This window comes from Neoarius graeffei, chromosome 6, assembly GCF_027579695.1.
Source record: "Neoarius graeffei isolate fNeoGra1 chromosome 6, fNeoGra1.pri, whole genome shotgun sequence".
In the NCBI taxonomy this organism is placed as follows: domain Eukaryota; kingdom Metazoa; phylum Chordata; class Actinopteri; order Siluriformes; family Ariidae; genus Neoarius; species Neoarius graeffei.
In genome coordinates, this window is record NC_083574.1 from 56,008,151 (window position 1) to 56,080,239 (window position 72,089).

General features: G+C 43.9%; 1 protein-coding gene across 1 annotated transcript; it reads left to right on the forward strand.

Moving 5' to 3' along the window:
• The first annotated feature begins 14,482 nt into the window (after nt 1-14,482).
• Nucleotides 14,483-37,765, forward strand: tle3a (TLE family member 3, transcriptional corepressor a). Its single transcript, XM_060923893.1, has 21 exons — nt 14,483-14,888; nt 15,513-15,622; nt 16,122-16,222; nt 16,397-16,460; nt 17,643-17,687; nt 22,386-22,448; nt 22,927-23,031; nt 26,656-26,854; nt 27,243-27,250; nt 29,240-29,362; nt 29,482-29,532; nt 29,683-29,835; nt 31,729-31,858; nt 32,140-32,315; nt 32,567-32,640; nt 32,880-33,129; nt 34,513-34,760; nt 34,853-35,000; nt 35,088-35,238; nt 35,600-35,676; nt 36,151-37,765. Exons 2-21 carry the CDS (start codon nt 15,599-15,601, stop codon nt 36,256-36,258), a joined length of 2,298 nt encoding a protein of 765 aa, XP_060779876.1. The 5' UTR covers nt 14,483-14,888; nt 15,513-15,598; the 3' UTR covers nt 36,259-37,765.
• Nucleotides 37,766-72,089: the final 34,324 nt, after the last annotated feature.

A 72,089-nucleotide genomic window follows, 5' to 3' on the forward strand; every position in this document is an offset into this window, starting at 1 on the left:
AATATATTTGATGTGTTTCTGGGTGGGCAGCATGGTGGTGTAGTGGTTAGCACTGTCGCCTCACAGCAAGAAGGTTCTGAGTTCAAGCCCAGTGGCCAATGGGGGCCTTTCTGTGTGGAGTTTGCATGTTCTTCCGTATGGGTTTGCTCCGGTTTCCCCCACAGTCCAAAGACATGCAGGTTAAGCTAATTGGTGACTCTAAATTGACCGTAGGTGTGAATGATTGTTTGTCTCAATGTGTCAGCCCTGTGATGATTTGGTGATTTGTCCAGGATGTACCCTGCCTCTCGCCCATAGTCAGCTGGGATAGGCTCCAGCTTGCCTGTGACCCTGTACAGGATAAGGGGTGATGGATGGATGGATGGATGGATGGATGGATCCTTGTGCACCCAAAGCTGATTAGCTATTGGTTTACAGTGAGTTCCATTAATATGAATATAGCTAATATTGCATATAAGACAGAATGTTTATATTTCATTGGCAGGTCAAAATCTTGGCTTGTACATTTGAGCAATCTTCAGTGTTTATCGGCCTCCACGACTCGCACCGTTCACACTTAAATACACCTGCGTTTCCGTGGCAACTATACCCTGACTTTACAGAGGATTCATGTTGTGGTGTTTGCTCATCGCGGATTTACAATGAGTCAAATTAGTTTACGAAGACACATTTAAAAGCATGACAGTAATCATATTTAATCACTCACGTCAGCGATCTAACTTAGGAAGCACCTAAGACTACCTTTTCTGAAACAAATTTACATGAAAACACATTCATATTCTCAGGCAGTTGTTCACCCTGTTGCAGAAATTACAGTATTGATTAGTTCTGGCATCATGCAGAGTGAATGATGAAGGTATTGCCTGCTGATATGGTGTTTAGTGAGTACCAGCAGTGAGGGTGATATATAAATAAAAAAAACAGCAAATGTGGAAGCCTGCCTGGCTTTGATAAGCAGCCTTTCATGGGAAAAAAAAAGGTTTCAGATAACAAAAAAAGGAGTCATGAAAACACTAAACATGTTCATTTGAAGGAGGTGTTTCTTATGTTGAGAGGAGAAGGTGTGAGACTGCAGGCTGTGCTGACACCTCATCTGTGGTACTGGAGGTGAGGGTGGGGGTTATTTTGCAGGATGAATGTAAACGCTGAGTATAGTCAGAAGCCAACATTACTACGTCTTCTGAAAATGTTAACACGGTTGTCTTGGTGGCTGCCATTTGTGAGCAGAAATCCTACTATTTTGTGCTTACGTTTTATCCCTGAAGGTCTTGGCTGGAGAATGTGACTCAGAGCTGATATAATGACCCCAGTGACCCACCTGCAGCTTTGCCCCGAGGCCAGCATTCTCAGCTGCAGACAGACGTCTGCCCCTCAATCTGCCCAGGCAACTCTCCCTGTGATTGACCCACAATCCACTGGGCTTTCAGTTCCCATGGTAACAGAGCTCCATGCAGTCATGAAATGATCTACAAAATAATGCACATCAGTGTTTCTTGTAACATGCCCTCACTCTCTAACCCTCTCTCTCTCTCTCTCTCTCTCTCTCTCTCTCGGCAGCTGGTACGAAGACACCGTATACGAAGAGGAAATCTGTCAGACAATTAGTTTTGCTTAGATTCATCTGCAGCACTGTCAGTCATGATGCTTAAATCAATCGCACTCCAGTGATTTTCTCCAACTGCTGCTGTTGGAGCTTAAGGCACTGGAAATGTATGACAGCGAGTCCCAATTTGTGTAAAAACGAGTTCGAAATGGGGGAGAGGAACTAATTAGAATCTGCCTAATCTTTGAGAACATGTTAAGCCTTTTAAAATCATTAAATCTTGAGAGGTGGTGTACGTCTGATCATGTTCACGGTAGAATTCAGAATGGATAATCAGGATATTAGCTGGATATAAGATGTGCTAGACAAGACAGAAACAAGACAAGATCATGTGGGGAAGACTATTTGACCTGCAGCAAGGACGTGACAAACAAAAATGCTAAATTTACTTCTTATATCTCTTTTAAGCTTTTTTTTCCCCCCTCTACCGTGTGCATAACAATGATGTTTCACAAAACTCCCAACCCCTTCAAAAGCTTTCTTAAGGTGTGGCAAGTCTTATGCTCTCGATTATGGTCCATTGTGTTGGCTATCCTTTGGGTTCAATTCACCCTGGAGCTCTTTAAGCTTTATGACCTTAAAGACAAAATAGGAAGTATCCTTGTGGGGGCAGACTGTTTAGATATATGTGTATAAGTGTAAGTGTGTGGGTGTGGGGTGGGGGGGTATCAAACAAGTGAAAGAGCTGCCTGTTGATCAGTGAGGAATAATGACAGCACAATGCCCTATTAGGCTCTGCCTTCCAGTGAGTAATCTTCCCCGGCTTTAATGAGAGGGAGAGGAAAGGCGAGAAGAGACAGACCGTGGTTTTATGCTCAGGGAGTTCAAAGGGACGGCTCTGGGAACTTTAGCAGCTCATTGCGAAAATTGATGTAGGCTAAATGCCGAGGAAAAGTGGCTCTGGCAATTACCTAACAGCAGCGTGAAAACAGCTCCTGCTTAGCTTGAGTGAACATGCCAGCACTCGGCAAGTGTGACAGTGTGGACATACACCTTTTCTCACCTCCACTCAATGAAAGGAACAAAATATAGCAGAACGCACCAGTCACAAACACCGTGATAAAGGAAAAAATCCCTTTTGATAAATAAAGAGCAAAAAAAAAAAGCATCCATCACAAGTGTAGTCATTTTCTCTGCTCAGCATATTCGCCTAAAGCTATGCGATTGTGTATCAAATAAATTAATGGACTACTAATCAGCAGTAGCAGCACAGGGTCTTTCAGGAGCTAAGAATGGCTGACAGGAGGTCACTCTTCAAGGGCTTCATATCATACAGCCTGCTTGCCTGAGCAGAATCAATGATGGCGTTACTATTATGGAGGAGGAGAGGCTTTGTAAATGGGAGCGTACAAGCCTCTTGACAGATGAGCCAGGCGCAGCACACAATACTCATTAAAGGCGCTCTGTTCTCCAAGCTCTCACTGGAGCTCTTTCTATATTGTCAGGCGCTGAATAGTGTTAACCCCTGCTTCAAGGACATGAATATCATCTTAAGAGATTCTGCAAATGAGAAGAAAATGGCCATCTGACTGGCAAAGAAATATCAGATGGAGGAAGTGTGTGCAGGGCAATACTGTATGTGTGACCATTATCAGAGCTGTTTGGATTTTCTGATAACACGGTGATGAGGTCATTGTAGCTGAGAAGTTTTGTTCCTTCAGTCACTTATTTATCCCAACAGGATAAGCAACGTGATCTGAGGTACGTACACCTTTCTAGAAGATTCACCCAGTAGACCTCTTGCAGTCACGTGATCGGAATGTAAACAGCCGCCATTTTGTCGGTAAAAAACACAGCTGAATATTGCTGCACTCGTGTACAAAATAGATCAATTTCAACCGACGGACTACACGGCTCATTTTTCTAATGAACAGATAACTAGATATATGTCTAAAATAAACGACCTACAGATTAGTGACCCTTATCGATTACCTGATGTAGTTTTCACAACCATGTCGGTGGATATTGAACTGCCAGCGGAATACCCAGATGTGTATAATTACCTCATTAACTTTCCCTCGCTGTTCAGTGGTGAAGCACTGCGTGCTTATAAATCTCTGGACAGTTATCTTTACAGAAATTCAGGATTTGTCAGCCGCCCTCAGATGTGGCATCTTGTAAACAAGAAAATAACAATCCTCATTGGACGGGTAAGTCACTTAAGTATTGAGACCCCGCTGGTCTCGCTGTCTCGTCCGGAATGTTGTGCATGCGATGGAAATCGCTACAAACCGTCATTTTCTGCTGGAAACCAATGTCCAGTAAGTCCATACGGTTGTAGTGGATATTGAAGTCCGATACAGACGAACAACACGCAAAAATACACACAAAAAACATAAAAAATGTGCACAGGTAGGGAGAGCATGTAGCCGCAGCATCCCCATCATGCGCCGCCATATCCACTATTATGGTTGAATATTTTATATTATCAGTTAGATCAAGTATCAGTAGTCTATCACGATTACTGTATATATGGTATACCTGATAGCAGCAATCCATTTTGCACGCCTGTCAGGGTCCCGTGGCAGCCCACTGTCAAGTGAGCATCATGGGTTTCCCACACTTGAAAGGGAAGGACTCGGACACAGGATTCCACTCGTCTTATGTTTTATTGATTTTCAGTGGAGTTGACATTGTAGTAGAATTGTATATAGTTGGGCTTTCCAGAAGAAAAGGTAGAAGCAGAAGTAGAAAGCGGAAATATGGCGTTTGACCGACAAGGTGGCGTCTGTTTACAATCTGGATCGGATGTGATGTCACATGCAAGTGCTCCATATAGTGCTAAACAATGCAGTAATAACCTGATCTTGGGTATTATTTTTGTTGGAAGACAGCATTTTTTTTCATATGCATTGTATTAAAAGTGTCGATGGAGTGTTTGAAATGGTTCTTAGTCACTATTCCTTCCGGTGAAAAATCATGAACACTATTCTAGGGAACAGACTTGGTGATTGAAGTACATCAATCATTACACTCCTCTACACGGATTTGCTCATCACTCTGCAACAATAGGGATGTTACATCCCACAGGCATGCACATTGTTCTCCACACACATAAATAATAAAGTTACCAAGATAACTGAAAACCAAACGTGTTTGACTATCGAAATTAATTTGCAAAACAACTCATCGGCTCCTGATATTTTTAAGTTCTGTCGGAAATGACATTACGATATTAACTCACTGTATTACTCAGTGAAGGTGCAGGTGAATCAAACCAAACAACACAGCACAATATCACGTTTCATGTCCACTTGGGCACATGCATTGTGGGAGTGAAAGAGCTATTGCTGTGTTTGATTAAACACAGCAATTTGGATTTTTTTAACCTCTGCATGGGAAAAAATCCCACAAAGAAAACACCCTGTCTACTAAGAAATTTGGGAAGATTTCCCTCAAGAGTGAGTTCAGCATATGATAATGATGTGTCAACATGGCCATTCAACATCCATCCATCCATCCATCCATCCATCCATTATCTGTAGCCGCTTATCCTGTTCTACAGGGTCGCAGGCAAGCTGGAGCCTATCCCAGCTGACTACAGGTGAAAGGCGGGGTACACCCTGGACAAGTCGCCAGGTCATCACAGGTCTGACACAGAGACAAACAACCATTCACACTCACATTCACACCTACGGTCAATTTAGAGCCACCAGTTAACCTAACCTGCATGTCTTTGGACTGTGGGAGAAACCGGAGCACCCGGAGGAAACCCACACGGACACGGGGAGAACATGCAAACTCTACACAGAAAAGCCCTCGCCGGCCTTCTTGCTGTGAGGCGACAGTGCTAACCACTACACCACCGTGCCACCCTGGCCACTCAACAGTAAATATCAATTCACTACCATAAATAAGTTTCAAATTATCCCCCGCCCAAACAAAGTTTGCCAGGGGATATAGAAACGGGTTCTGTCCGTCCGTCCGTCCGTCCGGTCACATTTTCGTTTCCGGGCCATATCTTTAAAACTACTGAAGATATCTTCATGAAACTTTGTATACATATAACAACATGTGAACATGTGAACTGGTGCCTTTTGCTATTTTGGATTTTTGAAGAAAAAAAATTATCAAATTTTTACATAAAAAATAGATTTTGACTTAGTTTCTAAGAGCAATGTTCGTTTCCGGAGCATATATCCAAAACTATTCATGATACGGATTTGAAACTTGGTATACACGTTAACAAGGTGATGTAGATGTGCCTTTTCATGCTAGGAAATTTGAGAAATTTTAATTTTTCATGTTTCCATGGAAACAATATCAGACTTAAGGCCAATTTATGCTGACAACGCAGTCCTCGCAGATGGCGTCGCAGATGGCGTCTGCGTAGCCCCCCCCTTCGCAGACGCTCTGCGCGCACCTCCCAAAAATTGTGACCACCGCAGAAGCCTCGCAGACAGCATCGCAGACAAGAGGGCTCCAATTGGTCCACTCTACATCTGCTGTACACGCACTTCCGCTTCCCTACTTTCCCGGTTTGGTTTGTTTTCACGACCGGCATTTTTAAAAACACGAGCGAAGATGGAGCAGCACGAAGAGCGGTTGATCGAGGAAGTGAGGAAGTACGTACATCTATATGACTCCAGTTCTAGTCATTATAAGTAACCAGAGGATAAACACTCCACTAACCACACCCACCAACTACTCCTAGCGATTTCGCGACTTCGCGCCCCCTTGCGTTGTGGCGGTGAATAACATCGCGCACGCCTATTACTCCCCGCTCAACGATAAATTACAACTGTCTGCGAAAAGCTATCTGCGAAAGCCTTGTCGCAAGAGCATGCAGAGGCCCTTAGTCTCTTAGGTTAGTCTTAGGGGTAGGTTTTGTTTCCAGAGCAGAACTTGAAAACTATGAGTGGTATGGTCTTGAAAGTTGGTATATGTGTTGATTAAGTCATGTATATGTGCCTTTTGATACTAAGAAATGTGAGAAATTTTTATTTTTAGCCCACCTGGACCAAAGGTCCGGTGGGCTTACAGTATGCCATGGGCTGCTGAGGTCAGTGTAAAGAGGTAGGGTTGGTTTCCTGCAGCAGAACTTGAAAAATATGACAAATAATATCTTGAAACATGGTATATAGTTGGTTTATAGAGCAGGAGATAGAGATGACTCTGCCTTCTTGTTTAATTTAGATCAATCAACTTATGCCGCTTTTCCACTACAAACACGGCTGAGTTGGGCTGAGCCGTGCCGTGCTGAGTCGAGCTGAGCGGGGCTGTTGGAGTTGCATTTCGACTACAACCGCGCTGAACCGTGCTGGCTGGAAGTGGGTGGACACATTGGGTGGAGTTAGCGAAAGTGGGTGGATGTCACGTGATGTCGTTAGGCAGCGCAAACAGTGACATCAGTGAGCTTTTAAGCGGTAGTCTCACGACCCGAATAGTAAACAATAAACATGGAGGACATGGAGTCGTTAGTGTTGCTGGTCTTGGTGCTGTGGCTTGTTGTCACCGACAACGCGGACAGATACTGGCAAGAGCGTATAGATGAGGCAAGGCGCATAAGGCTTCATAATTCTCGTAATTCGTAATTCTTCTTCTTCCAGGTTTACGGTGTTTACAGATCCCAGCGCGCTCGCGGGGCGTGTGTGGGCATGTGAGGACACTCCTCCTCACCAATCAGTGCACAGGGGAGTGTCTGCTCACGCCCCCAGCCTCACTCAGCTCGCTTTGGCTCGCTTCAGCCCCACTCCAAAACGGTGCGAGTTTTGGGGGCTGAGCAGGGCTGAAGCGAGCTGAGTCATGCTGGTTTTTGGTAGTCGAAACGCGAGCCGTGTCGGGCTGAAGTGAGCTGAAGCGAGCTGAAAAAGGGTAGTGGAAAAGGGCCAATAGACGCTTAAGTGAGTAAAATCTATAACGCTGATCATACAATTCACTGCTTTGTAAACAAATGCACTGTAACCCTGCTATAACAAACTCTTTGGGGGACGTCCAAATAGTTCATAATACTGAAATGGACCCACTTGTCACATCAAACACTCACTCTTAGGTAAAACAAGACCAACTGTGTTTAATTTATATATATATACTTAATTCACTTATATATTTACGAAGTAAAGGAAATCCATCACTCTTAAGTAAAGGCAATAAGTCACACTTGCTGTAGTTTGCTTGCCGTATCTTCTTTTTTTTCCAGCCCATCATACTGATTACAGTAATGGACAAAGTCACGGAGCTCTTTTTCTTTTGCTTTAAAAGTCTCATCTCATCATCTCTAGCCGCTTTATCCTGTTCTACAGGGTCGCAGGCAAGCTGGAGCCTATCCCAGCTGACTATGGGCGAAAGGCGGGGTACACCCTGGACAAGTCGCCAGGTCATCACAGGGCTGACACATAGACACAGACAACCATTCACACTCACATTCACACCTACGCTCAATTTAGAGTCACCAGTTAACCTAACCTGCATGTCTTTGGACTGGGGGGGAAACCGGAGCACCCGGAGGAAACCCACGCGGACACGGGGAGAACATGCAAACTCCACACAGAAAGGCCCTCGCCGGCCACGGGGCTCGAACCCGGCCTTTCTTGCTGTGAGGCGACAGTGCTGACCACTACACCACCGTGCCGCCTGCTTTAAAAGCTGAAGTTGAATTTTTCAGGATACCATATTCTTGAGACAAATTCATTGCTTTCTGACCATGCTTTCCAGGATATGGAGTTTGTCTTTGACAGTGTCACGTCCACACACAGCAGGATGCCTCGAACTGCTACTCACGTGCACACGTTTAGCGCCATTAGGACTAATTACCATCACCTGTTATGGATTAGAGTGCAATCAGACTGTGCGCTTATAAGGACTGTCAGTTCACAGAGACTTTGCGAAGTATTTGCACTGTACCTTGTGTCTCATGTTAGCGGTTTGTAGCACTGTGTTGATATTCTGGTTTCCGACTCTGTTTTGAATTTTGCCCTTTGTCTCCGCGTTTGATATCCTGTCTGTTTCTCGACTCTGATTTTTGATCATTCATTGCCAGCGTGTTTTTAAATAAAACTCTTCCCGTGATTTCATCCGTCTGTCGCCTGCATTTTCTGACAGATGGAGAGTATCTTATGTTTACGAGTAGTCATGACAACAGTGCTTACGGAATAAGGGTGGCCCCATGGTGGTGTAGTGGTTAGCACTGTTGCTTCACAGCAAGAAGGTTCTGGGTTCGAGCCCAGTGGCTGACGGGGGCCTTTCTGTGTGGAGTTTGCATGTTCTCCTCGTGTCTGCGTGGCTTTGCTCTGGTTTCCTCTACAGTCCAAAAGTTAACACGGGGCGGCCTTGAGCGAGGTCCCTAACCCCCAACTGCTCCCTGGGTGCTGTTAGCATGGCTGCCCACTGCTCTGTGTGTGCTCATTGCTCACTTGTGTGTGTTCACTGCTTCAGTTGGGTTAAATGCAGAGAGAAATTTCACAAGTGAACGTGTGATGAATAAAGTTCTTCTTCTTCTAAAGAATCAAGTGAAACTACTTAAAGTCCTTTTAAGGGATTTTTTTGAAGTCAATGATCACCGTTCTCGATAATTGTTACTGATCGACGCCTAAGCTAGGCTAGTTAAGCCTTTGTTTTATGGCGTTAACATGTATTGTTAACTTGACTACGAACTTGATGACTTATTGTTTGTCTCTGGTGGAAAGAGGAACACATGGCTCAGTGGTGTGCGTTTTTTTTTGTCATTAAAGTCGGGGGACACTAACTTAATTCGTTATGAAAGTTTGACATAAAAGAGTTCGTTATAGCATGGTTGCAGTGTATATCATAAACCCATGATCACTCAATATATTCCGGTTAGCTTGTTCTTAACAAAATACACTTTCACAGAGATGTGCGTGTTGTTTTGCAGCACATCATTACATCTTCAGATACCATGACAAGATGGCAGCCCTGAAAATAGGGCACTTTATAGTGAATAGGACAGAGTTTTTGACACAACACATGTCAACAGCCTGTTAGCTTTCAATACACTGTGCTGACGTGTGCACTTTAAGTTTTAAGATATCAGTGAGTGGCTGTGGATATCTGATCATTAGAATTTCAGAGTAGTAATTGGTTGCGCTTCCCTCTGGTCGGTTGCATTGAGGCGGCCTGGAGCCCCTGCCAATGGCTCTGTTCCTTTTTGTTTGGTGACACTGTTCATGTCTGCATTTGTCCCTTTTGATAAGGCCTTTCATCCTGTTTGCATTGATTACAGCCTGTCGAGTCATCCTGATACACTGTCGGCCATTCATACCCCCTCTGTCACACACTGGGCCCATTGTAGGGGCTGGAATGTGTGTGTGTAAGGGGGGCTATAGGATTGGATGGAAAGCATGAGAGTATCCTGGAGACAGTGAAACAGCCACAACCCACTCATCATGGAAATAAGACCCCCATTTTCTGCTCCATGAGCAGGAACCTCAGACTGAGTACGCACAGCAGCGAGGAGCATTACTCATTTATGTGATGAGAGAACATTTCTGGGTGTCTGAATGTTGTTTTTTTTTTTTAAATCCGTGTCACATTAATGACCACATACCACACATATATAATATATAATCTGCATATGGCAGCAATCAGCTGGTGATGAATACAGCTCTGTTTAATAATTTATCTGTGCCTTGTTTTTCAATGTGCAAACAGTAAATGGAGCTCAAAAGATACATGGCCTCCTTATCAGCTAACCTCAAAACCTTGGCAGTGGCTAAGACTTTACGGGGGGGGCATTTATTATGAGAGCTTTCCCACACAAGATTACATGAGTGTGAACAACATTAGAGCACACGTTAATACCTGGAAAAAAAAAAAAACTGGACTCCCCCTGCCCATTGTTAGTGGTACGTTTGAACACTGCTTGTTTTTAGTCATTTGTGGTGTGTGTGTGTGTGTGTAGGGAACCAGGTGGGTGTGTGGGAATGGGGCAGTGACTTGGTTGAAAGTGGAGAGGGCGATCCCTTGTTCTGCAAAGAATTAAAAGCACCTCTGCAAATAGTGGCATGTGTAAATCCTGGGGGTGGGAGGTTCACAGCGACTGGGGTTTCCGTATAAATAAACAGTGAGTGAGGTCTGCATGGGCGGATGGGCCCTTGCCCTCTCCCCCAGTCGGAGGTTAGGGCCAGCCTTTTGTTGCTCTAAATCCAAGCACTTTCTATTCAGCCGACTTGAGGGGGGGTTGCCTGGGAGAGATTAGGCTGCCAGTTCTAGTGAACGCACACACACACACACACACACACACACACACACACACACACAGAGCTTCTTTCTCAGCCAAAGGAATGGCCCAGAAAAACACCTCCTCGTTTTGTTTTTCTTTTTTCCCCTTCATAACAAGAATGGACAGAATCAAGAGTCTCGGTCCCAAGCTGGGTGCAAAAACCTGTCGTGTGAATGAGTGTCTGACACAGTCGGTTTGCTACCAAAACCATGGAAACCTTCAGTTCTGCAGCCATCACACCAATGAGCCATAAAAACTCTCACAACTGGGATAAGAGTTAAGCTTTATCACGGTGCATTGCATATTCTCCAAATCTACAAGACCAACACAGCCTGGTGTTGCATATCATGCTAGAAAGACTGTAAAAATGGTTTCTAGCATGATATGCAACACCAGGATGTGTTGGTCTTGTAATTAATAATAATAATAATAATAATAATAATAATAATAATTATTATTATTATTATTATATTTCCCTGCTTTAGCTTGAAGTAGTAGTGACTTTGTAATTGTGAATATATTACACATACAGTGGGGAAAATAAGTATTTGATCACCTACCAACCAGCAAGAATTCTGGCTCTCACAGACCTGTTAGTTTTTCTTTAAGAAGCCCTCCTATTCTCCACTCATTACCTGTATTAATTGCACCTGTTTGAACTCGTTACCTGTATAAAAGACACCTGTCCACACACTCAATCAATCAGACTCCAACCTCTCCACAAGGTTGGGCAAGACCAAAGAGCTGTCTAAGGACACCAGGGACAAAATTGTAGACCTGCACAAGGCTGGGATGGGCTACAGGACAATAGGCAAGCAGCTTGGTGAGAAGGCAACAACTGTTGGCGCAATTATTAGAAAATGGAAGAAACTCAAGATGACTGTCAATCTCCCTCGGTCTGGGGCTCCATGCAAGAGCTCGCCTCGTGGGGTATCAATGATCATGAGAAAGGTGAGGGATCAGCCCAGAACTACACGGGAGGACCTGGTCAATGACCTGAAGAGAGCTGGGACCACAGTCTCAAAGATTATCATTAGTAACACACTATGCCATCATGGATTAAAATCCTGCAGCGCGCACAAGGTCCCCCTGCTCAAGCCAGCACATGTCCAGGCCCATCTGAAGTTTGCCAATGACCATCTGGATGATCCAGAGGAGGCATGGGAGAAGGTCATGTGGTCAGATGAGACCAAAATGGAGCTTTTTGGTATAAACTCCACTCTCCGTGTTTGGAAGAAGAAGAATGAGTACAACCCCAAGAACACCATCCCAACTGTGAAGCATGGGGGTGGAAACATCATACTTTGGGGGTGCTTTTCTGCAAAGGGGACAGGATGACTGCACCGTATTGAGGGGAGGATGGATGGGGCCATGTATCACAAGATTTTGGGCAACAACCTCCTTCCCTCAGTAAGAGCATTGAAGATGGGTCGTGGCTGGGTCTTCCAGGATGACAATGAAACACACAGCCAGGGCAACTAAGGAGTGGCTTCGTAAGAAGCATTTCGAGGTCCTGGAGTGGCCTAGCCAGTCTCCAGACCTGAACCCAATAGAAAATCTTTGGAGGGAGCTGAAACTCCATGTTGCCCAGCGACAGTCCTGAAACCTGAAAGATCTGGAGAAGATCTGTATGGAGGAGTGAGCCAAAATCCCTGCTGCAGTGTGTGCAAACCTGGTCGGGAAATGTCTGACCTCTGTAATTGTAAACAAAGGTTTCTGTACCAAATGTTAAATTCTGTTTTTCTATCGTATCAAATACTTATTTCATGCAATAAAAGGCAAATTAATTATTTAAAAATCATACAATGTGATTTTAGCCCTGTGATGACCTGGCGACTTGTCCAGGGTGTACCCCGCCTTTTGCCCGTAGTCAGCTGGGATAGGCTCCAGCTTGCCTGCGACCCTGTAGAACAGGATAAAGTGGCTAGAGATAATGAGATGAGATGAGATTCTGTCTCAAGCCCAGCAGCCGGCCAGGGCCTTTCTGTGTGGAGTTTGCATGTTCTCCCCGTGTCTGCGTGGGTTTCCTCCGGGTGCTCCGGTTTCCCCCACAGTCCAAAGACATGCGGTCAGGTTAATATGGGACGGCCTCGGGCTGAGGTGCCCTTGAGTGAGGCACCTAACTCCCAACAGCTCCCTAAGCGCCGTTAGCATGGCTGCCCACTGCTCTGGGTATGTGTGTGTGTTCACTGCTTCAGATGGGTTAAATGCAGAGAGGAAATTTCACAAGTGTGTGATGAATAAAGTTGTGCTTTCTTTCTTTCTTTCTTTCTTTTCTCACAGTTGAAGTGTACCTATGATGATAAAAATTACAGACCTCTCCATTCTTTGTAAGCGGGAAAACTTGCAAAATTGGCAGTGTATCAAATACTTATTTTCCCAACTGTACGCATAGATAGATAGATAGATAGATAGATAGATAGATAGATAGATAGATGTTTTCTAATATAATAGCAACTTACAGAACCGTGTGCATAAGTGATATTGTTGATTAATGGATTAAAAAAAACAATATTAATATTATTCAGAGAAACCAGTCCTTTAAAAATACTGCTAAGTGTTTGCATGCTGCTTTGTTCCTTTGTTTTATGTAAGGCTCTCATTACCACGTGGTAGTAACAGATTGTTTGAACTGGAAAGAAAAGCCATTCGAAGCTAATTAAGCAGCCATTCCAGGCACTATTCACGAGCAGAAGACCGAGAAGCACAGGCATTTGTCAGCGCTTGACCCCGCGTGGTATTGATTGACAACAAACCTTCTTGAATGACAGGCTTAACCTTCGCCGTCCAATCAGAATCAAGAGCACCCGCGAGCTGCGCCGGCATTGGCTGAGAAGGTGTAAAGCCGCAGACCGAGCCCACGTGGGTGAAACGAAGCAGCCAACCCCGGATAGGCTGTTACCGCACCGCTCAGACATGGCCGACGTTCACAGGGATCTGACCCAAACAATCTTATTTCCAGCTTCAGCTATCCGTCTATCGGTATAATGGGTCATATTCTCACCCTTATATACACTTTAAAGGCTCCGGGAACAAAAGTACGTTATGTGAAGGACCTCACGATTCCAGCAATCAGTCTCTGAGCCTCACTGATTGTATTCAAAGGATTTATCACTTATAGTCATTGTCTGTCTAAACCAGGGCAGGATCAAGCTGCAGACTGTATTTTATATTTATTAATAATAATAATAATAATAATAATAATAAAGATGTACAATAGCTTTAACGTGTAAAGAAAATGTCCAGATATATTAAAATACATGTTTTGGTTGTATGTTCTCACTGAAAATATTTCATGCTCGAGTAACACATAATCATCTTATACTAAACTAAGAAGTGTGTATTTTGTACTATACTGTGTTATTGGCTTTACTTTGTATTATTTCTTCCACCTAATTCATGGACAATAATAATAAAAAAAAAACTTGCAAGAATGCTTCATCAAAGACAGAGAATTTAATAAATATAGAAATGTCCAGGTAAAGAAACAATCAGAAACACCTCATGGGTTGCAAGCTACCTGTTCTGATCTAAAATGGCGAGGATGACGTCACCCAACGACCTGAGTGTCCCACGTGGGGACGCCACGCTGTGATTGGACGGAGCGCACCGAGTCTGAATGCGTGCCTGTGATTGGCTCAGGAGAGGCGCTTTCGCAGCGGTTCAGCCCTCGTGTCAGTAGTCTGTCTGTGTGTGGCACAGGGAGGGCAGCAGCAGAGCTGGATGGAGAGGAAACGTGAGAGCGGACTACAGCGGTACACTTACAACCTTTCCTGAAGCTTTTCAGAAAAATCGGAAGTACATTTTGGCACGACTTTCTTTTTTTTTTTTTTGGGTGGGGGGGCGGATTACGAGTCAGAGGAGTTTTGTGTGGTGAAGTGAGTGAGTGAGTGAGTGAGCGAGCGAGCTGGACTCGGGACCTGCAGCCGGAGGAGCGGTTTGTTTGGGAGAAACGCGGAGATGGTTTCTGTCTGTCGCTGACACTGAAACATGAACATTTTCGACGCTTGGGCGACATAAACGCGGTCGAGGCTGCCTCGGAGTTCTCTGGACAGCGGTTCCGGGGGTTAAAGTGGCTTTCGGAACCGTTTGGAGACGCGAAAGCAGGTACGCGGCTAGCAGGTTAGCATAGCCACAAGATATTGTTCTTCCACAAGTCAGGATTCAGGCTCGAGCGCAAACACTGAGCGGTTGGCTAGCTAGCTCACTCACTACTACATCTCTGTTTTTACTTTTTATTTATTATTATTATTATTATTATTATTACTTAGTAACTTGACCGAACCTGTTTTGTAATGTGTATTTTGTAAAGGTGTGGACAGTTTAATGACCAAACAAAGGAGGAAAGGGGGAAAAAACACCACCTATCTAGCGCTTCTTGTGTTTTTGGGTCAGTGTGAATGCTTAAAGCTTTCGGGCGACGATATAAAACTGCATTGTAGTCTGAGGAATTGACAAACAAACAAACAAACAATAAACAAATCTCACTTTAGCTGTATGGTGAAGTGCGCGTGCGCTATACACGCTAATCTAAAATCAGTTTTAGCTCTGAAATGTGCGCGCGAGAGAGAGAGAAAGAGAGAGAGACACAGACTTAACACTGTTCTTTTTTCTCTCTCTCTTTTCTCCACGTTTGTGTTTTCATTGTCTGTCCGAAAAGGTGAAAGTGCTGGAGCAGATCTGAGAGAAGAGGTGTGTGTGTGTGTGTGTGTGTGTGTTTACCCCCTGCAGCTCTGGCTGATGTGCTGAATTACACTGGATCATCTCATCTCATTTCCATCCAGCAAAGCTCTGAGAAATAAAGGATACATTTCAAGATGTATCCGCAGGGCCGGCATCCGGTAAGTCTCACATCTTGAACTGATATGAGCTGTAATTTGCTACATCTGCATCGATTTAGCTATCCTGATATACACAGCTCCTTCGCTCTGCTCACTAAAGCGGATTTATGCTCGAAAGGAAACAGCAGGTCGGTGGAAAGCTTCAAGAAATGTTGGCTTTAAAAGAATGCGCTCAACCTTGTTAAGAATTCCTTCAGAACTACAAATCTCCTGAGAAGTATTGTTGGTTAAAGCACAGCGAAACGATTGCAGGTTGACTGACGGGTTTGTTTCATGATCCGTCCGATCCGAGTGATTTGACCCTACTGTCTAGTGAGCCTTTAAAACTCACTGGTGAGCCTGCCATCACTGTCGGAAAGATGCCACCCTTGTTTCAGGAGCCTGAAATATTCGAAGTGCTCCCAGCGGGTGCAGAAAGCAGTCGAGCCTCGTTCTGTATTTGCTGGAAAACAAATTTAGTTCTCGTTTGAGTGATGTGATGTGATGGCTTGTCTTTCAGGCGCCCCACCAGCCTGGTCAGCCAGGCTTTAAATTCACTGTGGCGGAATCGTGCGACAGAATCAAGGATGAATTTCAGTTCCTGCAAGCTCAGTATCACAGGTAAATGTTCTAAAGCTTCGGAGACGGTCAAATAATGTCGCATGTATTGGTCATCTAAAAACATGGCGATAATTTGTTGCCAACACTCCTGAAGAGACATGACCATAACTGCATGTTGAAGATGATAATGTGGCGAAGCAATTGTAGTGTCTAAAAGCCTGTGTGTTATTTCAGTCTTAAGGTGGAGTATGACAAATTGGCCAACGAGAAGACAGAGATGCAGCGCCACTATGTCATGGTAAGATGATATAAAAACTTAAGCTGCAATTATATTCTTATTTATAGAGTATGAGGGTGGTGTGCTTGGTATATACCGGAGTTGTTGTTGTGTGTATGTGACTGAGAAACCTCTCCCAGTGTCTTTAGTTTTATTAAAGAGCCCTGAGTGATTGTTTTGAGCCTTAGGCTTCTTTATACACTGCCCCTTAGCCACAGGGGTCAATGACCATAGCATTGTCCCCGTTTTCCTCTGTATCTCCCCTCCTTTCTGTATTCCACCCTCCTTCACTCCTCCCATCTCTCTCTTGCCCCCTCTCTCCCCCTCTATCTGCCTCCCTCTGTGCGGGGATCTGATTATTCTCCAAGGAGACGCTGCTCTCGGACAAATGCATGGCTGTAAATTAGGTGAGGGGTGATGGAGGAGGGCCAGGGGCGTCTGTGGGAAAATACTCGATTGCGGCAGAAAACACACAGTCTGCTGATAATGAGATTTAACACACAAACAAGGAGCTCGACTGAAAATCACTGTTAATCATTTACACAGTCTAAAAAGAGGCAAATTCAACTGTAAGTGTTTGGAGATCAGAAGATTTGCCCTGCCCCAGGTTTTATGATTAGCAGAGGAACAAACAAAGGCTTGACGCGATGTAATTCTGCAAGGTCAAATCATGGTAGTGTATTCTCCTTATCTTGGGTAAACACGCAAAGGATGACTTTAACCAATACCCGGGGACGCTAGTTAAACATTCCGTCCGCATTAAGGAGCTTGTCAGACCGATAGGAGGAGGAAAGGTTAGGTAAACACCAGGAGGAATCCTCCATGCTGACTGCGCTGATAGAAGTGGCTGCAAGCAGAAAATACTTTACAAAGGAATGATCCGAGGTCAGAGATCCTCCTGTAGTGAAATCCTGATCAATTATGCTGGATTTCTGTTAATTGGATTAATTTGGTTTTGTCTTGTTCCGACTTGACCTGAAGACGTGAAGGGGCCAGGTTTGAAATGCTGATATGTAAGGGTTTGAAGTGTTCATCAAAAGCTCTGTCTTTCTCTTACCCCTTCATCGTTCACAAAAAACCCCAGACACCCTGCACCTCTCTGATGTGCTGTGAGAATATCTGATGTTCACATATGCTGAGTAGAAAGGCAGGAAAAAGAGTATATATATTTTTTTTTGTGTTTTTTTTTTTTTTTTTTTTCAGTACTATGAGATGTCCTATGGGCTGAACATTGAAATGCACAAACAGGTATGTAAGTCTTTGATCTTTCCCTGTCTTTACACACACACACACACACACACACACACACACACACACACACACACACACACTGTGTCTGGATTATGTATAGTATCCTAGACAGAGGATTGATGGTGTGTGTGTGTGTGAGATCTGTGTTTTCTTTTCTTTTTCCCCAAATGTCGTCTCTTCACTTTTTCCTACCTGTGCAGAGTTCAGTGTCTGCCTGGATGGTCTGTTTCAGTGAGATTAAAGCTAAGCACAAAGGGCTCTTATATCTTAATGGTTAAAGAGAGAGGAGGCTGTCCAGGTCCCATCATGTCAGCAAATTGTCTAAAATAAAACCTGGCAAAAAAAAATAAAAATAGCCCCTGTCTTAAATTCAGCTCTTCTAGTCGATTCCTCTAACGTGAGCAAACTGCGCAGTACACCTGAGCCATACTCTTTTTGGAATGTTTGCTTTGTTCTAGTGACATTTTTTTTCCAAAGGCTAATCTCAGGAAATGTGTGTTTGTGTGCATGCACTGTTTTTGATTTATTGCACAGCTCCATATTCTAGATAATAACGCAACAGCAGGATCCTGTTCGTGCAGTTGGTTCATCACAGAGGAATGATGCTAGTTTAGTCTGCTCTCCCTCGCGCTCCCTCCACCTCCTGAAGGTTAATAGCATCAGGGAGGAGCAGCAGAGCAGGTGATCCATCAGTGTCCTCCGCGTGTGTCAGTGTGCTGGGCCATTCGTCAGATCCCACACTCTCTTCTGATGGCTCCTGTCAGCTACTTATCTCCCAACCAGAAGGGGGGGGGGCAGCGGCACAGGGGGTGGGCTTGTGGAGGCAGCGAGGCGAGTGAGTGGGAGGGCCAGTCCTGTGTAAACAGGTTAATCAACTGATCCATTTTAGCACTTTGACTTTTATCAGCCGCTGCCACAGAGCCTATGTAGGCACTTGAATAATTCATCCAGCCCCAGCTCAAACCTGCTCGATCGAGGCAAGAGAGGTGGGTGTTGGTGAGCAAATGTGCACACCTCCTCCCACTCTTCCACATTAACCCCAGCCCAGGAGCACAAGGCAGATGAGGAGTGGTTAACCGCCAGAGGTGGCTCGGATTACTCGGTCCACACCACCATATCCTCCAGACTCAAGGATTTATTTCCACCGACAGGAAAATCCGTCTCTCTGCATCCGAGACGCTCCCCCTAACCCCTTGCATAACCCTGCCAGCGTTTTTGGTGTTTTAAATAGACAAGGTGGAATGCAGATTTTTTATTTTTTTTTTCGCAGGCATTTATTCAGCATCTGATATCTGCAGACAGCTGTAACGACAAGCGGAAACACCGCTCTGATGGCTGCATTGCCCTGTCACGGAGTTGCCATGATGGGTTATTATGTCGATCCAGGTTTCTTATGTGTTGTGACTGGCGTAGTGGAAATCCTCCCTCCCTATGTGGCCAGGTGGCTGCTTCCTGTGTGTAGAGCCCTGGATGGAGCTGATCTGCCTTGGGTTGACACTGGGACTCTGATCAATGATTTATACAGGGGGGACTTTAGTAAGTGTTTGCTAACTGCTGGATGGCTCTTCTTAGCGTGAACCAAAGCAAATAGACTCGCTGTATGAGTTGAGCACACACAGCTGCTGTTAAAAGAAAAACACAAGGTGGCTGTAAGCGAGGGCTGGGAGCCTAAAGCCAACTCCACCCCTCGTTTTCTCACGAAGGAGTCTGGTCGGGTACACAGGGTAACGCGTGTACCCGTGCACTGTGAATCGGAGCCATTTTTCATAGTTTGTGTCGAGTTTAATTCTTATAGACCGCACATCCCAAGACGTTTCCTTCAGCAGGTAAAGCCAAATGACAATTCTTTGCTCTGTTTCCCACTAACAGCACTATTATTGTGTGTGAGCTCACTAGTTCTGTGAAGCACAAAGCCACTGGTAGTTCTTCATTACTGTGTCAGAGGACCATCCTGCTCTCTATTGAAAGCTGGAGCCCTATCAGCCTAGCTGGGTCAAGTATTATTTGTGATGGGGAGCAGAATGGCTGCGAGCACCAGTTGTTTTCCCTCTATATTCAATGCTCATCAGTGTCTCACTCTGTTCCGCCCGCCACTGGTAGCAACAGACAAATAGCTTTCAGCACGCCATTGACAGGCTGGCCCTAGAGTGCTCTTGAAGGGGTGCTAGACAGGTCCGAGTACCTGTAATTGTGTAGCAGAGCATGAAGCTCGCTGTTCAAGAGCTGGGCTTTCATCTGCTTAAAGTGACGAGATCTATTTTTATCTCCAGCTAGAGCCCATTCCTACTGCATTTTCTATATGCAGGCTACATTTTAGTGAAAGTAAGGTGTGTGTGTGTGTGTGTGTGTGTGTGTGTGTGTGTGTGTGTGTGTGTGTTATGGTTTGGATGTACATATTTTTAAGCACACAAGATGGTAAGGGATTATTTTGCCCTATAGACTATGAAGGTTTAGATTGATTGACAGAAAAGTCAACCCTTGACCCCACTCAGCCAGCTGTCAGTGTTACAGTAAGCTCTTAAGGAATGTGCTTGATGATGTTTAGGCTTCTCAGCAAATCTTGTCCAATATTTGCCCCTGACAGGTTTATCTCGGCAAATAAGGATTACACATTGAGCTGGCTTCTTTTTTATAAACTCGTCAGTGATAAGACTTGAGTGATTTATCAGTGCTGCACACCCTGTTACTTTCGTATAAAGGGTACATGTAAACATGATGCAGACAAAACTATAAAGCTGATTTTTATCCCCCTTCGGGCCTATGTCGTGGCGATATCCGTCCGTCCCAGGAAGGGTACTCTCCTTCTGAAATCAACTCCTCTTACAGTTTTTGGAGGAATTTTACAGAAATTGACAGGATTCTTTGTTATATGTCGCTAATATGCATATTGCAGTTTCGTTCAATTCGGTCGCATTTTACCAGAGTTATGGCTCTGGATTACCAAACTTGTACTCTGACAATTTCATGAGGGTGTATTAAGCACTTATAGCATAGATATAGTTGCCAGCAGGGGATATTGTGCTTTCCGAGCACTCTTATTATTACATGCATAACAGGCTGTTAAAACAAGTTGGGTTTGAGAGCAGGCAGCATACTGAAAGCAGCAAATTTTGGCTATGTGCTTTCATGTCCATACTCTGCAATAGCTTTGATACGGAACACTATACGCCTAAGATTACTGCCAGTATGTCTTCCGTTTCCAGCTGTTTGCTTGCTTGCTTGTTCCAGACTGTACGCTGCCTAGCCTGAAATGAATATCGCCACATCATATTTTTTTTTTTTTTTTGGGGGGGGGGAACTTTTATCCATCATCTCATATATTGTGTTTGACCACCATGGTCACTTGGCATTTTTCAGCAATATGTTATAAATAATTTCCTGGTCAGCACAGCACTGCATGTTTACAATTGAATGAGAAAAATGAAAAATACAGCTGAAGAGTGATGTGATGTTTGTGCACAGCTCTGGCCTTGGGTTGAACTGAGGCTCATAAATTCTGTAGATGATGCATCTGTAGCTAAGCACGTTCTCTCTCCCTCCCATCATTACTTTTTTTTTTTTTTTTTTCCTTTTTCTCCCCCCCACCGGTCACAGTCTGAGCAAAGACCTGTTATGGGAGTTGTGACACAGCAGAGGTATCGGTTATGCAGAGAATAGTTGGATTTCTGGGCTGGAACTGATGCTTTAGGAGGATCTATGGAGAGATAAGGCCAGCCTTCTTCTTTCCGTTATCCCTTCCTGCAGCCTCCCCCCACTGCCACCATTTCCTCTCTCTCTCTTTATCCACCTTTCGTGCACGGTGCTCATCTGATCGACAGGCCGAAAATTCAATTTAATGACCTGCCCGCGTGCCTGTAATATGATTTTACAGGCTGTTACGGTCAAGCCGAGGTAGCATTTGCATAATGATTGGGGCGCAATAGGAGACCGGGGCGCTCGGCCGCAGTTGCCATGGCAATGATGGTCAGGCTGGTGGAGAGAGCGAGAGAGAGAATGGAGGTTGGGTGTGTGTGGCGGAGGAGGGTGAGTGGCAGTGCTGGGAAAATGAAGGAGGAGGGTAGTAGGGGTGAATTGGGTCTAGAATACTGACAGAATTGGCTCTATTCCAGCGTCTCTCATTACCGACTGCTGCAGACATTTCCATCCTCGGCCAAAAGCCGCATCTTAATTCCCAACATCAACAAGTGGCTTTTCAGTATGTAGCCAAGACTAGTCTGGGCTTAACTTGAAGCGTTTCTTACTGCACTCATAAAATACAATCCCGTCTCAAGCACTCATCTGTGAATGACTTCCGGGTTGCAGTACGTGTATCTGATCTAGCATAGCGAGTAACAGGGGAAGTCCTCATCAGTAGCAGACTGTATTACCAACCCGGCAGCGGGTGAAGTGTAATGGTGCTCTTAACGTGGCTTTGGCTTCCGTGCGGTTTGGAGTGTACACTCATCACAGCTGTGTTCCCTCTCCCCTGGGCCCTCCTAATGCTTTAAATATTTCACATGTCAATATCGTGCTGTTTGGAGTGTGCCGAGTCAAGCGCTGCTGATTGCCATGGTAATTGACTTAATCGTTGTAAACACTAAAAGGGGTTGAATCAAGCTTTTTTTCTTATTTTATTTTTTTTTTTAAACAGCGTTGTACTTTACAGTGCTGGTCCATGGCCTCATCACAGTTTGTTTCTCTCTCCTTCTCTTTCAGACTGAGATTGCTAAAAGGCTTAACGCAATTCTAGTTCAGATCATGCCCTTTCTGTCACAAGAGGTGAGAGTTTTTTTTTTTAAAGTATTTATTTTTTTATGCTGCTTATAATGACTTGCCATATCAAAAGTCTTGGCGCTTAAGACATTTGATGCTTTAAATGTGTTTTATGTAGCGCTTTGAAAGCAATTAAGAATCTGTGTGTATTTTTATTAAAAAGCATCTGTATTAGATGTGAAATAGTTATGTATGATCAAATTTGATGAACATGTATTAGTTTCCTAGAACTAATATGGTGACCTTTTTATTTAAACAAATATCCGAGTCTAGCCATATGCCACTAGTTTGCATTTGTTTTTAACTGCGGCCTTATCTGCTTTTTTAATTTACATATAATTATACAGTGCCTTATTATACCAGGCATATGTCCACTTGTTTTGCATTGAAGAGCATTTGACTATAGCATGCACTATGAAAATGTTTTGACGTGTTTAGTGTGGAGCTTTTTGAGTACATCTGACTGTATGCGTACGTGTTGCAGCACCAACAGCAGGTTGCACAAGCTGTTGAACGTGCCAAGCAAGTGACAATGACTGAGCTGAATGCCATCATCGGGGTACGTGGACTTCCCAATCTGCCTCTCACCGTGTGTATACCCCTTTAATTCTTTTATTTGACTGCAATAAGGGGGCACAGCTGCAATGTCATACATCCTCAAAATGACTATGTAATTGCTTATAATTATAAGTAATTTTAACGGAATAATTTGAACTCTTGAATTTGATTATACACAGTTTTGCCCCTTTCATGAATATTCTGTTTTGAAATGTATTTTAATTAAATTCTTGTATTAATGATTTGTCTTAAACACAGTTGTGTAGCTGTGATCGAGGTGTGTGTGTGGATGTATGTGCCTAAACGTCCTTGTTTTTCATACTTGTTACCTGTAGTGTGTGTTTATACAGATAACACACACACACACACACACCCCTTTTACTTTCCAAGTCTATTCATGACTGCAGTTCAGCTCCTGTTTTCTTTCCTGTCTGCTGCTGACTGATCCCGTCTATAGGATATGGATCAGTGTGAAAATGAACCCGTCCATCTCCATGCTCCCAGAGCTGGCCTGGCTGTACTGTGATTTACAGCAGCTGAAGTCACATTGACTGGTCTCTTTCACTAGTGTGATTTCAATACTGCTGCGAGTTGGAGGACCAGAAGGAACAGCTGTTTAGCTTGATATCGAAATTCAATTAGGAACTAAACACCGACACACAGTTATCCCCCTCCCCGTTCTCAGATAATGACTTCCTGGAATCTAGGGCGGAATGAGGCGGGCATGTGGCCACTCTTAAATGCCAGGCTATCTACTGGGAAGAGCCCATTTGATAGCTTTAATGCCGTGCTGCACCAAACCTGCTTTATTGCTTAATGACTCTGTTAGAAGAGAAGAATCTGAAAGTATTGGTTGCAATTCTACTGGGGAGGTCTGACTTTTTTGAGTTGCGAACGAGTTTTTTTTTTTTTTTTTTTAAATAAGTGGGTCACCTTTTTCTCCCTTGGAGAATGGATTAAAAATGGAGTCGACATTTTATATGTTTCTGACATTTGATGGTTCTTGCTTTCATATTCACTCCATATATTCTCTCTCTCTCTCGTGCTTTTATATCCTTGGGCAATAAAGTGTTAGCTTGTCTAGGACTGCTTGTGTGATAGTTTTTTTTTTTTTTTTTTTTCCAGGAGGCAAGGATTTGTAATTTACACAGCAGTTGGTATGTGTAAGTGCATGTGTGCCAGTGTCCTCATGAATACTTGAAGGCTAAGGTGAGACGAGGGTGGCGTGCTCCTTCTCACACTTGCACTGGCAGTGCAACAGCTGCTAACATGTCTTCTTGATGGACGCCAGAGCAAGTAATAGGATGCATCTAGGACAGTGTTTTTTGTTTTTTCCCGGCAGAATGTTCATCAAAGATCTTAAGATGGCTTCTCCTGGCAGCTCAGCGTTTCTGCCCTCCTCACTGAGCATACGAGTGCATTTGGGGCTGCATATTTAGAAAACATTTTCACACCCTATTTCCTGCCTGTGGTTACGAGTGTCTGTATTTAGTTATTACTGTGCGTACAATAAGCTGAAGCGGGCTGTGACCGCGTATTGGGCTGGAGTAGTTGTAAATGTAGTTCGGAGCAGTACAGATACAGACACGCGCACGCTTCCAGCTCTGTTACTGCCACAGCAATGGCTTTTAACATGCCTTCCCAGACCTCTCGCAGGAATACCGTTTAAGATGGCCTCCACTTGTGGGAAGGGTTCAATTATAAGTGTATGCGCGCGTGTGGAAGACAGAGGGATCTGTTGTAGATAGTCCAAGGTTGCATGGTTACAGTGCTAAATTGTTTAGTTTATCCCACCTGAGGACAAGAGTAAGTGGGTGTCTAATTTGGCCAGTAGGATTTTCTATTGCCCAGCCATATTATTTATTTATTTTTTTTATTTTTTCCATCTGGTGGCCAGCCAGTGTTTGGCAGCAGTACTTCACAGTTGGGGAGGAGATTAATGCCAGCAGAAGAGGTCTTTATCTACGAATATTAAATTAGAGGAGGCATTTTATTTCTTTTTCTTGTCTTCATAGCTAGGGCTCTAATGAGGGTTCTCAATGATTGTCCATGCATATTACACATCAGTGGCTCATTAGCCAGAATGAGCAGGGAAGGGCCTCCCCCGTGAATCAACTGCCTTTTTAATTTCCCTCGTGGTCAATCATCTTCTCAAGCGCTCTCTCTCTCTCTCTCTCTCTCTCTCTCTCTCTCTCTCTCTCTCTCTCTCCATTTGCGGTTTCTTGCACACATGCGCCTTAAACTCATGACCACTCGCTCCTATCCATTTTCTTTATGTCCACCTCCTCACTGACTCACATGAGGCCTGTCTCATGACTGAATTGGGGGGAGGGGGGCAAGGTTGTGTCTCAGATCCCAGGTGGCACTTCTCTATATACCATTCTCTTCCCTGCCATTCTCCAAGGTCTTCACAGCAATATACAGCCAGCTGTGCAAATAATCGGCAAAGCTGTCAGCAATTATAGTCACCCCTGAATAAGAGCTTGTGATGGACATCTTAATAATGATTTGTCCTCTGGAAAGGGCAAGCTTTCAGTGCATTCCAGGCTTCTAAATAAGCCTTTAGTATTGATATTTACTCTTGGCATGGCATAAATGACCTGCTAATAATTCTAAAAGGTTGTACCTCCATGATCACCGTACATGGCCAATAATATCTAACCTTTTCACTTCCGAAGAAAATGTGCGTGCACAAGATTTCGGTGAGAATGGCCAAAAATGGTAGCTGATAGTTGTGGTGTGTCTATAGAGGGAGGGGGTGGTACATGCCATAAGGGCAGCTAAATCATTCAGCCCTCCAGAGTATATTAATAAATTGTGAAGTGGGTGGGTGGGTTTTTTTTTTTCTTTTGTTTTTTTGCTCATGCCTGTACTAAGTATTATTTAAGCTTGCTTTAAATGGCACGCTTCTCATGCTGAGAGGCTTTTAACTCCTGTTCGCTTGCCCCAAGCCCTTGAAATATTAATGAGCATATTGAAGGTTTGAGTCACCTCTTGCCAGCATGAGTCTGGTTGTTCACTATAACATTCTCTCATACACACACACACGTGTGCACACCCACCCCTACTGCTATTAGAGTTGCTTTAAAAGTTTTCATGAGTGACTTTTGTGTGTGTTCATTCAGATGTTTGAGGTTAAAGAGCAGGTGGTACAGTCTGTGAGCAGACAGACTTTGAAAGCCTGTTCTTATACCTGTATCTTGAGGAGCGCTTGTGCATACATGATTGTGCACAACTTCATTCATGTTGACATGACCATTTTGTTTCAGGCTGTTTTCCATTGTGGACACTCGTTTTGGCAGACATGTCAAAACCGGTCTTGCATCCTTGACTTCCAGTTTTCTTTGTTTTCCAGGTTTTCTCACCCAGTCATTATTAACTGGTCTTTCCTGAATCCTAAGTCTCAGTCTACAGTTTAAAGATTTTTTTTTTCCTCTCCCCTCACATAGCTGTTCCCTGTGACAAATATAGAAATGTGCGGACTGTTCTGTCTGTATAATATGATTAATCCATGAGGGGTTTTTTTTTATGCGTGTCCTGTTGGCTTGCACTTCTGGACTGGGCTCATACTGCCTCAGACTGTTTGCTTGCGTCTGTGTCTTTTTGTTGGTGTGTTTTCCCTCTGGCCCACTTGCAGTCTGTCTTTCCGCAGCAGCAGCAGCTCCAGGCGCAGCACCTGTCTCATGCTGCCCACGGCCCTGTAGCTCTGCCCCCACACCCCTCAGGACTGCAACCCCCGGGCATCCCCCCTGTCACAGGTACTGGCTCAGGCCTGCTGGCACTGGGAGCACTGGGCAGCCAGCCCCACCTGCCTGTGAAGGACGAGAAGAACCACCATGACCTGGAGCACAGAGGTGAGAGAGAGTCTAAACACTACTCCTGAAGGAGGATTAGAGAAGTAGTGCTTCAGAAATTGGAAACTAGCTTAATTCCATTTTTATGCAGATCCTGATCTGTGATGTAATAATTTAATTAAAATATAGGGCAGGTTTGTCTTTGTACATGCACTTATGGAAGTTGAGCGCAGTTTATAGGCAACATATTACTCATAATTAGAGCAGGCTTTGTGGGTCAGAATAAAACAAATGTCTTGGCACTTAAATTGGAGGAGGTAATTTTTTCGAGGTGATGAAACTCCTCTCATTTGGAGAGACTCACTGACTTTTTTTGTTTATCTCTTTTTCTGTGGCTGGCCAATCTTCATGTCTATTTCTCTCCTCCAACTGGATCCATTGACTGCAGAGAGCACGGTGAGTGCCCAGTTTCCCATTGGCTCACATGTTGGCTTTTTCCAATTCTTTTTTTTTTTTTTCTCCCCCCCCATATCCTCTGTTCAGTCGCCCACTCTTACTTGCTCTCATTCTGTCTTTCTTTGTGTCTCTTTCTTCCTGCATGAAGGAGCTTTTTAACCTGTTTCACGCCTAAGAAATTTTCCATTAATGTAAATGTCAAGCAAGGCTTCTTTTGCCTGAAACCCTCAAGTTGCACTGTGTACAGTAATCTGCTTTCATTAAAGTGACTAATGGGGGAACAAGGTTTTCTATGAAATAAGGTCTCTCATCTCTATGCATAAGGGAAATGACTCGCATCACGGTGTACAGATTAGCGCTACTGCGTAATTGCATCACAATTAAAGATGACTCTAACTCTTCTCCCTTCTTAGCAGATTTATTTGATTCCCTTCTTTTTTGGGATATTTCGTCCCTTTGACCCCCCCTGCTTTATTTTGCCTCACTGATAAATATGCATGAACATAGGCTGTAGCATTTTGTTTTTTCTGCCTCTCATCTCCTTGTAAAAGGCATTTATTTGATGGCAGGGTTTAAATCTCTCCGATGGCCGATTGTGGCAGTGAGATTTGGTTTCTAACAGTCCCAGCCAGAGCTCAATGGGTGCAGTCATGTCTAAAGGAAGAGGAACTCCTCTAGCATTTACGACCCCAAGCCTGTGTGTGTTGTGCCTGTGTCTTGGGTCATCTGATAGCATAGTTGTGACTCTATTTAATGAGACACGCCAAGCTTCTCTTTAAAAGGTCAGGCATCTCACACACACACACACACACACACACACACACACACACACACACACACACACACACACAGAGAGAGGACTGTGGGCTCTCTGCCCAGTCTGCTACTTCATCTCACTTCTCAGCTCAGTTTCTTTTTACACTTGCCATGAACTTGGAGGCATTCTTGCCCTCTTGTGCTGTTCATTCTCTCTGGGATGAGGGAAACCTAAGAGAAGCTCTCAAGTTGGATTATGCTGAGAAAATGCCTAGAGAACACTTAAAGGCCTCTATGCTTCACTGACGCATCTTTCCTAAGGCTGTTGCATACATGCAAGGTATAGGAGGTTGTACCACAGTGATAGTCCTGGCCTCTTAGAAAGTAGTGGGGGGGCAATGAAAGTACTTTTTCATATTCTGGCGACCATATACGGTATATTAGTGTGTGTGTGTGTGTGGGTGGTCTCACTTGTTTTTGAGTGTGAACTTCAGTCGACCTGAAAATAAAATGAAGTATGGGATCCAGTGGACAGAGGCTGACTGCTGGAGTCATGTGACCTGCCTGCTTTTGCCCATTTGTTTGTACCCAGCCGGCTACACAGGCTTGGAGTCAGAGCTCAGCATGCTGCAGCAATCAATGGCCATTACATGGACACACACACACACACACACACACACATCCAGTCCAGGCCTGGCTGCTCTCAGATAAAGAGCCGTTGTTCAGCACTAGTACTGCTCATGTCTTCCTGAAGCTGTTTGTTGTCTCTTTTAGGAAAGGGGGAGGGGGACTGTGAAAACAAGCCCCTCTCTTTGGTCTGCTTAACTGTGGCTGCTCTGTTGTGTAGCCAGCAAATTCTTGGATGTTTAGTCTAGCGTAGGTTGTTAGATACGGCTTGGCTAGTTTCAGTGCATTGTGTTAAGCCTGTTTTGGGTTTTGTAGGCGGCCAATGGGAATGAATAGGCCTCTTCTGGCTTTTTAAAGTGTGTGGTTTTGGAGTGATATGAACTACTTGTTTTCCTATTTTCCCTTTCCTCTTTTCCATCTTGGATTTCTTTCAGTGCACACACAGCTGCAAAGTACCTGTCAGTGCTGTCTGGAGTTGTGTTGAAATCTGTTTTAAATGAATACTGTTGTCACTAGGCATATTATCCAATGATAAATAACAAATAAAATTTGCTTTACATTCTGTCTGTGAATGAAGGTGGATTAGTTTGTTTTTTCTTTCTTTAGAACAACTCCATTTCCCCATCTGACAGCCTGCGTACTGCCAGCGAGAAGCATCGTGGTTCCTCTGACTATAGCCTGGATTCCAAGAAGCGCAAAATGGAAGAGAAGGACAACATGAGCAGATATGTGAGTGTGTGAAATGCCTCATAACTTGACTTGACTTTTGTTTCTAGAACGTATTTTGAGAACGTTTTCGTTGTGTAATTTGAGATCGTGGGTTTTTTCCTCCTCCCCTTTAAATACAGGATAGTGATGGAGACAAAAGTGATGATCTTGTGGTTGACGTTTCTAACGAGGTGAGGTTTTATTTGTAACCACTTGTAACGTTGTTGAATTTTAAGACTCGAAGGAGCACAAAGCTCAGAGTTCTGGTAAAACTGTGTGCCATGTGTATATGAGAAGTTGAGATTCTTGCCTGAGGTGGTGTTTTGGCCCTGTTTGTGTAGGACCCTGCGACACCTCGAGGCAGCCCAGCACACTCCCCACCAGAAAATGGCATTGACAAGCCCCGCCCCCCCAAAAAAGATACACCTAATAGTCCTGCTTCAGTGGCCTCATCTGGCAGCACACCGTCTTCCAAAACCAAGGAACACGGCCATGTAAGGACACGTTTTCACGCAATTACATCTGCTCATTTTAATATGGAAAACCCCCCCCCAATCTTTTTGGGCACCCCGCTAGTGAATTTTCCCAGAAAGATATGACACGGCGCACTAATCACGGCCATGTCTATTGGTTTTATATGGCTTCGGAATGAATGCTCCCCTACCTTGGCTTTAAATGCATTAGTTTCACTTAGTAGTTGTCAGACGCACAGCATTTCTATAGCAGGAGCTGTCATTTCTTCTGTACTAAGAACTCGATGTGCTTAACCATTCTAGGCCTTGTCAGAAATTAGGGGGGGACAAAGGATGAAAGCAGGGGGAAGGATAAAATTGAGCCTCATGTTGTTGCCAGTAATGGCTTTTATGATAAATGGTGGTTTTTATAGCTTCAGATGAGTAGGATGCTTGTCAGAATACGGTAGGACAGGATTACATTCAGTGGGCACTTTTGTATGTTGCCTCACTTCTTTCTAAACTGTCTCTCCCCCCATCACTCCCTCGCCTGTCTCAGGGATGAGAATTTTCCGCCGATTGGTGGATTTTCGACTTTTTCAGACCAAAATGATCGTTTTTGAGATCGATGTAAATCTGTTGAGAATTTTTTTTTGGGGGGGGGGTGTATGATTAACGATCTGTGGTCACCTTATAACGCAGACATCCCAAGTCTCCCGGAAGTTCCGGGAGTCTCCTGGATATTGATAGAAGCGAGCAAGAGCGTGCGTGCGCAACATTAAGGTCTGCATCACGCATCTTAGAATGTGCGTGCGCGAGGGAGACTGTATGCAGTGTTGCCAGATACTGCTGACGTTTTCCAGCCCAAAATATGTTCAAGACCCCGCGAAAATGCACTTAAAAGCACCCAATCTGGCAACACTGTGTGCCTGTTCATGTAGCGCATGCCAGACAAAGAGCATCTTGATTGGGTTACTCAGCAAAATAAGCCAATCAGCTTTCAGTGTGGGCGGGCTTTTCTCTTTTCTTGAGGACCGGAGTTTGTCAGTGCAGCCTACAGGATCGGCATGGCAGAGAGAGAGAGAGAGAGAGAGAGAGCGCGCGCCCCAAAAAATATGTCAATTACACGTCATGTATAAGTGTGTATCTTTTTATAAATGGGGTTAGCTTATCTAATGTAGCATGTTGGGGAGAATCATAGTATCATATCTATATTTCTGATAAAATTTAGGTATAATAGCATGTATAACTCTCCTACTTATTGCTCATTTCATTGGGGGGGAATTGCTGGCACGTGCCGTGCGGGAGCGTCTGCCCAAATTTTTTAGGCCGAGATGAACTTAGTTTTTGATTTAAAAAAAAATTCCGATATGTAATGCCCATTGTACATGCCTGTTCTTTAATTCAAAATCACCATCTTGATCTTCAAATTGACCCTATGGTATATGCATTACATTACACAACATCCTGTCCAGATAAAACCTAGTTAGTTCACACAACAGTTGAAAGGGAAGTGATGAGTGATGTTGAATGTTGCCTGCTTGATATGCAAGACCTCCTGCTACCATGATAACATCAGAAGAAAGCTTAAGAGAATTATATGATAGAACTTTTTTTTTCTGGTTTGCACTTCATTTTAAAGGATTGGAGTATTCAAAGATGAATCACAAAAATGCAGAAATATAATACTGTCGAGCTCGTTTATATTAAAAGGTGCATTGATTTTTTTTTTTTGAAATAATCAAATGTGAATTGATATGGTACAAGAGACTTGTTTTTAATCATTTTCACCTGGGAGTCCACCAAGAAGGGGAATTTATTTCCAAATAAATTGCAAATTTTTGCTGATAAAATTAATGGTTTTGGGGTAAAAAAAAAATAGCCAAAAATAATTAGCCCCATCCCTGCTGTCTTTCTCCACACGCTCAAATACAGAATGACAAATCATCCACACCTGGTCTCAAATCTAATACTCCCACTCCTCGGAATGATGCCCCAACCCCCGGCACCAGCACCACCCCAGGGTTGCGGCCCATCCTGGGCAAACCGCCCATGGAAGCGCTGGGTAAGTACAGCCTGTAAACCCATTCTGAAAAACAAAGTTTATGCTATTATTTGCTATACATCACAAGAAGATTTAATCATATTAATGTGAAATTAACACTTCAGTATTTTCTTCAGTGTTCTTAGAGCTAAGAGTAACTGTCTCTGAGAATCTTTGTATTACTATGGTTAAGTGCAGGAGGTGTTGATTTGAGATGGTACTCGGTACGCCTGAGTCTCTTTCCTCTTCCTGCCTGTAACTAATCCTGATTTCTGATTGGCTCTGTGCGTCCATCTCTGTAGCTGCTCCTGCGCTGCGCACTCCCCTTTCCATTGCTGGCTCTTACCCAGCTCCTTTTGCCATGATGGGCCACCATGAGATGAATGGCTCACTCACAAGCCCTGGGGTCTACGCTGGCCTACACATATCTCCCCAGATGAGTGCGGCTGCCGCTGCTGCATATGGCCGTCCATCCATTGTGAGTGTTTGTGTGCATGTGTGTCCTTTCTATGGCTGACCTCCTGTATTTTAGATGTTTATTTTCTCTTGCTCTGGACTGAGAATGCATGCTGATGTAGTGAGAATGAGAATATCAGGCTTTTACTGAATGTAATGTATATTGTGCTATTTGTACGTTTATCAAGAGCTTTTAATATTATCTTGTATTGGTTATAGATTGTTCTGTGCTACTGTATGTGAGGATCTAATGGATTGTTTACTCTTTTTAAGGCTGGTTTTGATCATCCTCATATGAGAGCCCCAGGCCTCCCTGCAAGCCTCACGTCAATCTCTGGAGGAAAGCCGTAAGTATCTCGCCAAAAGTGACCTCATTCAGAGCCTTTATTTCACTGTCCGTGTTTATGTAGCATCTTTGTTACAGTGCCAAACAGCACAACGTTTTTTTTTTTTTTGCAGCTCTTAATCACCAATTTCAGACCATTTTCTGATCGGTTTAATTAGCCCACTTCAGTCAGCAGTCATCTAATGCTGTGGTCCATACAATGCATAAATAAGACTTGGGGTTTATTTTCTCTCTTGTCAGGGCCTACTCATTCCATGTCAGTGCTGATGGGCAGATGCAGCCTGTGCCCTTCCCTCCTGATGCTCTGATGGGCCCTGGGATCCCACGCCACGCCCGCCAGATCAACACCCTAAGCCACGGCGAGGTGGTGTGTGCGGTCACCATCAGCAACCCTACACGTCACGTCTACACTGGAGGCAAGGGCTGTGTGAAGATCTGGGATATCAGCCAGCCTGGTAGCAAGAGTCCTGTGTCCCAGCTAGACTGTCTGGTGAGAGCTAAACCCAATATTTACTGTTGTCAGTGTAATTGTAGACATGTATTACTTCAATGCGTTGCTTATTTGGACTTTTAGGGGTACTGCATGAATTAATGGATCAACGTTAATTTTTGTAAAAAGTAAACAAAAATATAATTGAAACCACTTTTTGTTTCTGTCGAGCTTTTTTTTAGTAAAGCCGAATTTCAAGGTGTATATTTAAAATCTCAAGTAGTGTTTTGTTTGTTTTGGCGCCATACTGCTTTCCTCAGTCTTTTGTGGCATTCCTATACTTAACAAAAGGTTAGGCCAAAAAAAGTGTGTTTCCGGTAACATGAAATACTAAAATAAGGTCGGTAGGTAGGAAAGGGTTTTTTTTTTCCTTAATTTTTTTTATTTTATTTTATTTTGTTCGAAAAAATTAACACAAGTAAACATCTTACAAAATAGTATTTTGGCACAGAATCCTTTATACCACACATCATCATAAAATAAGTGTTTTAAATCTTTAAACGAATAAAAAAAAAATATCGCGAGAGTTCGAGTTATGATCTACGGAAGCGTATTGCTGCCACACACAAAAATTGGCTTAGAATCAAGTAATTACATGAAAAGATATTGTTAAAGTTATCACGTTTTTACAATATATTTATCATGTAATAGCATAACATCACGTAATTTCATGATACGAAATTATCACGTTATTTCATGATATTTTCATGTAATAACGTGAAAACACCTTATCAAGAAATAACGTGAAAATAACGTCCTAGACTAGGCTACTTCCATTAAAAGCAGACAGCCTAGCCTACTGTAGAACTTGGGTCGAGCAAAAATACCGAGCAAAAACATGGCTGAATCCTGAATGACTCGTATTTGTATAAATAGGGGATTACATAGGTGGCAAAACGTAGTGTTTTTCCCTGCCATGGAAGTGCACTTGTATACTGAAGAGGAAGCAATTTGCATTACAGCCTTGAATGAGGATTCAAAATGGCGGCTCGGCTGTTTTCCTTCCTCCTTCAGTATACAAGTGCGCTTCCATGTTTATGCAGGAGGGCTGATAGAAGTGGCGAAACATTTTACTTTTTATCGTTTCTTTCACAACTTGAATGCGTTGAAACAAAAAATTATGACAAACTAACGCCGCTTACACTAAAATATCGAGGGAAATTTGTAATAACTTTACGGTCGGCAATTTCGACGCGGAAATTCTCCATTGGCCGGGTTACCGGAAACACTTTTTTTTGGGCCTTACAGAATCATGTGATGGTATTTGAATTTTATGTGGAACAGTTCTCCAATTTGTCACTTCTTGATTGATTTGTACATTGTCAAACATCAGATGTAGGTTTCTTTTGTTTTGGCTCACTGCTCTGTTGTTCTTTGGAGCAGAACCGGGACAACTACATCCGTTCCTGCAAGCTGTTGCCTGACGGCCGTACGCTGATCGTGGGTGGTGAAGCAAGTACCCTGACCATCTGGGATTTGGCCTCGCAGACGCCACGCATCAAGGCTGAGCTGACCTCATCAGCCCCGGCCTGCTATGCTCTGGCCATCAGCCCTGATGCCAAGGTCTGCTTCTCCTGTTGTAGTGATGGCAACATTGCTGTCTGGGACCTCCATAATCAGACGCTTGTCAGGTAAGTCTGTGAGGAGGTGATAAGTGTGACTTGTATTTCAGAAGTGTAATTGGCTGTGCCTCTGACCACCTACTGTCTTGTGGGTATTGTAGGCAGTTTCAAGGCCACACAGATGGCGCCAGCTGCATTGACATCTCTCATGATGGCACTAAGCTGTGGACGGGTGGCCTGGACAACACTGTGCGCTCGTGGGACCTCAGAGAGGGGCGGCAGCTGCAGCAACATGATTTCACCTCTCAGGTCAGTTTCTCACTTGTTCCTTTCCTGCCAGCAGCCGTTGAAAAATTGAATACACTGAAACTGTGCTGCTTTCTGTTTCATGTACAGATCTTCTCACTGGGCTACTGCCCAACGGGTGAGTGGCTGGCTGTGGGCATGGAGAGCAGCAATGTGGAGGTGCTCCACCACACCAAGCCAGACAAGTATCAGCTCCATCTGCATGAGAGCTGTGTGCTGTCTCTCAAATTCGCCTACTGTGGTAAGACACCGAGCCATATTGGGTTTGCCTTGCTTATGTGAACCAAGAGTGCACTGATGGTGAAATGGTGTGGGGAGGAAATGCAGCTATTGCTTTATGACTTGACATTTCATACTGAACCTCAAACATCACTTTAATTGCATGTTTCTTACTTTCTGCCTTTTTTTTTTTTTTTTTTTCCCCCCTGTTTCAAGCTGTTTGGTGTTTTACATATGAATTACATCTTCTAAATTGAGCGCAACCTTGACTGTCCTATTCCTTTAAGCCTGTTTTCAGTCTCTTTGCACATATCTCTATTTAGCTCTATCTTGCCTTGGCAGCACAAGCAAAGCTCTAATTACATTTGATTTCCCTTGACAAGGTAAATGGTTCGTGAGCACTGGGAAGGACAATCTGTTGAACGCATGGAGGACTCCCTACGGCGCCAGCATATTCCAGGTACAGAGATCAATAAAGTCTGTCTGCAGGAAGCTCGCCCTAGAGGGCAAAGTGACCGCTAGCTGATGGACAATGCCTGCATCAGCGGAAATGGGCTGGAGTGTGTCATTAGTGCCAGGGCCCTGACCACTTAGGCAGGATGTGGGCATGCACATGCAGCCACCGTCCAGTAAATAACACTAAACCTTTAAAGTGCTCAAGGCTGGAGTTGGTGTAAGAGCTTTAGTGGTGTGATGGTGTGGGGAGAAGTGCTTATGTGTACAACCCACCACCATTTATTTTTTATCATCATCTATCCCCCCCCCCCCCCCCCCCCCCCCCCCCCCCCCCCGGAGTGGTCAGTTGGGTGAGGGAAGAGGCGGTGCATGCGGGTTATAGTTTCCTGCAGTTCTGCCATAGAATGTTTTGACAGTTCTCAACAAACTTATTCCTTTTAGCTTAACTTCCTCTTTATCTCTTTCTCTCCTCTTCTAGTCAAAGGAATCATCCTCAGTCCTGAGTTGTGACATCTCTGCAGATGACAAGTACATTGTCACCGGCTCTGGTGACAAGAAGGCCACAGTGTATGAGGTGATCTACTAGGCAGAGAACAGAGTGGAGAAGTTCAACCCATGTTGAAAAGAGGAAACGGGGAACAGTGTGAGGGGAAACCATGCGCCTTTTTTCCTCCTAGCCAGATAAACAGTTCAGCACCTGTCTACCTGACTCTCATCCCTCATCATCCCTTTCTTCATGGACTGTGACTAACAACAGCCTGGACTAGTCAGATAATGGACTGTTTTAAAACTAGGACTTGAACTAGTCTGGTGGGGACTGGGCAGCCTTTAGCCCCGTCACTAAAGCTTCTTACTCGCTCATTCCTTGCCCACTACACCCAACATGGAGCATTTGGCATTAGAGAAGAGTATCTTGTGGGGTTTTTTTTGGGTGTTTTTTTTTTTTTTTTTTTTAAACAAGGTAAGAATGTTGCAGCATGAAGCGGTGCTTCGTTCTGAAACTTTATTCATGTGGAGGTTCTGTGAAAAGTGTACATAATGGAGTATTAAAAGGCCTTTTATAGATTTATATTTTGGTGTTCAGTTACACTCTCAATGGTTCTTTCTCGCTCACCCTCTCCTTGATGCTTTGTTTTTTCCGCTGGGGTTTGGAAATTAGATTAGGACGTTTATTATTATTATTTTTTTTTTCTAAGGATATTCTGTCTTTTGTTCCTGAGAAGTTAATTTTATGAGCTGACCTTTTATGGAAATCTAATTTACCCTCCTCCCTTCCTCTGAAAGAAGAAAAAAAAAAAATCAGCTGGATCATATTTCAGGGATGTGTGGTGTTGGTGTTTTTTTTTTTGTTTTTTTTTTTTTTGTGTTCTCCCCCGCCCCCCCTTTTCTCTCCCTTTCCCCCTGGGGGGACCCCTGTGGACCTTTTTTTTTTTTTTTTTTTTTTTTTTTTCCCCTCGGCGTGGTGGAGAGCCCCTGCCTATAAACTCTTCCTGTGAGCACCTGAGGCTGATGTCTGGCAGAAAGGGAAGCTTGGGAGGATGGACGCTCTATATTTAAAAAAAAAAAAATAATAATAAGCGATACTTCTAGCCTCCTATAAGTGGCCTCCTAGGAGATGGTTGCCACAAGAGGGGAGGGGCCAAACAAGGTAGCTGTAGAAAAGGCATGTGTGTACTGAGTGACAGGAAGAGCCTTCCCCTGACCTGTGACCTTCATTACATTGGTGTGTTGACAGGACTCAGCATTTTGTCTTGTAATGGATGAACATGATTTAATCAATTGGTTAGTATTTCCTCATTCCCCTTTCTTTGGAGCCTCTTTGGAATTTGTGTGCATTGTGTCCCATATGCAAAAAGCACAGAGTTAGTTTGTCTGTCTGTAGCTACACCAAACAAAGCATAATGTTCAAGTTAGACATGCAGACATTAATCAGACAATTTGTCGACTTACTCATCGTACTACACTGTCTCCTGCCTTACAAAGTCAGCGGATACAGTCATGTCTTAAAACACACACCAAAGTATGTAGCAAACTGTGTTGTCACTGAAGATATGTACAGTTGTGGATATTTCAATAAACTGTTTTTGTAAAAAAAAAAAATTCTATATGCAAGGTCCTATTTATTGCTTTACTATATGTTACTCATGCTTTGAACGCGACACTGTTGTAGTGTGATCAGTGGAGAACTGAACTTGGCCACTTAAAGGAGGCATGACACGAACTGGGCTTTTCAGCTTCCCTGAATGGTCTATTGCCACTGAAGTACTTTTTAGGGTGCTGGTGGAAACAAATGCCCTCTCCAGCCCATTTCTCCCTTTCGGTTTCTGGGCCGAAGAAGGGGCTTTCACTTTGAGTCCCTCTTCTGGCTGCCTCTTCAGTGATGCTGTTGCCTAATAAAAGCTGAGGTGGATGCTTTTGACTCCATGACACACTCTTTCACTCCCTGGCTTTCCCAGTAACCCTTCTCTTCCTGAACCCAAAGAAGTGTGCATTTTGTATGGTGGCTTCCCTCTTCAAGTTCAGCTTTCTTCTTTCTTTCTCTCTCAATCAATCAACTGAGGGGCTGTGTGTGGGGGTCTTGCTCCCTTCAGAGTACTTGACAGTGGGCTCTAGGGAAGGCCATAGGCCATCTGGTGTTCTGCCCTCCATGAGTGTTTGTGGCTCAAACGCCCCATCACCTTCTTTTGAAAATCTGATTTGATGGTTTTGGAGAGGGTTTTGTATATTTCCGCCACTGTTTTAGTTTTCACAGTACTAAGGAACTTTAAAGGTTACTAACTCAAGCTTGGTAATTAAATCCTCTTTTAAGCTGTCAGTAAAGACCTGTCTCACAAAATCAATGCAAATGTTTGTTATTGTGCGTGTGTGGTGATTTTAATCCCGTATTGCTATTGCCACTATGGCACATGTGGACGTGACGGCATGACTGATCCAATGGAGAACATGGCATAGTGTAATGCAGGCTTGTTACATGGCTGGTTTGTGGTCTTTAGCGGGCAGATGAGGATGTTTGGGCTGCTGAGAGGCTGGCAGAGTACTGAATGACAAAGTAATAATCCCCTAATCACCTGAGCGTTGCCAGGCTGGGGTTTTATCTGCTGAGGATGCGAAAGCCCCCTCGGTGATGTGTGATTACTGCATTTGATCTGGGTAATAACGTCTTTACTGTGGCCCAGCCTGAGCTGTAATCTGCACAGTGCATTCTAGTGGAATTGCATTACACAAAGACCACCAGAGTTTTTCTGCAGACCACAGGAAGGGGAGGAGAAATGAAGGTTGTCATGGAGACAGGGCCCTTCTACCTCTTTTTTCCCCTCTCTCTGCCTCCCAACTCCACCCGCTTCGCACCACAGAACAGATATTTTGTGTCTCCCCTTATTCTCTGGTTCTCTCCCCCCCCCCCCCCTTTTTTTTGGGGGGGGGGGCTCTCTTGTTTGCTCAATCTATCCCTGTCTCTCGGGATAGATGAGCACGAGGACAGGTTTCTGTTTACTTGACACAGTAGGGCCCTCCAATCCCTGAGCAGTGCTGACCCTGATAATACTTACCCACTACAGGAGCAGGCCACTGACAGCTGATAATCTCTCTCTGACACACTTCATTTGGATTAGTGTGGATTGAATTGGATTACCCCCTTTTGTGCTCAGAATGCTGATGTCCAAAAGTACAGTGTTTGTCAGTCTGGGAACTTCTTGCTGTTCTTTGGCTTCCCTGATGCCTCATTTTAACCATCAAGCCTAATGAGACTCTGTAATCACTTAATACAGTCTACAACAAAGCGGTCAGTAATCACTGGCTTGGCTCATTTTAGCCGGCATGTCTGCATTCCAAAGGTCCTTACACTGATGCTGGATTGAATGCACTGCATTCCTCGCTGTTTGTGTTGGACCTGTACTCCAATGCTAGCCTGTGCTTGGGGTCATGTGGCTACCCTTTTCCATCCCATTGACGTGTCTAATTTGCCTTGATCGGAGTCACACAACGGCGTTGTAAGACAGGTATTTTTAAGGCTGTGGTCGTTAAGGCTCGTCTTTGTATTCCTTCCAACCAAGCATTGAATTCCAGGCAGTAATTAGATATCTTTTGTAATGAGATTTGTGTGATAGGTTTGCTCTGGGAAGGTACCAGCGCTCGCTCACTTTGATGTTTCAATCAAGATAAGCACAAGAGCCATTTTATGATGTGTGTTAGCATAATTTCGCACAAACGTTAGGAATTTCAGCACAGCTGGGGATAGGAAAGAGCAGAAAATAATTACCAAGACACACATTACTTCCAAATGTTCAGGATTTCCTTTAATAGCTTTTGCTCATCAGTCCTCTCCTTATGCATATTAATTCAATTTGTGGAACGCCATCTAGTTTTATCTATTTGAGTGTTATTGGTGTTTTTTTTGGAGTGGGACGCAGCATGAAACTTTGAAACGGCAAATAACTGCGTTATTCGGTTTTCTAATCTACTGAGAACAAATGGGGGCATTTTTTCCAAAAAAAAAAAACGCACAGCTTGAGTATGTATGATATTCGTTAAAGAAAACATGGCGCATGAATGTTATGCTTCTCGGCGCATTTCTTGAACCACAATTAGCCTTAACCGTGGCTTATATTAAGTTGTCATGCAAACAAATGCCGGTTGGTTCAAGTTTATTTTCTAAGGCCGGTTTGAAGCTAGTTCCCACATGCTGAACTTCTCCATGTGGAACTGTTTAAGGTGGACAGGATCGGTCATATAATGAGTTCCATTTAAGTAATAATTGCTTCTAATGGGATACCAAGCGGGATCACTTTCAGGCTCAGCAGTGGCTAATTTGAAATAATTACCACGTTCTGTTTCTCCGTTTATCAACTTTCTTCTTCTCCCGTTGATCTTTCTTTGCTTGACGTCGTCATCCATCCTTAATCCATTACGTTTACCTGTTGTGGACTATATATTAACGAAACATTTTTACAAGCCTTGCTAAATGAGGATACAGTTGGGTATTGTTCTTGACACATGCCAAATTTTTGCCTGGGGTGATAGATGTTGATGTTACTAGGTCAGGCTTAGCCAAATGTTTCTTTCAAATTTGTTTTCTTTCTAGATTGTTATCTGAACACGGAGTGTGCAGGGTGGTTTTCGTGGACAGAAATAATACATTTGAAGGTCACAGTGAAAGTAGCGACTTCCCACTGCTTTAACAAGCAAATACTGGCCACATCATTTGTGCATCTCCAACACATAGGCAAATCCAGTGCAGGGTGAGGTCTCTTTCTGTCTGGGACACTGGATTCAGACAGGCGATGATTATGTTGCTCTGGATGGAGCACACTGTGATGCGGGAGTTTATTGACTACTTTCATACAGTGTTTTGCTATTTAGAAACGTTCCTTTTTCTTTGTTCCTGATCTGTAGCAAAGTATCTTAATCTGATCGTTTGGATCGCTGTGTGTTCCTCACGGAGCTATGAATGATTAGCCATGCAGCTTTTATGGCTTGGCCTGATTTGCCTTCCCCAAGGTAGCCATGCAAACACAGGTGTGGCGCGCACACATGCACACTTGAGGGCAAATGCACTCAGGCAAATATGTATATTTTAAGCAGGTATGCAAAACTTAAGGGAGGGTGCTCATGGTTATTATGCTTAACTAATTTTAGTGTTGTGTATGACGAGATCTCAACTCAAATAGTCATTTTATCTTTATCATGTCTGGGTGGGTGGGTGAGAAAAATCAGAACTGGGTCAGACTATTAAATTTGGAGCTTCTTAATGAGGTCTATTTATGAATGAATGTATGGTGTAATGTTATCCGTAACCGCTTATCCTGTGCAGGGTCGCAGGCAAGCTGGAGCCTATCCCAGCTGACTACGGGCGAAAGGCGGGGTACACCCTGGACAAGTCTCCAGGTCATCACTGGGCTGATACATGGATACAAACAACCATTCACACTCACATTCACACCTACGGTCAATTTAGAGTCACCAGTTAACCTAACCTGCATGTCTTTGGACTGTGGGGGAAACCGGAGCACCCGGAGGAAACCCACGGGGAGAACATGCAAACTCCACACAGAAAGGCCCTCGTTGGCCGCTGGGCTCAAACCCAGGATCTTCTTGCTGTGAGGCGACAGCGCTAACCACTACATGACAAGATCGCTTCCCTAATACTAATTGTACCTTGAGATTATTTCCTAAGTGGGCATGTTGTGTTGTAGGATTTTAATGGTTGATCACACACTCAGCTCGGCCTCCCGGTGTGATTGTCGTCCTGTGCTAGGTATTGTGCTTAAGCTTACCTAATGTTGACGCTTGAGACTTTTCCCTGCCTTTTTTTTTTTTTTTTTTTTAAATCCTCTGCTGGCTGAAAGGCCCGAAGGTGGATTTTTGTCGTGGCGCTGTCCATCCGTCCTGGCAAGGTTGCTCACCTTCTGAAATCAACTCCTCTCGCAATTTTTGGAGGAATTTCACAAAACTTGGCAGGATTCTTTGTTATATGTGGATAATATACATATTATAATTTTGTTAAATTCAGTTACGTTTTACTAAAGTTACAGCCCTTGATTAACAAAATTATACTTTGCAATTTCAGGAGAGGGTGTTTTTCCTTCTGAAATCAACTCCTCTGACAATTTTTGGAGGAATTTCACGAAGCTTGGCAAAAGGCTTTGTTATATGTCGGTCATACGCATATTACTTTGTTCAATTTGGTCATATTTTACCAGAGTTGTGGCCCTTGATTAACAACCTTGTACTTTCACAATTTCATGAAGGTGTGCTTGCCTTCTGACATCAACTCCTCTCACAATTTTTGGATGAATTTCTGGAAGCTTGGCAGAAGGCCTTGTTATATGACGGTAATACGCATATTGCGGTTTAATTTCGTTTGTGAAAATTTTCCCAGAGTTTTGACCCTTGATTAAATAACTTTTGACAATTTCATGAGGGTGTACGTTCTTCTGAAATCAACTCCTCTCAATTTATGGAGGAATTTCACCAAACCTGGCAAGAGGCTTTGTTATATGACTGTTCTACACATATTGAAATTGTTTAATTTGGGCAAATTTTACCAGAGTTATGCCCTTGATTATTAGCAAACTTTGGTCATTTCATCAAGGTGTGTTTGCTTTTGGAAATCAACCTCCTTCACAATTTTTATTATCCCCTGCTGGGAAAGGCCCGAAGGGGGATTATGTCGTGGCTTTGTCCGTCCGTCTGTCCCAGGAAGCGTACTCGGCTTCTGAATCGACTCCCTTCACAATTTTTGGAGGAATTTCACGAAACTTGACAGGATTCTTTGTTCTGTGTTGGTAATACGCGTATTGCAATTTCGTTTAATTCGGTCGCATTTTACCAGAGTTATGGCATAGTTGCCAGCGGGGGATATTGTGCTCTCCGAGCACTCTTGTTTAAGCAGGTAAATGGCTTGCTGCCTATAGAACATTTGAGAAACTGGGTTCTATAGAAGCCTTGTTGGCCCTTGAAAATGGCAAAAGGACACCCAATGATATGCCGATACAGTTCCATCTTTGTGTCAGTAGCAAATGTGTGATGTCCCTTTCTCTGTCTGTACATTTACTGGTTATCATGCCCTTTAATTTTAAACCATTGACTGTCTGAAATAAAAGCACTATATGATCAAAACAAACAGAAGTGATGGCATGGCACAATGATTTCCACAAAATGTACAATAGTGACATCTTTTACAAAAGGATAGTCATCATTTATAAGCTCATTCAGGAACTGTTTCCATCCTGCCAGAGGGTCTGGTTATTATATAAAGAGCAATATTACATTTTAAGATCAGTCTTTATTGACAAATGTATACAATTTCTCCTAAAGGTTTTGATGACTGTGGCCAATTTGACTACTTTTGGGTGAAGTGTGCGTACTAGGTAGAAAAGGTGTGTGTTTGTGTAACGAGGGCTAAAAGTGTGCTCTCTGTGCCATGGCTGCTTCATCGGTGTATCTGTCATCCTTTGCCTCTCCCTGCCAGGCACACACAAGCAAAGCTGTACTGGATTGAAAAGGTGGATCTTTTAAATAGATCTCTTTTTGAAAAATATATTATGACATAATCATGTTTTCAGCCGGAGGCCCAGGGGAAGACTGTCCATCAGGGCTCTCTCGCTCTCTCTGTTCCCTCACCTTCCCCCAAACAATGAGAGAGAGGGAGAAAATGGGGGGGGGGAGAAGAGGCGAAAATGTGGCTGTGTGCTAATAGAACCCAGAGGCACTCTGAAACCTTAGCCGTTCTGTTTTTCCGCTCTGAAGCGGGAGATTAAAGCCGGGGAAATGTTACGGGAGGCTGGATAATTGCCCCTGTGTCTCCAGCAGACAAAAGCCAATGCTCAGACAGTTCCCCCCGGTAAGTTGTCAAGAGGGGCTCAAGGATCCTTCAAGGCTGCAGCAAATTGTATAGTCCTGTCTAACAAACTACCAATCTCTGGATATTATGAGACGCCCATACAATCCTGGTCGTAATGACAGCTTGCATTGCTGTAATAGAGTGGAGGCACAAAATGGCTTTTCTTTTTTCCTTTCTTTTTTTTTCCTTTCAAGAATGCACTTCAAAAGGAACAATTGCTGTCTTGGTTTCCATTGTTTTAATGTTCCCGTTTAGTTTTTGATTAATACCTGCATCATTTTAAAAACTTTTTATTTTCATTATTAGTACTGAAGCTGAGAACTAGGAAGATGAGTGAAACGTTTCCTCTTGAGGACCAGTTGGGGAAAAAAAAAATCCTCTGCATTCATCCGAGTTGCCACCATGCCTAGTGTTGAGTGGCTTTGCATTAACGCGGGATCTTGTGGTGAATTTCGGTTTTGTTCTGGGTTTTTTAAAAAAAAGTGTTTCTCTCTTTATCTCCACCTCTCTTTTACCTGCCTCATGCTTCATTGCCTCCTTACCAGCAGCAGCAGTGTTGCCTGGCTCCAAGTGGCCCTTTTTGTTAGTTCAGTTCATGTTTAGAATTAGCCATTTGACAAGAACAAAAGAAATTAATTGGCGGTTTAAGCCCTAATGAGACGGCTGTGAAATTAACAGGCCTCATCAATGGAAACAAATAAAATCCTTCAGCGCCGCTGTTGAGGGAGCAGTACTCTGACAGAGCTTTTGACACAATGATGAATAGCGGGTCAGGAGAGACCATCTGTGCTTATTTAAGCCTCTGCAGGAGGGGGGCTGGGCTGCGACCTGGCTGGAAGAAATGGTGCTGAGAGAGAGAGAAGAAAAATAAGCCTAGGAAAGCCTCAAATTCACCAGCTTTATTCATCACCCTTCAGCATGACACCACTGCCCAACTATAGCTACAAAGGGAATAAAAAGCACTTACATTTGCATGTGAAAGGTTTCAGGGGCTCTGACTATGCGTCCAGAAAGCCAAAGAGCTCTGATTTCAAGGGATATTTAACCTCCATTCAGATGGCAACAAAGGGCTGGCTGTCGGGCTGAGAGCACCGGCTTAGGCTGATTGGGGATGTGGAGGGGGGGAAGGGAAACGAAACGAGAGAAAGGGGGGGAGGGAAGTGGGGAGGAAGGAGGTGGTGAGGGGAGGCTTTTGGGATCACAGACCTCATTTGTTCTCCCTCTTTACTTTGGCCTGTCTCTATATTCACCGAGGAGCTGCTATTTCCTAACCACCATCGCCACCCCTCCCCCTTCCTCCTCCCCCGCCCCCACTGTTTGTGAAGGCCTTTGGGCTTCATGCTGCTTTGTAAGGCTCTTGACTGTTTTACTGGCCCCAACTAAACATATTAACAAGAAGCCTGGTGCATAAGGTATGGCCATAATTGCAATTGGAGAGGTTCGGGTACACACAAGTTTTCTTCCCTCTGTGGATTTTCTGTCCAAGCACACGCCTGGCCCAAAGTTCAGTGCATGATGACTGTGATTTGTCTTTCCAGCACTCCCTGCGTCTCTCCTGTGTGCACTGATAAAAATAAACAGTTCTTGTTGGCTGGACTTGATGGTGCTGGTGATGTTTTGAGGGTGGGGAGGCGGGTGTATGAGAGAGGTGGTGTTTGTATGATGTTTAGCTCTGGGCTAGATAAGGAAATGTTGGATGAGGTAGAGAGGAACGAGAGTGATTAAGGTCATCTAATCTGATCCTCAGAATTGGCTGAGCCTCAGTAGGGAGTAGTAATTACATAGTGGGAGGGAGACCCCCGCCCTTTATCCCCCTGCCCTTTACCCCCTTCTTCAAAAACCCCTCCTAACATGTGGGACTGGAGGACTGTGGGTGTCTCAGCATGTAGAAAAAGCAGTGTCACAGTACCGTTAAAGGGGAACTGAAGTCATTTTTAAACTTGCTTTATTTCTTAATTAACGTGTTATTCAACTGTTTTCGGTTTTAGTAACCTTATATTGTGACTCGTATTGGCAACTAATTGCAATTAAATATTATACTTATCACCCTGGGCGGCACGGTGGTGTAGTGGTTAGCGCTGTCGCCTCACAGCAAGAAGGTCCGGGTTCGAGCCCCGTGGCCGGCGAGGGCCTTTCTGTGTGGAGTTTGCATGTTCTCCCCGTGTCCACGTGGGTTTCCTCCGGGTGCTCCGGTTTCCCCCACAGTCCAAAGACATGCAGGTTAGGTTAACTGGTGACTCTAAATTGACCGTAGGTGTGAATGTGAGTGTGAATGGTTGTCTGTGTCTATGTGTCAGCCCTGTGATGACCTGGCGACTTGTCCAGGGTGTACCCCGCCTTTCGCCCGTAGTCAGCTGGGATAGGCTCCAGCTTGCCTGCGACCCTGTAGAACAGGATAAAGCGGCTAGAGATAATGAGATGAGATGAGACTTATCACCCTGTTCGGTTTTTAGCCATGCTGAATTTAGCTCGTTTGGTCCACGGCAGGCATTGCTTATCCGCGCGATCTTCACGAGACTTGTGCGAGACTTCGAAAAGTGAAGTGTCAGCCAGGTGTCAGTGCCGCCATTTTGAAAACTGTTTTCCAAATGAAATATCGCACAAAAATGAGTTTAAATGACGATTATTGCCTACCTTTTTCAAACTTTCCTGATTGCTATCAAAACAAAAAAAATTTCCGGCTTGATTACGTCAATATTCGAAAGAGGGCGCGCGCGTCTTTTGACAACGTTGGCAGACGCCGGTCACTTTCCCTGTGTCTGAAATCACTCCCTACTCACTATATAGGGCATTATATGGTGAGGATGCCATTTTGTAGTGTTGTCTGAAACCTCAGTGAGGATTATTTACACCTTATATAGTGCACTCAAAGTATAGCCTCGGTCACAACCGGCCGTACGTGCTCCTACGGCCGGTCTACATGCAAGAAATGCACGGAGAGCGCGCGTGTGACGTGCTGATTTTCGAGCCGTAGACTGGCCGTAGAGGTTCTTTGTCATGTCAAACAAACTCTACGGGCGCTTACGTTTTTTTTCAGGTTGCAAGACAAACTTATGGCCAACGTGCGTCTTTCTCCATGAACAAAAAAACCCGCAGCGATTTGGGAAACGCCAAAAATCGCACGGCCAAAAAATCGTACGTCCGGTTGTGACCTAGGCTTATCCCACAATGCATCATGAAAAGTAGTTACAACGATGGTCACTAACCAAAGCAATATATCCCATCATGCATTGCAGTCGCGCTGAAAGAAATCAAATTAAAAGTCTCAAATTTGATTTAATAAAAGGGAGCGGCAAAGAAGAAAGTATTCAGCCTTTGCATTGATTGATTGATTAATGTGGGAAATACGCTCCGTATAATATGTATTTATTATTTTGAAAACCCACCATCTGGCACGTTTTAATTGTGCGACAGTAATGACGTAAATACCAGCGCGACTGACTAGTGTTCGAAAGCATTTTTTTCATTTTACCAATGAGCTCACTATATAGTCCTCTTTATAGGGAGTAGTGAACGAGTGAGCGATTTCGGACACAGGGTTTGATTTCCGCTGTACGTTTTACTTCCGTCCTACGATGTCTCGCACAGGTCTCAACGAATCTCGTTTACGGCCATTGCTTTGACATACGGACTGAGATATTACATAGCGTATTCCAAACACTCCTAAATTGCTATAGCAGCGACAAAATAGCTCTCAAAAATGCATTCCTATATTTAATAAAATGAGAGAAATACAATTTTGATAATAAAAATTTGCCTTCAGTTCCCCTTTAAGGGATGCCTGTATAACCAGGTCGTATTACTGTATATAAATAGGTAAATCCTTTCTAGAACAGCCAGATTTACTCCGGATATTAACAAGGATCATTGTAAAAATATAACACTTGTTGCTTGTTTCAGCAGACCAAGCATCAGTTGCTAACTAACATCTAATTAGTCGCTAATTAATCTGCTGAGGAGGAATTAGGCCCAACTAAAGTTGCTACACGCAGCGTATTTTTGTTCTTTAAACCGTACAGCATCTTCAAGGTCTTCCAAATTCAGACTTGTTTATCTGTTTTGAATCCCTTGTGGTTAGCTCGGCTTCACTTGGCATAATTGTATTAAGAGCTGGAAGTCGTGACCCTATAAGTAAGGAACATGATATCCAGCAGATGAGTTTGTGTTTACATTTTCTTAATAGTGATCGGATAAAGTTTCATACATGGTTACAGGTTATGTGCGCTTGCTAGATGTGGAGAGAGCTCAGCTGAGGCATGTCAAGCAGGAAATCACAGACTGAAGCAGGTGCATGCAGTTTGCACAGAAAGGCTCCTGTTTTAGCTTGATCATCAGATAAGTATCCTCCCGGGGCCACCTCAGAGAAATTGTGCAGGCAGAGAAAACGCACAGGCCTGCACTTCCTCCCTGCTTACCTTCTGCCACATCACACGCCACATCATCAAAGTGTCTTCTGCATAATAGCCAACTGTCATTACAGTCTGGGCTAACAGAGAGTTAACCTTCCCCAAGGGCCCCTGTTTGCTCTCATATCTGCACAGTAGATATTGCACATTTCTGCCTTCCGACTCGTTTCCACTTGTGTGTATGAGAGAATGCATGCGCGTGTGCCCTTGAATATTGAATAGCCTTGTATTTTAGAATGCGCAGACCAAAAAAGTGTGGGCGTGCGTGATTTTATTTCTAAATCGCACCCATAAAGGAGTGCAGAGGCTCTTCGTCTGTAGAAATTACTTGCACGCATGGCTGGCGTTTGGAAAGTTCGCTCGGCTAATCCACTCATCGCGCTGCGAACCGTGCAGCATGCGCCCGGGTGCCCCTGCATAAATTACTGCCACAGAACATAAAGCGGAGGATTTTGCTTAACGATCGCCCCGGAACCGTTTTAAACGCTTCTGCTCGAGTAGTCGATAGTGCTCGGCCCATTCAATTATGCAGCCGGCCGTCCCTCATTAACAGAAGGCCGACCTTGACATATCTAGCCCTATTTCTCCACCGCTGCCAGCAGCTGCCCCACATTACCTAACACACACATCTACTACTCTCTGTTTGCTTTGTGTGCTGGGCCTGAAATCCATGAATATCGATTAGTTGTTTGCAGTGTAATTGAAAATGTCAGTTATGAGACCAGCACAGATGAAGATCAGCAGGCTGACTGTAGGTTTCCTACTACAGCCTGCTCGATATGTGTGTGTAGGGGTGTATTAGAGGTGGAGAAGGCAGTAGGATAAATAATGAATTTCATATACTTGGTTGTAAGTCTGCACAAGGAGATGCCGGTCTTTGGTCCATTGCTCTGGTTTCAATAATAATAGAGGTCTATATGGAAAAATATTCATGGAAACTCTTGGGGATATTTTTTTTCCTCCTTCATTTCGTAACCTTTCGCTCATGCTGGTGGGCTTGATGGATTGACAGCTAGACATACGATTTGAATTCAGAATCAGTTTCCTAAAGGTCAAAGGTTGTTTGGCATTCAGTTCACACGTGGCTCCAGCGTACAGCGTGGAACGTTCTGGAATTTTTATTCCACGTGGCATTAAAACATAAAGTTGAAGCAGTTTCTGTATCCATTTACTGTATGAACAGTTGCGCCTGAATGAAATAATGAAAATTACTTCTCTAAAAAACAAATATTATTTTATTACAACATGGCCGCAGTTTCGCTGACGATAAAACTAATATTTATAATAAGAAATAATTTCAGGACTTTTATTTTTCAAAATTAAACATGGCAAAAGATGCATATTTATAAATATGAAACCAAATTATTTGGTCCCTGTAATTTTTTTTACATCCACCCATCTCTTTATTTGCACACACACACACCACCTGTATGGGCGGCACGGTGGTGTAGTGGTTAGCACTGTTGCCTCACAGCAAGAAGGTTCTGGGTTTGAGCCCAGTGGCTGACGAGGGCCTTTCTGTGTGGAGTTTGCATGTTCTCTCCGTGTCTGTGTGGGTTTCTTCTGGGTGCTCCGGTTTCCCCCCCAGTCCAAAGACATGCAGGTTAGGTTAACTGGTGACTAAATTGAGCGTAGGTGTGAATGTGAGTGTGAATGGTTGTCTGTGTCTATGTGTCAGCCCTGTGATGACCTGGCGACTTGTCCAGGGTGTACCCCGCCTTTCGCCCGTAGTCAGCTGGGATAGGCTCCAGCTCGCCCTCGACCCTGCACAGGATAAGCGGCTAGAGATAATGGATGGATGGACACATCTGTAGACACACATACACTCCTGCCATCGGTAGCACAGTGGGTAGCGCTGCCACTTCACAGCTCCAGGTTCAATTCTGAGCTCATGTTTCACATGCACTCTCCATGTCTTCACATGGGCTTCCTCAGGGTTCTCGAGTTTCCTCCCACATCCTAAATACATGTCAAACATCTAGGAACTAATGTAGCATACGAGCTTTATTTCTGCTTCACATCCAATGTTCCTGAGATAGGCTCCAGAGCCACCATTACATCATCCTGACCAGAATAAAGACATTACTGAAGATGAATGAATGAAGATAGATAAGATGCCCCTGCCTGTTAATAAGTGATGAATAAAAGATAATCTGTCTGCAGACATCTGTTCGGCTGCGTGTATTGGAATTTGTACGGTATTTAAAAAAAAAAAATTTCTCACTGTCCTACAGGAACCTGCAGAAGCCGTCTGGCTTCTCAGCCTTAATCTCCTCGACAGGGGTTCTGGTCTCTGGGTTCAAGTGGTCCCCTGTATTTCTACATAATCAAACAAATCTTGGAAACCTTTTCACCTCGTATTCTCACACCACCCTCCCCTCAACATCCCCCCTCCCACTTGAACACGGCCAACCTCCCAGGATGCCGAGCAGCAGCGCTGCCCGCCTGCCGGTTCCCTAATCGATTGCTAATGGCTTCAGTTCCATCACTGCAGAGCGGCTTGGAACTCAGCCCCCAGGACTGAGCAGAGCGGAAAGACCATTTTCAGCTCCATGAGCCGTTATACTGCATCGAGAAGCCCATTCGGCATGCTCCATAACCCAGTTGACGGCTAGTGCATGGCTGCTAGATGGCTTTTTACCCTCTCTTTCTAATGCCTCCCCTCTTTTCTCCCCATCGATTGCCTCACCACTCATAAGATCTGGAGCCATTTGGCACAGAAAACGGTGCCCTACTGCCTTTCTTTGTCATCGAATCTCTTTTAAGGTCACCTATACAATTTGACGACACTTCTTTGCTTGCACATGTAATTCAGATTTGATATCTCAAGTCACATTTCTTGAGGCTTTTGAAAGGAAGCATGATTTGGTTGAATTAATATTGTGCAAATGAGCTAAGGCTGATACCTCGTTCTGGGATTATGTTCATTTAAGTAAGTGGAAAAATCTCAGTCAGTGTTGCCTAATCCCAGGTCAGGCTAGCTGTTAAGAATGTATAGTGTTATTCAGTTCTCAGTGTGTGAGGTAACTTGGGTCTCTACTAATCTGGGATTTTTGAAATCCATGCTGAGACAATATGAATGATCACCCACGGATTATAGCCACAAGCTTCTCTGTAGGCCATCTACAGGCCTCCAACCACAACAACACCTGTTCCTGCTGTGTGTGCATGCAATGCATTAGTTTCACTGCATTGATAGCAGGACAAGATTCTAGTCTCTGTGACAAAGTATTACAGGAACAGAGAGGGTGCTCGTGGCATCAAGCTGATTATCATCTATGTATAAAATGCTGCAGTGCGCACTTTCTTTCCAGGATGTACATGAACAGCAGCTTTACATGTTAACTTAAACTGCACAATACCTCACCTCATGTAAATATGACCAGAATGCACTTGCTGTATATCTTCTTTTTTTTCCACAATATTGTGCCCAAATTTTAAACACATTTATTTAATTTATCATATCATCTCTCATCATCTCTAGCCGCTTTATCCTGTTCTACAGGGTCGCAGGCAAGCTGGAGCCTATCCCAGCTGACTACGGGCAAAAGGCGGGGTACACCCTGGACAAGTCGCCAGGTCATCACAGGGCTGACACATAGACACAGACAACCATTCACACTCACATTCACACCTACGGTCAATTTAGGTGGTGTTTACATTAGACCGTATCCGTATCGTTTTCGTTGCGGATGCACTGTCCGTGCACATTAAAACGCCGGGAAACGACTCCACAGGCGGAACAATTTGAATCCGCCAGGGCCCACGTATTCAACCCAGTACGTATCTGATCCGGTGCTGTGTAAACATTGAGGAACGAGGATACGCAGTGCTGAGCTCTAGCTGACGTCGTCATTGGACAACGTCACTGTGACATCCACCTTCCTGATTCGCTGGCGTTGGTCATGCCACGTTGGTCATGTGATGCGACTGCTGGGTTAGGGTTAGGGCTAACCCTAACCCAGTATGTCCCCATATTTTGTTTGGACACTTTCCCAGTCCACACCCTGAGCCGACACCGTTGTTTTATAATCCAATGTTACGTTTAGTAACAATTGGACCTCGTCGTCCGTCCATCAAAAAATGGTCTTTAGGCTTGGCATCCTTCCACTTGCAAGTAGTGAGTGACTTGCGCATGCCCGATATGCACTGGGATCATGTGATGTGCCGTCTAATTAGTCATGTGATTAGCGTATCCGTGTATTGGCGTTGCTGTGTGCACGGGGAACGGTTTTGTTGCGGGCACAGAAATTTTGTGTGTGTACGCGAATCATTTTAAAAATGTTAATCTGATGATCCACAATAATGTAAACAGGGCCTTAGAGTCACCAGTTAACCTAACCTGCATGTCTTTGGACTGTGGGGGAAACTGGAGCAAACCCACGCGGACAACATGCAAACTCCACACAGAAAGGCCCTCGCCGGCCACGGGGCTCGAACCCGGACCTTCTTGCTGTGAGGCGACAGCGCTAACCACTACACCACCATGCCGCCATAGCATAGCTCATCTCCTTTATTTTTTACTGCAGCATCCAAGAGCGTGAGTGATCTAAAAATAAAATAAATTATTATTTAAGGGGGCGGCACGGTGGTGTAGTGGTTAGCGCTGTCGCCTCACAGCAAGAAGGTCCGGGTTCGAGCCCCGTGGCCGGCGAGGGCCTTTGTGTGCGGAGTTTGCATGTTGTCCGCGTGGGTTTCCTCCGGGTGCTCTGGTTTCCCCCACAGTCCAAAGACATGCAGGTTAGGTTAACTGGTGACTCTAAATTGACCGTAGGTGTGAATGTGAGTGTGAATGGTTGTCTGTGTCTATGTGTCAGCCCTGTGATGACCTGGCGACTTGTCCAGGGTGTACCCCGCCTTTCGCCCGTAGTCAGCTGGGATAGGCTCCAGCTTGCCTGCGACCCTGTAGAAGGATAAAGCAGCTAGAGATAATGAATGAATAATGAATGTATTATTTAAGGAGTTTGTGCCCATGATAATAAAGATCTTGAATCTTGCATCCACTCTCTGTTATAGATCATTTACACTTACGCCACAAATCTCCCATGATGCTCTCCGATTTTGTTGTGTCCGCCATCTTTGTGGTATAGCATCCATGGCGACCGAGGAGAGTACATTGGCGAACTGTAGTTTTTCGCAAATATATCACAAATTGAGTAATAGTGACAAGGTCAGGTACAGGGAAAAGATAAAAGAATGTTCTGCACATACTCTTACATATTTGTAGCTGGTCTTTTATTTTTTTTATATCCGATCTGTTCAGATTTGCAAGCCACTGTCTCTGTTGTCTATGGGTTAGATCTTCCATTTGGGGTCTTTCTCGCATTTTAACAGTGGGTAAACTAAACAAACAATCTGACTCCAGCCTTAGCAGAATTGTTTGAGCAGCCGATAACCGCACATTTGCGGCATTTCATATTAAGGTACTTGTTGCTACGCATGTGTTATTCCACAAAGATGGTGGACACAGCTAAATCAGAGAAAGTCATGGGACATGTGATATCATGTGCAAGCGGTCTATTCTCTCTCTCAATTACTCTGCTGTATGCAAATTCTATGATTTCTTCCCTTTTTGGGGGATTCAATAGGCCATTTGCAGGAATTGGTCACGTGTCAATTTTCCCCATAGCAACAAGCCCATGGTGGGCAAGCTAACTTGACATTCCTTGACAACCATAAGAGTTTGACTGGTGATGCGAAGGAATCCATTTCTATAATAGCTGTTTTTACCTTTTCTACTGTCTTTTTTGACCCAAATTTTCATGTGGGGGTGGCACGGTGGTGTAGTGGTTAGCGCTGTCGCCTCACAGCAAGAAGGTCCTGGGTTCGAGCCCCGTGGCCGGCGAGGGCCTTTCTGTGTGGAGTTTGCATGTTCTCCCCGTGTCCGCGTGGGTTTCCTCCGGGTGCTCCGGTTTCCCCCACAGTCCAAAGACATGCAGGTTAGGTTAACTGGTGACTCTAAATTGACCATAGGTGTGAATGTGAGTGCGAATGGTTGTCTGTGTCTATGTGTCAGCCCTGTGATGACCTGGCGACTTGTCCAGGGTGTACCCTGTCTTTCGCCTGTAGTCAGCTGGGATAGGCTCCAGCTTGCCTGTGACCCTGTAGAAGGATAAAGCGGCTAGAGATAATGAGATGAGATTTTCATGTGTACTTGGAAAAAGTTTGTGGTTTTAACTTCTGCCGTAAGTTAAAGCGAATCATTGGCCGTAAAAGAGAGTTTTTTGGACTCAAGTTGGTCGCCGCCGAAAGAAATTCACATGCGAAATGGTGGCACGGTGGTGTAAGTGGTTAGCACGGTCGCCTCACAGCAAGAAGGTTCTGGGTTCGAGCCCAGCGGCTGGCAGGGGCCTTTCTGTGCAGAGTTTGTATGTTCTCCCCATGTCTGCATGGGTTTCCTCTGGGTGCTCTGATTTCCCCCACAGTTCAAAGACATGCAGTTAGGTTGACGTGGGGCGGTCTTGGGCTGACGTGCCCTTGAGCGGGGTCCCCGTCCCTGACTGCTCTCCGGGCGCTGTAGTGTGGCTGCCCACTGCTCTGGGTGTGTGTGAGTGGGTTCACTGCTTCAGATGGGTTAAATGTAGAGGATGAATTTCACTGTGCTTGAAGTGTGCATGTGACAAATAAAGGTTTCTTTTTTCTCAGGAATGTTTATAACTTATAATTTCTCCTTTTCTACCTTTATCATTCACTTAATGTGTGAAGATTCTTGAAAATAAATACCGATATATAAATACAGATATATCTGCCATTTCTCACGTGACTTTCTTTCGGAGGCGACCGACTTGAGTCCAAAAAAACTCTTTTTTTACGGCCAATGATTCACTTTAACTTACGACAGAAGTTAAACCCACAAACTTTTTCCAAGTACACACGAAAATTCGGGTCAAAAAAGACAGTAGAAAAGGTAAAAACAGCTATTATAGAAATGGATTGCTTCGCATCGCCAGTCAAACTCTTATGGTTGTCAAGGAATGTCAAGTTAGCTTGCCCACCACGGGCTTGTTGCTATGGGGAAAATTGACACGTGACCAATTCCTGCAAATGGCCTATTTTAACTTAAACCATACTAAGTTCCACATTCTGAGAGGTCAGGAAGGACATCTGCATCTTAAAGGCAATTATATATTTTTTTGATTATATTAAACCATTCTCAGTCTGACACTTTTTTAGATGAATGCAGAACAATGAAACACACCTAATCCACTAACTCAGGCACCATCTCTCTCTCTCTCTCTCTCTCTCTCACACACACACACACACACACACACAGAGTCATGCCCTCCTGTCCCTTACGAACTGATCAGCTGCAGTTCCTGATCCTGTTAGACTTGCCTTTGGTTTCACCTTCCAGCCGCAGGGTGGCCGCAGGCTTACTTTTCCCTCTTAAAAACTCTTTTTGTACTTCTAGTACCTCCACATGGGGGAAAACACATTAACATCCCCAGACTTCCTTTTGGAAGGCAGCCAGGAGCTACCCCAGCATCAAGCACAAGGAGGGAGGTGTGTGTGTGCGTGCGTGCATGTGTAATTGAATAAAACACTGTTTTGCTTCCTACTTCCAACATCTATCTCAGAATGCATTGCTTTTTTTTTGTAAATTAGACTCAAATGTTCAAAAGTCTGTTAGTGTTCATTTCACTTTCTCTAACCCTTTGCTGATACAGTATCCCTGTGTCCGAAACCACTCACTCATTCACTACTCCCTACTCACTATCAAGGGAATTACTACCGGTATATAGAGGACTATATAGTGAGCTCACTGATATCCATCCATCCATCCATCCATCCATCCATTATCTGTAGCCGCTTTATCCTGTTCTACAGGGTCGCAGGCAAGCTGGAGCCTATCCCAGCTGACTATGGGGGAAAGGCGGGGTACACCCTGGACAAGTCGCCAGGTCATCACAGGGCTGACACATAGACACAGACAACCATTCACACTCACATTCACACCTACGCTCAATTTAGAGTCACCAGTTAACCTAACCTGCATGTCTTTGGACTGTGGGGGAAACTGGAGCACCCGGAGGAAACCCACGTGGCCACGGGGAAAACATGCAAACTCCACACAGAAAGGCCCTCGCTGGCCATGGGGCTCGAACCCAGAACTTTCTTGCTGTGAGGTGACAGTGCTAACTACTACACCACCGTGCCGCCCGAGGTCATTGATTGATAAAAAAAAAATCAACTACCACACTTTTGGACACTACTCCGTCATGCTGTTATTTGCATCATTACTTTCACACAATTAAAACGTGCCAGATCAGTCGGCTGGTGGATTTTCAAAATAATAAATCCATATTATACTGAGCGTATTTCCCACATTAATAAATACAAAATACTTTGTGTCTGTTGCATCTTTCAGTTCTTCGAAATCAAGGCTGAATATTTTCTTCTTTGCCGCTGCCTTTTATTAAATCCAATTTGAGGCTTTTGATTAATTCCTTGCTCTGCACTCTAACTTTTACTCTTGTATTTTATCTGTCTTGTTCTATTTTAGCTTATTTTCTAGTCTTTTACTATGTTTAACAGTACTTGAATGTCAGTTTATAATGTTTCTTCCTCCATCCATTCACACCAGCACACTTTTTTTCAGCACGACCGCAATGCATGATGGGACATATTGCTCGGTTAGTGACCATCGGTTGTACACTAATTTTCACGGTGCATTGTGGGATACTTCGAGTGCACTATATAGGGTGTAATAATTCTCACTGTACATTCAGACAGCACTACAAAATGGTGAACTCAGTATATAGTCCACTATATAGTGAGTAGTGAGTGATTTCGGACAGAGGGTATGTCTGCTTACAGTGTTATGATCAAATGTTATGTTCATGTGTCACAAAATACAACTGATAGTTCTGTTGATAGTCTGTGTTGTTATATGTAGGGGAGTAATCCGATTCAGACAGGCTTTTCCCAATGAATCCACCATCAGCATCTACAGGGAGGATGCTGTAATTATGGGTAAATGAAGTACAGTATTAATTAGTACATTATGGACAAGTGTATATAATACATGTAAACATTTCATAGTATATGCCAGAGTTTTGCAGAATATATTGTTTTAATACATACTGTAAGTACACCAACAATATTTAATAACTGCTTTATCCTGGTCAGCCCATCTCATATACTGTACACTACTACTACTAATAATAATAATAATGGGCGGCACGGTGGTGTAGTGGTTAGCATTGTCGCCTCACAGCAAGAAGGTCTGGGTTCGAGCCCAATGGCCAACGAGGGTCTTTCTGTGCGGAGTTTGCATGTTCTCCCCGTGTCCGCGTGGGTTTCCTCCAGGTGCTCCGGTTTCCCCCACAGTCCAAAGACATGCAGGTTAGGTTAACTGGTGGCTCTAAATTGAGCGTAGGTGTGAATGTGAGTGTGAATGGTTGTGTATCTCTATGTATCAGCCCTGCGATGATCTGGCGACTTGTCCAGGGTGTACCCCGCCTCTCGCCCATAATCAGCTGGGATAGGCTCCAGCTTGCCCTCGACCCTGTACAGGATAAGCGGTTACAGATAATGGATGGATAATAATAATAATGCATATTTTTTTTATTTGTTTCTTTCTCTATCTTTCACTTCCCACAAAACATAAATCCCATTTTTTCCATTTTATGAAACTCCACATTAGTTATTCTCGACTCTTAGCCACAGGGCTAAAGCCCAAAGCCCTCCCCTTTAGAAAAACTAGGACTAAAGTTATTAAAGTCAAGAAAAAATCGATTAAAACATAAATTCGAGCTCCGGATATGGATCAAAGTTCAAGTTGTGAGATATGAGATTTCTGGAACTCACCGATTGTGCATGTTGTTTTCTGTTGGTTTCACTGCAGGAGGCATTTAGCCATGTGGTACCCTGTACGAATAATTCCCATGAAAAAAAATGACATCTGAAGGCATATATAAATTGTTCATCTTAAGAAAGAGAAAGAAACATCTTCCTGCATTATATAGTGATCGGGCCCACACACTCACCGAATGATCAGCGTCTGGCTTGGGAATATGTGCACGCTCTTTGAGATGCAAAGCTAAGCAGTCAACACTGCTCTACATTTCTGAAACATTCCCAACAGACTCTGTGCTCTTTGAAGTATTTCTGGGCCAGGGATACAGCCTTGTTTGTTCATTGCATCTGGAAAAAAAAAAAACTGAGAGACGGAAAGAGGGAAGAAAAACACAGGCTATTTTTTGTTCCATCAGTATAAGGAGTGTAACGCTCTTTGACGTCTCAACAGAAGGCCTTGTACTACAGCAAATGCCTTGATAGAAACACTCATAAATGCTGCATTGAACTGAAACTTGGGGAGTGGGGGACGGCGGGGGCAAATGATGTATCTGTCAGCTCTATTTGTATGTTTGTGTTCTGTGTGCTTTTCTAGTCGGCGTCACGTCAATTGACGTAGGCAGTCCGTCCAGATTTTTATTTATTTTTTTAATAGTGCTCCTTAATGCAGCTGTACTATTCATAAAAATAGTGCTGTGACACAAAATGAGATGCAACATTAAAACAAAGTGATGGCATCCGCTCTGCTTTCCATGCCTGAATTTCAAAAGTAAATATTTGTGTTTGTTTTGTGAGGCACATCTTTTCTTGCGCCAAGTCGAGTATGAGAGGATTTACATTCGGGTTCCTTAATCTGTGTAAGCGAACCTGTTTCAGGATGTAATTCACATGGTATGTCTTTTGATTTGGATTAGTCTGGGCAATCCTCTTACCCGCCGGCTCAGTATAACTTATCACTGACAAGGCTGTCTCGTGGAACACAGTAAATCCACATATCCCCCCCGCCCAGACCTCCAGCTCTAATTCTAATCGGCCTAAATCTGATCAGAGACTTTAACTGCCAAATACCTCCTGAAAACCACGGCTGGCAAGAGCAAGTTTATCTCAGGCTTCTCTTTGCACACGCAACTTGCAGCCTCACTAGCATGTTCCCTTTTCGATTGAAATTCGAGGAAAGGGTGAAATGCTTGACATGATTTAATGTCTTTCATTATTTTGTCTTGAATATGAGAGGTCAGAGAATAAATGAAGTGTTTGCGTGAGGTTTGACAGGACACACTGAGGGTAATTTAGAATTAATACGTCACTTGGGGACTGATGTAATCACTGGTCATTAAACATCTGTTGGCTTATTCGTCCTTGTGCATTGGCTCGAAAATCTGAAAATCATCGTCTCAAGGACAAAACCTCGCACGTGACCATATTGTCGCGACTATGATTCTTTCGGATACACTTCATTTTTTGCTGGAAATGATGTGTGTAGATGTAGAAGCAGGTCAGAGCTCCAAAACTGAGCTCGTAGCGAACATTCTCTCGAACCAATCTTTCCTTTCTGCCCTGCGCTATGACTTAGAAATACCATGAAATATTTAAATCCTTGACTCATATTCTTTATCCTTTAAGGTTCTTTATAATTCAATAAACAGGATTAAAAATCAGGGGCAAGCGTGCTCCACTTTTCTGTGTCAGCTAGCAGGCCACAAACAGGCTCCTATTAAACGCTGTGAGATTACGCTTTAATCTCACCGAACACATGTTGGGAGAAATAAAAGCAATTTTATTTCAGAAGCAGGAGACCAGAACTCTCACCATAATCTCAACGGCTTCGAAATGAAAAGATACTACATGTCAAAGCCAGTGTGCGGGTGGTTGGAGGAGGAGGCTGCGAGACAAAAGGACCAACGTGTGATGTGGTTCTCTTTCTCTCTTTCCTTATTTTATTCTGTCTCTGTAACTCTCTTTCTCATCCTCACTCTCTCTTACCCTCTTTTTCTCTGTCCCTCTCTCTCACACATACACACACACACACCTGTTTTTCAGTCTCTCCTCCTACCCATCCCCTTGCATAAGGCTGCTTAGTTTAATTTGTTTCCCAATCATGCGGGATTTGGTGCCGTGGTCCTGCACCCGGCGCGAGACTGGTGTGAAGATGACGATAAGCCAAAGCCGTAAATCCCAGCCTCAGCTGTCTTATCAGGAGCTGCTGGGGCAAGTGGCATGCTTTAATGGAGCCAGCTCTCTGTCTGGGGTTTAACTCCAATCGCATTAAGATTCGCCTTTCCTTCAACCCCTGATTTCTTTCTTCTTCTACTTCTCTTTCCCTCTTTTTGTTGTGACGGAGTGTGTTATGAATTGAAGCTGCTGTGTGGATATAAGGAAATTCAACTCAGGAGCTCCCACAGTTAATTTCTCCGTGTGGCCATTTGTCTCCCTGACGTTTCCCTGGCTGCTGCACTCTGTGGATAGTGCTTGGGCTGTTTAATAGCAAATTACTTTGCTTGCTTTTTGTACTGATATTGTTCCTTAATGGACTTAAAGGGAATTTGGAATGTCCATTACAACAAGATTGTTAACAGTGAAATTTTTAAAAAGATACCCAACTGGCCAAAGAAAACAGATTTCGATGGAAATGTTTTGTTTTTATTAGAGCCATAACCAATATCAGTGGTGCAAATTGGTGTAACTGTTATGGCCTTACAAACTGGGCTTCACACCCATTCCATTGTGCTATTTCTTTAAACTAAGGAAAGCCAATTTCACCCGGAGTTTAATAACTGTGACTTGAAGATAATAGTAGGGTGTAACTGCTACTTAAAACTAACAATTCCTCCATCTGAGTTTATAGCCTTGCTTCTTGTTTTTTATTGGTTCAGGTTTCTCAGTTCCCAAATTTACTGGGGTGGACAAAGTACCCAACTTCATTATTTAAGTCAAAGTACAGATCCCACTGGTCAAATGTTACTCCGATACAAGTGAAAGTTGTCCAGTCAAATTTTTACTTAAGTTAAAATACTGAAGTACTTGCTTTTAAAAATACTTAAGTATTAAAAGTACATTTTCTGTTAATGCATTGTTGTATTATTGCCACAACACTTACAAAACCTAATGCCGTTACCAAAGACAGAAATGTGAATTCACAAAATGAACGCATGCTGTGCCATCATGGTGGTTTAACGTTAAGCTAGCTAGTCAGTGAAACTCCACCTGACATGCTAGCAAACCCTTTTCAAACTTGAAATCATATTGGGTAGCTAACGCTACTAGAAAAGAAAGATTTCTACATTCTGTTTATTTGGCAAGATTATGCTCAAACATATTTCTGAAAGGACTTCAGATAAGTTAACGTTATTCCTGTTAGCGTAACTCCGTTTTTACATGCTAACAGTATCCAAGTTAACTAGCTATGTGTTATCGTTAGCCGTGGACAAGGCGACGGCAACTTGGCGAGCAAATCCATAGAAAGTCATTTGACTAACCAGACTGCACAGCTATTGTAATGTTATTGCTAGCTCTAAAAGCACAGACACCTTCAGTGCAAGCTTTCTCTTGGAACAAAACATTTACAAACCTCAATATGCTTCCGCAGGTTAGACGGTAAGTTTTTGTAGGCCGTGATGTGTTCTGTTTTAGGCAAATAAAGCAAACATTTAAAATGAAATAAATCTTTAATCCTTTCAGAAAACTGAAACATGGGTTCTAGCTATAGCCATGGGTGTGTGCGTTCCCCAGAAGAACCGCTTCCTTCCATGCCATTAATTGATCATGTTCAAATAATGCTGTGGAGAAATCATTGAACTTGAGTTTATACAGTCTATGGACGTGACGTGACCCTAGTGATTACTGATAGACTGTCTCAGTGTCACCTGTGAAAAAACCAATCACATTTTAGAAAAGAAAAGAAAAAAACATCCACTTTCAAAGCTGCTTCATAGTAACGAGGACCTTGATAGAAATGTAGTGGAGTGAAAAGTACAATATTTGCCTTTCAAATGTAGTAAAGTTAAAGTCATAAGTTTCCAAAAAAATAATACTCAAGTAAAGTCCAGATACTCAAAAAGTGTACTTAAGTACAGCACTGAAGTCAGGGCCGCTGACATCTTTGGCTGGGCCCGGGACAAAATGCTCTGAATGGGCCCCCCCTAACAACCCCCCTGGGTCAACCCCCCCCCCCCCCCCCCCCCCCCCCCACACACACACACACACACACCTCTCTTATCCCAGTCTCTACTCACGCGATTGGGGTGCTCTTGAAGGAGTAGCGATGGACGGGGGATTTCGGGCAGGGCTGGGGGCGAACATAGTATACTGTGCGTGCGTACTGTCCAGTGTGAAAAGCAGAGAAGAACACACCGCTCGAGAAACGGCGGGATATGATTGCAGGCTAATGTGAATATTCTTAGCTTCAATCAGATATATGAAACACAATGTTATTAAGCCGTTGTGGTTATGAAATGATTCAATGCCCTGTGCGTTTGATATGGTGTTCAGTGTGACTTGCTCTCCCCTCGTTTGTAACATGAATTGCGTGCCGTGCGTGCCTTGGTTGGGGTTACTTTACGGGGCTGGAAAAAGTTGGCTGTGTCTTACCTGGCTCAGCTGCCCCACTGCCTTTGCTAGTACCTGCTGCATCATCCAAATCTTTTTTAAATATTTATGCAGTGAGCCCCTGAGTCTCTTGGTTTCTTCCTCTCTTTTTCTCTTTTCTTTTCTGTGCTCCTGACTTGTGTATGTTGGCAAATGGCACACACGCTGATTGTCGAAGGGCTATGATCGAACGATGTCGTTTTTTCCCCTTAAAGGTGGAGTACGAGATTTTGGAATAACGGTTCCCGCAAGCCATATTTTGAAAAGAAACACGCCCGCCCCCGCCATGCTCCTCCCCCTTATAAAGCCTGAGAAAGTCCGGCTTTATAATGGTTGTCTATTGCGTTACACACCAGTGGATCTCGTTAAGTTAGAGTGTAGAGAGCTTGGAAAAATAGTTCAAACTTTCTCATTTAAACTGTTTTCAGCCCCAATTTTCACTCCACACACATAATTTTCTCAAAAGTAGTAGCCACACTTGTCCTGATTCACACAATGTGTCTACCTACACGATAGGATTTACAGTTTTTGAATGAGAAGCCTGAAAGTGAGGAGAGGACAGGCGCGCTGCCCCATAGACTGCCATTATAAACTTGGCAGAAAAGTCACTCGTTTTTAACTCGCTCTAGTGACCTCATTTTTTATACTACGGACAAAAAATTACATCAGTGTGTTCAGGAGAGCCTTGTGGCACTCACTGTGAAATAAATTTGTGAATATCTCCTTCCGTTTTCATGTAAATCCCCATTGTTTGGAGGGAGCGCTCTGAGAAAATCCTGTGACACTCTGCTCGCAGCGTGCGGGTTGGGGGAGGGGCTGCTCGCTCTCTCACACACACACAGAAGGGACAGGCTAAAAGAGTCAGACCAAACCATTTTTGCATTAGGGGTGGTAGGGGGTTCTTGACGCCTTTTTCAAAGACAATAAAGGAAAAAGATCTAGAAATCATTTATTGAATGCAAATATAGCACATTTCTCCCCCAAATCAACACATTTTGAAATGAAATAAAATAATCGCAACTTCATGAGAGCCCAGTTCTGCCCCCCCCCCCCCCCCCCCCCACACACACACACACACATTCCTGGGCCCGGGACAACATACCCGTTTGTCCCCCCCTGTCGGCGGGCCTGACTGAAGTAAATGTACTTTGTTACTGTCCACCTCTGCAAATTTACAGGGTTAAAGTACAGTACAGTGTGAAATAAACTGCAACAGGAAGTGAATGCCATTCAACAGAATTTTTAGCTGTTTTCCTTTTTTTCCATCAGTGAATGTTCATTTCCCTCAACAAATAACACACTGTGCATAATTGTAGCACAACTGGCTTGATTCCTACCTCGGAATTAAAATGGGTGTTGGGGGTTAGTTAGCATAACCACCCACAGCCAGTGTTGGAGTCGAGTCACTAAACCTCGAGTCCAAGTCCAGTCTCGAGTCCCCAGTGTTCAAGTCCGAGTCAAGTCCAAGTCATTAAAAAAAAAATTCGACTCAAGTCCACTATTGATCCGAGTCGAGTCCGAGAACAAGACTCCAACCGCACCATTTGATGGCGAGTGTTTCAGCGCCATTAACATTAGTTTGTTCCTGAACATGACGTATGAACAGGTGAATGTACGTTCTCTTTGTCAGGGAGTGTGACGTATTCTGTCAGAGATGGTTGGGAGATGGATGTAAGTGCAGAAGGTGTGTTTATTAATACAAGTGAAGACAAGAACAATCCAGAACGGCAGGCAAAATCATAAAACAGTGAAACAGGCAATAGGTCGAGCGAGGCACAAGCAGGCTATCGTTTGTGAATCAAAGACGAGAAACAGGAAATCAGGGATCAAGAAACCAAACAAGGAAATAAGGCTCGGTAATGTGTCAGCAATGCAACGCAATACTTCGCAAAGTAAGTATGTTTTCACAGTTTTTATACAGGCGCACTGATTGCGCCTTAATCCTGTGCAGGTGCGAGTCGTTTATGGTGCGCTGTCCAGAGCGTGCCCGAGAGTCTATCTAATGCACACGCCAAGGTGCACAGGTGTGACATTCTTGTACGAAATTAGTACAAAAATTAATGTAGCTATAAATATCTTTTGCCAAATTATTATGGCGTTACAAAAAATTAAAAAAAATCCGAGTCCTTGTCTCCAATTTACGAGTCCAAATGCAGTTAATGCACAAGTCCGAGTCATCAGTGCTCAAGTCCAAGTGAAGTCAGAAGTCCTTAAAATTAGGGCACGAGTCGGTCCGAGTCCTGGACTCGAGTACTACAAGCCTTCCCACAGCTAGTGGTTTTTTTTTTTATTACTAGACAACTCATAGCTCTCTAACATGGCTTAAGATTCCATTTCAGAGTTCAGTGGAATGATGCAGGCTTATTAAATCCAATATCCCAAAACATCAGAATAAATAGCAGAGCTCTTATTTTTGGCCAATTGATCTTTGACTGATGACATAAAATCGAAGTGCATTTTGGGGTAACTGCCATTTTGGAGGTATTCTGTGGTCAACTTGGAGCACTTCCTTTTTGTTTGCTTGCTTTTATTGGTGAAATGGTATGATCACGTTGTGTGAAAGTCTGCAATAATAAATCCCATGATGGAAAAGGTAGAAAAGTTAACCACGGGGCAAGATTTATTTTTATTATTTTTTAATAGATGGCCTGGGTTGCAGTGCTGAGATGCCAAAACATCACTTTTGCCAAGACATTTCTGTTCATGTATGTTTGCTCTTGACCTTTAAGTAAGAGACTTTTGTTGTTTTAGTAGTGTGACTAAATGAGCTGCCATCTAAAGTAGCTTAATGTTATATCCATGTGTTGTTTCGGATTAGCCACGCTAGTAACATAGTCTTGTTGTAATATATTTGTAATATCATGCTTTAACGGGAGGAAAATTGAATGCAAGTGAAGGCTTCTATGCAAAGCACAAATTTCCTTGATTACAAGGACATTTGTCATTTTAAAGATTCAGTGAAAACATCAAATCAGCTTCTTCCAATCAGAGTTTGAAAGAAACTTGAAACAAACAAACAGAATATGCAATAACTCAGAAAAGTGTATTGTGACATAAAATACCATGAGCTATAGAAGAAGAAAAAGACTTTATTTGTCACATGCACACTCAAGCACAGTGAAATTCATCCTCTACATTTAACCCATCTGAAGCAGTGAACACACACACACACACACACACACACACACACACACACACACACACACACACACACACACACACACACACCCAGAACAGTGGGCAGTCACACTAGAGAGCCCAGGGAGCAGTTAGGGGTTAGGTACCTTGCCCAAGGGCACTTCAGCCCAAGGCTGCCCCATGTTAACCTAACCTGCATGTCTTTGGACTGTGGGGGAAAACGGAGCACCCGGAGGAAACCCACGCAGTCACGGAGAGAACATGCAAACTCCACACAGAAAGGCCCTCATTGGCCACTGGGCTCAAACCCAGAACCTTCTTGCTGTGAGGCGACAGTGCTAACCACTACACCACCGTATTCTGTTGTTATATTAGGGTTAGGGATGAGGAATTAGGGATAAATATATAAATTCATACATGTAAAATTTATATTCGGAATTTATAGATTTTTGTAAAACTCATCTCATCTCATTATCTCTAGCCGCTTTATCCTTCTACAGGGTCGCAGGCAAGCTGGAGCCTATCCCAGCTGACTACAGGCGAAAGGCAGGGTACACCCTGGACAAGTCACCAGGTCATCACAGGGCTGACACATAGACACAGACAACCATTCACACTCACAATCACACCTACGGTCAATTTAGAGTCACCAGTTAACCTAACCTGCATGTCTTTGGACTGTGGGGGAAACCGGAGCACCCGGAGGAAACCCACGCGGACACGGGGAGAACATGCAAACTCTGCACAGAAAGACCCTCATTGGCCACCGGGCTCGAACCCAGGACCTTCTTGCTGTGTGGCAACAGTGCTAACCACTACACCACCGTATTCTGTTGTTATATTAGGATTAGGGATGAGGAATTAGGGATAAATATATAAATTCATACATGTAAAATTTATATTCGGAATTTATAGATTTTTGTAAAACTGCTTTCTGAAAATGTCCATTGTTAAAAGCATTATCCAGATCAAATTGAAATTAATTGAATATTTCCCAGTCCTGTCCCTTATCTAAAGACCCTAGTCGTGTCATGTGTTATAGCCTTAGTCCTGTGGCACTGCAGTGCCCTGGCAGTCCTGGCAGAGAGCTGGCAGAGTGACATGGCTCTCCGGAGGCCGCTGTTATCTCCCGTCACACACTCCCCCATGCGAACGTGTGTGTTGACTCAGGTGGCAGCACACTGTGCTGCTCTGCTTCTAACTTGTGGGTCGACTCCGAACTCTCTGCCGCCTCTCAGGCAAATGCCAAAACAAATCTTGTCATAATTAGCAGTAATCCAGCTCATTACCGTCTGCTTAATTATCCTATTAACGGCACTTCCTGGGAGAGCTTGTTTGCCACGCAGGCAAATGTTTGTTCCCAAATTAGCTGACATGAAGACAGCTCCATTGTTCAAACACGGGGCTTTGATAATGCAGAGCAGGCGGGCTTAAAGACAGAATGACAGAGAGAAACACAGTTAGGTGCTCTTCTCTGCACTCTCTCGCACACCAGTCCACAAACCTGCTCAAATCAAACATCACACAAATGTAACAATCACAGAGCTGTAACACACACTAATTATTACCCAGTTACTGAATGCAGTGGGACACAGTGTAACAAATTACACACACACGTTACTACAGCCAATACGTTAGTCACATCCGCCAGTAGGTGTATTGTTCAGTGTCAATAGGCTGTGCACCTGGACAAATGTAACATTTTGTAAAAATAACTGTATGGTGCACATTTTCCCTGTATGTCCATTATAGACATTTATCAGACACTCTTATCCAGAGCAGCCTGGGGGTTAGGTGCCTTGCTCAAAGGCACTTCAGCCATTCCTGCTGGCCCAGGGAATCAAACCAGTAACCTTTTGGTCCCAAAGCTGCTTCTCTAACCATTAGGCCATGACTTCTCCCATGTTCAAGTAGGATTCCTCTGGGTTCTCCACTTTCCTGCCACTTTCCAACAACATGCATTTGGGTGAGCAACTTGTCCAGGGTGTACCCTGTCTCTCGCCCATACTCAGCTGGGATAGGCTCCAGCTTGCACAAGATAAGCGGTTAAGGATAATAGATGGATGGTTGAACTAGCTGGGCGGCACGGTGGTGTAGTGGTTAGCGCTGTCGCCTCACAGCAAGAAGGTCCGGGTTCGAACCCCGTGGCCGGCGAGGGCCTTTCTGTGTGGAGTTTGCATGTTCTCCCCGTGTCCGCATGGGTTTCCTCTGGGTGCTCCGGTTTCCCCCACAGTCCAAAGACATGCAGGTTAGGTTAACTGGTGACTCTAAATTGACCGTAGGTGTGAATGTGAGTGTGAATGGTTGTCTGTGTCTATGTGTCAGCCCTGTGATGACCTGGCGACTTGTCCAGGGTGTACCCCGCCTTTCGCCCGTAGTCAGCTGGGATAGGCTCCAGCTTGCCTGCGACCCTGTAGAACAGGATAAAGCGGCTACAGATAATGAGATGAGATCTATGGTTGAACTAGCTGTGCTTAATTTCCCTATGGTGTGAATGAGTATGTAGATGTGAGTGCGCATGATTCCCTGCGATGGACTGGCATCCACCTGGGGTGAGTTCCCCCTTCACACATAGTGTTACTTGGACAGACCACCATGACCCTGACCAGGAAAAAGCTGTGTGTGTGTGTGTGAGGGTGGGTTTACTGTTATTTAGCACAAAAGTCTTTTAGCACAAATCTAAAGTCTCTTAACACACCTCTAAGTTCTTTAGCACAAGATCCAAGAACACTTAATCTTCATTATGAATACTTACTGATCATGTTTACAGATGTTTAATGGATTTTTTAATGAAAGTTGCCGAGATTCCGATTGAAAACGAGCGATTGTATTTCCCCACTCCACCATCTTGAAACCACCATGTTTGATGTAGCCCGTACATTAGTCATCAATCCTCCTTCCAAATTATTTAACACAGCACGTCCCCTGACCCAGTACACTGCTATAGCCAACTTCCAGGTTTGTTTTGTCTTTATTAAAGTACTAAGCTTAAATGACATCATATTTATTATTTACAGTTTGCTAATTTGATGAAGAATGAAAAGTCAAGTGAAATTTACAAGATGCTAAGAGTGTAAAGAAAGCTTTTTGTTTGTTCTTTATTTTAATTGGATTTTCAGTCCACGTTTCAGGAATCAACAAGAAGACAGAATCATCTCTATCCCCCGCCCTATATACCAACTATATACCAAGTTTCAAGATATTATTTGTCACATTTTTCAAGTTCTGCTGCAGGAAACCAACCCTACCTCTTTACAGTGACCTCAGCAGCCTATGGCATAAACCCACCGGACCTTTGGTCCAGGTGAGCTAAAAATTAAAATTTCTCACATTTCTTAGTATCAAAAGGCACAAATACATTACTTAATCAACACATATACCAACTTTCAAGACCATACCACTCATAGTTTTCAAGTCCTGCTCCGGAAACAAAACCTACCCCTAAGATTAACCTGAGAGACTAAGTCTGAAATTGTTTCCATGGAAACATGAAAAATTAAAATTTCTCAAATTTCTTAGTCTGAAAAGGCACATCTACATCACCTTGTTAACATGTATACCAAGTTTCAAATCTGTATCATGAATAGTTTTGGATATATGCTCCGGAAACGAACATTGCTCTTAGAAACTAAGTCAAAATCTATTTTTTATGTAAAAATTTGACAAATATTTTTTTTCAAAAATCCAAAATAGCAAAAGGCACCAGTTCACATGTTGCTTGATATGTATACAAAGTTTCATGAAGATATCTTCAGGAGTTTTAAAGATATGGCCCAGAAACAAAAACGTGACCGGACAGACGGACGGACGAAACCCGTTTCTATATCCCCCGCCAAGCTTCGTTTGGGCGGGGGATAACAACTGATCCTTAATATGCACAGCAGCAGAAATTCCGGCTTCCAGTCCCTAAGCAATCACAATAAACCCCTTCAAGATGAGTATTTTTTTCGATTATTGTGACCATAATCCAGGGTTGTGCTACGAGACTTTAGAACTTGTGCTAAAAGACTGTATTTGTGCTAAAAGACTTTAGATTCGGGGGCGGCACGGTGGTGTAGTGGTTAGCACAGTGCCTCACAGCAAGAAGGTCCTGGGTTCAAGCCCCATGGCCGGCGAGGGCCTTTCTGTGTGGAGTTTGCATGTTCTCCCCGTGTCCGCGTGGGTTTCCTCCGGGTGCTCCGGTTTCCCCCACAGTCCAAAGACATGCAGGTTAGGTTAACTGGTGACTCTAAATTGACCGTAGGTGTGAATGTGAGTGTGAATGGTTGTCTGTGTCTATGGCTACGTTTACATTACGTCGAATCAGCGGATCATCAGATTAACGTTCTTAAAACGATTCGCGTTTACACTAAAACCGTTAGCCGTGCACACAGCAACGCCAATACACGGATACACTCGGCTCCGCAGGCATCCTGCGCTCCAAATCACTCCACCCTGAACAGCGAGTGCCCTCTGGAGGGTGCGCAATCCGGCCCTGCGCAGCTCACAGAGCGCGCGAGTGAAGTGCACAAGCCACGATTCGGGACTGAGCCGCTGTGTGTGTGATCCCAGCGCATATCACTTACCACTTGCAAGTGGAAGGATGGCAAGCCTAAAGACTATCATAACTACACAATGGGCAGTATTTGCATCAGTATTTGCAGTATTTTCATACTTTTATACTCTTTAATGAAAGGTGATACAAGGCGGAAGTCCGCGCCGTTTTTCAGCAGTCGCGTCACATGACCAACGCCAGCGAATCAGGAAGGTGGATGTCACAGTGATGTTGTCCAATGAGACGCCAGCTAGAGCTCAGCACAGCGTATCCGCGTATTTTGAATGTTTACACCGCACCGGAGCTGACACGATCTGGATTGAATACGTGGACGCTGGCGGATTTCCGTTTCCCGGCGTTTCCAGGCGGTTTAATGTAAACGGACAGTGCATCCGCGAAGAAAACGAGACAGATACGGTCTAGTGTAAACGTAGCCTATGTGTCAGCCCTGTGATGACCTGGCGACTTGTCCAGGGTGTACTCCGCCTCTAGCTCATAGTCAGCTGGGATAGGCTCCAGCTTGCCTGCAACCCTGTAGAACAGGATAAAGCGGCTACAGATAATGGATGGACTTTAGATTTGTGCTAAAAGGTTTTTATGCTAAATAACCAGATACTGTGAGGGTATGTCTCAACTTCAGCTTATTGAACACTGCTTTTTGTAAACCAGCACACATAAATGACCCTCTCTCAGAAACCTACTCTCCCCTACAGACGCACACAGACACAGACTCTTGTCTATATCACAGAGAGAGAGAGAGAATATGAATAAGCAGTATTTGGCTCACGTAGCGCACTTTACCGTCAGTCTATTGATGTACAACACTCTGGTCTTTGTTCCCTGTACACAAACACAGTTTCCACATTAATATTTCACAGGAAATATACTCACTGCTCCTGATTTAAAGCCTTTTCTTGTTAGCACTGCTGCTCACTACTGTTTTGACTCAGAAGCCTAACTGTTCCTGTGGTGGATTTGTCAGTCGTATTATACTAACATTAGGGATAAATGATAATGCTGAATGCAGCTACTTACTGCAGCCTGGAGGACTAATGTTTCCCTCCTGCTACAGTAATTAGGATTTAGGTGTTACAGGCCCTCATGGTGTTAAATAAACATACTAATTAATTTTTTTCAAGAATTTGTTGGTCTTGCTTAAAAAAAAAAAAAAAAGCCGCTGTTTATAAATGCGCCGCATACCCACACATACACAAGTGTGCATACAAAGAGGTGCTTATGTGGCATCGCCTTGAATGCTCAATGTATATGTATGGGGCTGCTGTGACTTTTTATAGAGGCTCCTTTTTTCTCTAATGGCCACGTGTCCCTGTTTGTGTTGGAATGAAAGTAAATCTAGTGTGGTGTGATCACTTGTCACAGACGAAAAGGGAGGGGAGGCAGAGGCCAAAAAAAGGCAAGGGATCAATAGATTCTCTTCGCAAGAGTGAAACATGACAGACGTGAGTAAAGCCTTTTATGAGAGAAACAATGAATAATTCATGGCTAACTCTCTTTTGCCTTGCTTTGTTGTGTCTCTTACAGATGGGATTACAGAAGGCTAGATCTTGGAAACATATGAAAGATTAATACGCGGACTGGGACAGGGCTTGCTTACA

Excerpts from the sequence above, each read along its gene's own strand:
- tle3a (XM_060923893.1), top strand. The coding sequence starts at position 15,599 with ATGTATCCGCAGGGCCGGCATCCG. Across the intron at positions 16,461-17,642 it reads TGCAGCGCCACTATGTCATG|TACTATGAGATGTCCTATGG; the intron begins GTAAGATGATAT and ends TTTTTTTTTCAG. Across the intron at positions 35,677-36,150 it reads ACGGCGCCAGCATATTCCAG|TCAAAGGAATCATCCTCAGT; the intron begins GTACAGAGATCA and ends CTCCTCTTCTAG.